Source organism: Pongo abelii, chromosome 9, assembly GCF_028885655.2.
Source record: "Pongo abelii isolate AG06213 chromosome 9, NHGRI_mPonAbe1-v2.0_pri, whole genome shotgun sequence".
In the NCBI taxonomy this organism is placed as follows: Eukaryota; Metazoa; Chordata; class Mammalia; order Primates; family Hominidae; genus Pongo; species Pongo abelii.
In genome coordinates, this window is record NC_071994.2 from 41,524,081 (window position 1) to 41,596,169 (window position 72,089).

The 72,089-nt window shown below is 36.3% G+C and overlaps 1 long non-coding RNA gene across 1 annotated transcript; it reads right to left on the reverse strand.

Annotated features, from left to right (window-relative positions):
• Positions 1-34,013: 34,013 nt before the first annotated feature.
• Positions 34,014-45,494, reverse strand: LOC129048660 (uncharacterized). The gene is made up of 4 exons (XR_008511183.1): positions 45,396-45,494; positions 38,186-38,283; positions 35,402-35,542; positions 34,014-34,404 (listed from the first exon to the last, which is right to left on the reverse strand). It is a non-coding gene; the product is annotated as an uncharacterized LOC129048660 (long non-coding RNA).
• Positions 45,495-72,089: the final 26,595 nt, after the last annotated feature.

Here is a 72,089-nt window from a genome sequence, read left to right on the forward strand (position 1 = left end):
TGTAGATATGCGGCATTATTTCTGAGGGCTCTGTTCTGTTCCATTGATCTATATCTCTGTTGTGGTACCAGTACCATGCTGTTTTGGTTACTGTAGCCTTGTAGTATAGTGTGAAGTCAGGTAGTGTGACGCCTCCAGCTTTGTTCTTTTGGCTTAGGATTGACTTGGCGATGCGGGCTCTTTTTTGGTTCCATATGAACTTCAAAGTAGTTTTTTCCAATTCTGTGAAGAAAGTCATTATGAGATACCATCTCACACCAGTTAGAATGGCGATCATCAAAAAGTTAGGAAACAACAGGTGCTGGAGAGGATGTGGAGAAATAGGGACAGTTTTACACTGTGGGTGGGACTGTAAACTAGTTCAACCATTGTGGAAGTCAGTGTGGCGATTCCTCAGGGATCTAGAACTAGAAATACCATTTGACCCAGCCATCCCATTACTGGGTATATACCCAAAGGATTATAAATCATGCTGCTATAAAGACACATGCACACGTATGTTTATTGCGGCACTATTCACAATAGCAAAGACTTGGAACCAACCCAAATGTCCATCAATGATAGACTGGATTAAGAAAATGTGGCACATATACACCATGGAATACTATGCAGCCATAAAAAATGATGAGTTCATGTCCTTTGTAGGGACATGGATGAAAATGGAAACCATCATTCTCAGCAAACTATCGCAAGGACAAAAAACCAAACACCGCATGTTTTCACTCATTGGTGGGAATTGAACAATGAGAACACATGGACACAGGAAGGGGAACATCACACTCCAGGGACTGTTGTGGGGTGGGGGGAGTGGGGAGGGATAGCATTAGGAAATATACCTAATGCTAAATGACGAGTTAATGGGTACAGCACACCAACATGGCACATGTATACATATGTAACTAACCTGCACATTGTGCACATGTACCCTAAAACTTAAAGTATAATAATAATAGAATTAAAAAAAAGAAAAATATGTGTTGAAAAATGTTATGACAGAAATTGGTATGAAAATGGTAGTTATTATTGCAAAACTTTATATAAAGTGATATGAGATCATCCTGGAAAGAATACTTGAGCATAAAGAAGCTTACACAAGTGAGGATAGTAGTTCGAACCGAATCTTAAAAGTTGAATTAGGCTTATCAGGCAGAGAAGAATCATGAACTATTTTAGAAGATGTAAAGCAGTATATGGCAAGACATAAGTAAATGGAGTTATTCTGTAGAATTATATTGGCTTTAGACATAGAGAAGGCTAATTTTCCTTATGGCAGTGCATAGACATGTCTCTGATTTTTTACTCTTTTATATCTATATTTGCAAAACTAATTATTTGGACTAAAAAAGATTATTTGGACTATAAAGTTAAGACTTTCAAAAATGTAGTCATGCAGATAAAGTTCAAACTAGAAACACATCTAAAGTTGCATACTAAGATTAGAAATCATAGGCTTTTTACCCTAATTCCTTAATGCAGTGGATCTCAAACTGAAATATGCAACAAAATCCCGAGATGGCTTGTTAATAAAATTAAAAGCACATTCAGGACCTTTAATATCAGAGATTCTGCTTTAGTAGATGTAGGATGATGCCGAAGAGGCAGCTGTTAATATGTCCTATAGTGTTCCCAACATATTTCTGATGCGAATTTTTCTTTATATAAATATGATGATACATTTGTATTGTTATTAAAATATCAAAATTATAAAAACATTCTAAGAAAATTGACAGCAAAGCTAGCATATATTTGTTTATTTTTCTATGAATATGATGCAAAGGATTGAGGATGTGGTACAGACCCAGAGTTATTCATACTAAGTCCTTACTTCATTGTAAAATCTTAATCTTTTAAGATATCATGTAGTTTTTTAACACTCAAAAATTAAAAAAAAAAAAGTACAGATTCTTTTAGCTGTTGTACACTTAACTGATACACCAATTTACCAATGAGCTCTATTCTGTCTCTAACTCATATAAACCAAGCATTCTAGGCTAGTAATTTACATTCTAAGATATCCGTGGGGTTGTGTGCTTATTTATTAAAAATAAATTGGCCATTCCTAAAAATAATGATTCCACTTGTGCTTGTTATTATAACATAATTCAATTAAGTCAATATATAAGTAAATATTCATCTAAATATGTGCATAATTATAACCAAAAGAAATTTATTTATATGAGGGCTAAAAGGACAGATGAAAGTAAATTAGTAAAAATAATTGCTTCTGATTTGTTGTGGGGAGTATCCATACAAAATTGGGGAAAAAATCATAACAGTGTAGTAATAGTTTGCACTCCAATTGTTTCTTAAATGTTTTAAAATTCTTGTCTATGTAAAAGAAACTTTGATGCATAATATATGTAGTTTGTGCAATAAAAGATGAGATAGGCCTTCAGTTTGTCAACCTAAGAAAAGTTATCATCTGAATTTAAATATGCATCACATAAAAGCTTATGTATTTTAAATTAAAACGTTTGCAAGATATTTGTATTATGTTTAGTGGTCCTTCATTTTAACTAACTTTACCTGTTAACTGACTCATTACTCTTCCTAATCACATTGGACAAAAAGGCTCCTTTGGTCCATCTAATAAAGAGTACACTAAATGATAGAAGTTCACTATTATACTTAAAACAAATAGCTCACTGATAAACTGTAAAAATCAGAAAAGAGAAAAATAAACTTGATATTATTTGGTTTATAATGCATTGATTTATTTCCTAACGTCTCACATAGATAAAATCGATACATTTGAACTCACTAATGTATTAAAAAAACATTTGTGTGAATTTATTCTGTCTAAAGACAACCATAAGAGAATTATTTGAATTTTATAGACTGTGCTTTCCTTTTGGAAATGTTTTATTGCCAAAGAAATCAGAGATAACAATTTATATCTCAATATAGAAGAAATCATAAAATAGATCCATGGTTAATAGAACTATATACATCTAGTACTTTAAAAAGGAGTTTAAAGATCAGCACATCCTTCTTTTACCAATAGGATCTAGCAAAACAGATAAATTAGAGGAAAAGTCTATTCTATATGGTCTATTAAAAATTAAGTTGCTGTGAATGATCATTTGGATTCATATCTCAGAGAAAGTTTTGAGAGTTTCTGATACGGAAGTACTCTCCCTCTCCTTTTTTTGATATTTCTAATTGACTTCTAAAATCGCAGTTTTTCTAGTGAATTAGTATTTTAGCTGATACCTAAAACAACATTTCAGAATAAAAGTCTAACATTTCACAGCTGATTCTGTAGATTTTCATATAGCCTTACTGAATAAAATACTCATATGCTTAAATACATACATCTCATTTCCTAGAGTAAATGTGATGTAGGTTTTCCTTGCATTAAAATGTATATATCCACACAACCTTCTCAGCCTTTGGTGTCTATCATTTTAGTCTGTATTTCCTTGAGATCAACTTTTCAGCTTCCACATATTAGTGAGAACATGGAATATTTTACTTTCTGTGCCTTGCTATTTCACTTAACATAATGACCTCCAGTTCCATTCATGTTGCAGGTGTCATAATTTCATTTCATAATTTGTATGGCTAAGTATTATTCTATTTTGTGTGTGTGTGTGTGTATGTATATATATATATATATATATATATATGTGTCACTTTTTTATCCATTTATCAATTAATGGACATTTAGGTGGAATGCATATCTTTGCCATTGTGTATAGTGCTGCAGTAAACATGTGAATGAAAGTATCTATTTGATGTACTGATTTATTTTCCTTTGAGAATAAGACAGAGGTTGATCCGTGGGTATAAACATACAGTTAGATAAAAGTCATAAGTTCTAATGTCCCATAGCATAGTAAGGTGACTATAGTTGACAATGATGTATTGTATATTTAAAAGTAGGTAGAAAAGAGACCTTGAAGTGTTCCCAACACATAAAAATAATGAATACTCAAGGTGAGGGATGGATAGCCCAAATACTTTGGTGTCATCATTACGCATTCTATGGAACAAATACTCACATGTACCTCATAAAGATGTAAAATATTATGTGTCAGTAAAGAAATTTTATATCCAACATAAAGAATAAGTTAATAAACTATCAAATATATTGCTTAGTTCAAGTTAGGTGTTTAAAATTAGTATTTCTTTCTCTTTCCCTCCCCTATCCCTATAAAGTAAAAGCCTTTGAGCTGTAATATTTATCTGTTTAGCATGTTTGTGGTTTAATGATGGTTGTGATGAAATGCTATGTCTGTAGCTTTTTGCTGTCTTGCCAGAAACAGCCTGTCACCCAGCAAGAGTTTGATGACTGACTCCTTGATTTTTAAGTCAGAAAATAATATCCAAATTGTTTCTGCATTTAACTAATTGGGTCATTAACATTTTGTACAAAATTAATTGCGATTTGGTGGTTTTGCTCTTTGGATTCCTTCTGTGTTAAATTCCCAACCAAATGTTTTTAGAGGTATATGCTTTCTGATTTCTCACTTCAAAATTATTTTGTGATCATCTGCCTAGATCTTCAATGATTGTGGTTGTCTTCTCTACAATTATTTAGTAATAATTATTTATATTTGTTGGCCATGTTGAGGCTTTTCTAAAATAAAATTGTATATAACTGACCTTTAAAGAGTTCCACAATTTTTTTTAATCTCCAATACATAAAGCATGAATGCAAAGCAATATTTTAAGAGCCTAGTTTAGCTATCCAGACATTTTCAGTAAACTGAAAAATATCTTTGTCTGTTAAGGAGTGGGCATTGATGAATTATAGTGTAAAATCTATAACTATTGCATTTTTCTCACTCTGATTCAAAGTTCTAATGTGAATAGCTGAGGGGAGTTTGATGTAAGTACATTTAATATTTCAAAGATGTTTCCTTTGAGGGTGGGCTAGAGTTGAACATATTTTCAGAGTCTTGGTCAGTGTTGATTTACCCACGGCCAGGCATATTGACAAAATTTGAAAGATTGTGAGACAGACTCTTAAATGCAGTGAACTCACTGCAGTGAAGCGTCTCAAAAGAGAGCAATTATCTTCTCTCCTCCAAGTTTAGCTTTGATATTTAATCTCTAGAGTTCATATTTTGGTTATTTCTTTGTATCCTTCTAAGCCAGAACACAGCTGTGCTCATAGCAACTTACTTTCTTGTATCTGGAACTATCACTTGGAACAAATCTTAGAAGTTTACATTGAGTGAAAAATGTCATCTTATTTTAAAACATATCCACCTGATGAGTCACTGCAGATTGAAGAGATGCTGTGACCTTCTCTTAGGGAGCAAGGCAGAGTGGGAAAACCATGGACTGTGGAATTGGAAAACCAAAATTTTAATCCTGTACCAGGGTGGTTTGAAGCAAGTTGGTTTAGCTTTCATATACTTATTAATTAAAGTATATTTAAAGTATATTAGTCACAGCTAATATATACATTTTATTAATATATACTTCTTACTAATTATATTATTGGGGCTATTCCAAAATGGCTCAAAGTCCAACAGTCAATATAGTGTTTTGTATTTCTAGGACTCAGTATTTAATCATCTTACACTGCTCAAGCTGTTACTGATTTGGAAAGCAAGGTCACAAAATAGAACTGTCTCTTATAAGATGTATTACATTTATTTTATCATCACTTATTTTATGATTTAAATGAGATTATTGAAGTTCTAATAAAAAATGATAGTTTAAATTTCCATTTTACCTGAATATAAAAATAATATTTTCTTATTATCGTGTTTTCCAAAAGGAAGAATAGTATTTCAATATGAACTGGCTTTTTAATCATCATTCCAAAATGCTAGGAATTATGTCAGTAACACAGCATGATAATGCATGATTCAAAAGAATTGGTAAAAATTACAGATAGGTGTTTTCTTTTTTATTTTATTTTATTATTATTATACTTTAAGTTTTAGGGTACATGTGCACAATGTGCAGGTTAGTTACATATGTATACATGTGCCATGTTGGTGTGCTGCACCCGTTAACTCGTCATTTAGCATTAGGTGTATCTCCTAAAGCTATCCCTCCCCCCTCCCCCCACCCACAACAGTCCCCAGAGTGTGATGTTCCCCTTCCTGTGTCCATGTGTTCTCATTGTTCAATTCCCACCTATGAGTGAGAATATGCGGTGTTTGGTTTTTTGTTCTTGTGATAGTTTGCTGAGAATGATGATTTCCAGTTTCATCCATGTCCCTACAAAGGACATGAACTTATCATTTTTTATGGCTGCGTAGTATTCCATGGTGTATATGTGCCACATTTTCTTAATCCAGTCTATCATTGTTGGACGTTTGTGTTGGTTCTAAGTCTTTGCTATTGTGAATAGTGCCGCAATTATTTTTATATTTTTTCTTCCTTTATTTATGTTGAATATATTACCTCTATAAATAAGTGATATGTTTTCCTAAGATTTTAATTTAAAAAATATTTTTGATTGAAAGAAGTATTCATCACCTTGACAATATTGTAAGAACATATAAAAATGTATAGATTCCAAAAATGGAAAAATTTTCCAGTGAGAAGTGTTCTGGCAGATGTTTAACTACTGCCTGTGTCACAGTGGGTCAAGTAAAAACAATTTAACCCAGTGTGTTCTAGCAGAGACAGCATTAGAAGTCAGAAGTTATTCTAGCTAATGAACCAATGAGCGTGAAGTCCTGGTACAGACTTCTTACAACGTTGTGTAGGCTGCCTCACAGGGGTATGCTACGTGCTGCCCAGCTGTGGGAGGTGATGACTGACAGCAGAAACAGAAGTTCTCCTATATCAAATTCTAGCACAGCAGATAATTTACCTTCTGTGAAAGCTCAAATTTAATATTCACATATAACCTCATTTGTGCTTTTTAAAAATTTTGGTAAAATATATACAACATAAAATTTACAATTTTAACCAATTTTTAAGCGTGCCATTCGGTGGCACTAAGTACATTCACATTGCAGTGAAACATCCCCACCATCCATCTCCAGAACTGTTTTCATCCTGCAAAACTGAAGCTCTGTGTCTGTGAAACACTAACTCCCGATTCCCATCTCCCTCTTCCTCTGGTGACCCACATTTAAACTTCTGTCTCTATGAATTTGACTCCTCTAGGTACCCCATATACGTTATATGTGGAATCATACAATATTTGTCAATTTGTTACTGGCTTATTTCACTTAATATAATGGCCCCAAGATTCATCTATGTTTTAAGATGTGTCAGAATTTTCTTCCCTTTTAAGGATAAATAATAGTCCATTATGTATATACCATTTCTTATTCTATCCATTCATCTATCGATGGATACTTAAGTTACTTCCTCCCACCCTTGGCTGTTGTAAATAATGCTCCTCTGATGATGAGTACACAAAGTCTTTAGGTCCCTGGTTTCAATTCTTTTTGGGTATATATCCAGAAATGGAAGAGCCGGGGTATAAAGTAATTCTATTTTAAATTTTTTTGTGGAAGTGCCATACTGTTTTTCATAGTGGCGACACCATTTTGCATTCCCACCAACTGTGTACAAAGGTTCCAATTTCTCTACATTCTTGCCAACTCTTGTTATTTTCTGTGTTTTGGCTAGTTGCCATCCTACCAGATGTGAGGTGGTATCCTATAATGGTCTGGATCTGCATTTTCCTAATCATTAGTGATGTTGAGCATCTTTTCATATGCCTATTAGCCATATGTACATTATCTTTGGGAAATGTCTACTCAAGTTATTGGCTATTTTTAAAATCAGGTTGTTTGTGTTTTTGTGATTGAATTCTGCCTTTATTTGCTCTTTTGTTTATTTGTTTGTTTTGAAACGGAGTTTCGCTCTTTATGCCAAGGTTGGAGTGCAGAAGCATGATCTCGACTCACTGCAACCTCTGCCTCCTGGGTTCAAGCGATTGTCCTGCCTCAGCCTCCCGAGTAGCTGGGATTACAGGTGCCCACCACCATGCCCGGCTAATTTTTTGCATTTTTAGTAGAGATAGGGTTTCACCATGTTGGCCAGGCTGGTCTTGAACTCCTGACCTCAGGTGATTCACCCGCCTCGGCCTCCCAAAGTGTTGGGATTACAGGCTTGAGCCACTGCACCCGCCCCGCCATTATTTACTCTTAATAATTTTCTTAATTATATTGTTGAGATTATAATGTATGTATATGTAATAAATAAAAGGAAAATTATAAGAATGCGTGACAACTGAAATAAATTCTTGCATTTTTCCTGTATTACATTTAAAAATTGATTAAAATTTAGCCTTTTGTTATGTGTGTCTTACCACAATTTTAAAATTATGTAAGTTAAGTGAAATGCAATACCTTTTAATTCTTTTCTCAGTATAATTTTTTTTCATTTTTTAAATTTTATTATTATTATACTTTAAGTTTTAGGGTACATGTGCACAATGTGCAGGTTAGTTACATATGTATACGTGTGCCATGTTGGTGTGCTGCACCCATTAACTCGTCATTTAGCATTAGGTATATCTCCTAATGCTATCCCTCCCCCTTCCACCCACCCCACAGCAGTCCCCAGAGTGTGATGTTCCCCTTCCTGTGTCCATGTGTTCTCATTGTTCAATTCCCACCAGTGAGTGAGAGAACATGCGGTGTTTGGTTTTTTGTTCTTGCGATAGTTTGCTGAGAATGATGGTTTCCAATTTCATCCATGTCCCTACAAAGGACATGAACTCTTCATTTTTTATGGCTGCATAGTATTCCATGGTGTATATGTGCCACATTTTCTTAATCCAGTCTATCATTGATGGACATTTGGGTTGGTTCCAAGTCTTTGCTATTGTGAATAGTGCTGCAAAAAACATACGTGCGCATGTGTCTTTATAGCAGCACGATTTATAATCCTTTGGGTATATACCCAGTAATGGGATGGCTGGGTCAAATGGTATTTCTAGTTCTAGATTTCTCGGTATAATTTTTTAATGTGTAGTGTAGATGGAGAATTGTCTGATCTGAAATTCTCTTTGTGAGTCCAGACTTTGGTATTTCTTTTTTTATTTATATGTTTATTCTTTCATATTTTATTGAAATAGGGCTTTCCTAGAGTCCATATGTTCTCAGGAACCTGTAAGTATCTTATTCTTCATTATCTGTAGGTTTCTATGGTAGTTCTAAGACTGATATTTCTCTCCAATACATTCTTTTGTTTTTTTTGAATCAGAGTCTGGCCCTGTTGCCCCCGCTGGAGTGCAGTGGAGCGATCTCAGCTCACTGCAAGCTCTGTCTCCCGGGTTCATGCCATTCTCCTGCTTCAGCCTCCCTAGTAGCTGGGACTACAGGCACCCACCACTACGCCCGGCTAATTTTTTTTTTTGTATTTTTTGTATTTTTAGTAGAGGTGGGGTTTCACCGTGTTAGCCAGGATGGTCTCGATTTCCTGACCTCGGATCCACCCGCCTCGGCCTCCCAAAGTGTTGAGATTATAGGCGTGAGCCACCGCGCCCGGCCTCTCCAGTACATTCTAATAAATTCAGGCTAATTTCTCTCTTTAGCTGTTTGTTTGATGCTAAGGTGCATCCTTAAACTGTACATTCTATTCTCTTTGCATTGAATTACAACGTTGCTATAAATTGTGGCAAGAGGTTTTAAAAATAATTCTTATTGACATAAAAACAACTTTCGAAATGACTTTTGACCTGTAAATACAAACCACTGTCCACTCCCACACCCTAAACTTATAGAGTTTACTTGGATGCTATGCATCCTCTGAAAGTGCACCCCTTTGTGTTCTATAATATGAGCAATGTTTTCCAGGCTGTAGTATTTCTGAACAGAGTTACTTAACCAGTGTCCTTCAAAATGTGTTTCCCTAAATACTTCTTCTGTTCAATATTTGCTTTTATAGGGGTTCTTTGACAGATTAAGTTTGGGAAAAACTATATTCATTTTTTCCCCTTGGAAATTCACAGTACATTAATATACTAAAGGTTCTAGGAAGTATAGGAAGAAACAAACACACAAAACAAACAAAACATTTTTAATGTTGTCCCAACCATGTTTTCCCAGGGTTAATTTAATAGAATACATTTTGACTCTATCATGAAGTACCTCTCAATTGTCTTCAGTGAAATGGACTTTAGGAAACGCACATAATGACACATTTTCTATAAGTAATTTGATATATTTTGTTGTTTGTCATTTATATTTTTCAAATTAGACACTTTTAATAATTTTATTTTGATTTCAGAGAAGTTATGTTTTTGCTTATTTCTTGCTACTGGAATTTATTCTTTGATACAAATATTTCACAATAGTGGTAGTATTTATCTTTCTGAAGATATAAAAAAAGTCCTGGTTAATTTTAGTTCCTTACTCTCCATCTGTGTCAGATAAAGGATTATTGTGTTTTCTTAAAATAACTCAGAAAGGTCATGTGAAGATGATATTGGAAGTAGAGAACAGAAAGTCCAGTGCAATATTAGCAAAGCAAGAAACCAAATGCCACGTGTATTTACAGATTTTAAAAATCTAGTCATGCCAAGGATCCTTTAGTAATTGTTCTTATCACATGAATGGCCAGATACTTAATATTTTCATTCAAATAATACCTAAAGATTGACATGCTGGGATATTAATTCAAAAAAAGAACTCCTATAGTACTAGGCTTCATAAAGTTTACAGTCTAATTTGAGCATTTTCAAACAAATGTCAACATACAGCGATACACACTTTTAACCACTGAAGTTAAAGGCCTAAGTGTAAATGTACTAATTTCTAATATATTGCTTCCAGGTTCACTATTTTAGGTTATGTGTGACATGTGTGGGTCAATTAAATATAAACTGCTTCCTTAGATAGCAATTAATATACCCTAATGTATGCTAGTACAAGACAAGCACACAACTGTAGGTAATATTATGGGACTAATATTTATTCATCATTTATTTTGGTATAACATTTATATACTTCCTTATTGAATCCTCATACCAGCTCTACAAAGTCTATAAAGAAGTGACATATACTGCTACTAACCTGTGCATTTTTTAACTTCTTCCAGTATGCCCAGTCTTCTGATGGTTTATGATTGGTCAAAGCCAATCAAGACAGTCATGTTCTGGGATGTCTGTGCCTTCCTTAAAGCCAGAGGTTTACCTTACATTTTAATTTACTTTGTTTAAAAATGTAAATTAGAAGGGAAAGATTTGTGCGTAGATAGAACATAAATCTGTAAGTCACTTAATTTACATAGTTATAAAAGTGAGCCTCAAATGTTTTCCATTGATACCATTTATCAAGTACCTACCATATGTCACACAATACATTGTCCCCCGAGCCCCGCTGTCTAAATCCTGGGCAGTATTAACTGAGAGGGAATCTTCTGGGTGGTGGGTAGAATCTGAAAATGCTTCTGCTTTCCTAACAAATGGCAACATAAAGAGACTAATCTGAAAGCATCTTTCCTCCTCTGCTCTTTACCATGAGCCCTGTAATAATAAATGTGGACTGGTAGAAGCCATTTGGTGACTTTGAAATAACAAATACTGGGATAAAATATAGCGCTGTAAGAATGATATGGTAGGAACACAAAAACAGTTTGGGTTTATGCTTTCGTCAAAAAGAAGTTCGATCAACAGCAGTGATGTATGGCTTCAGGATTTTTAGTCAAAAAACTGACTCCTGTTTAAATCAGTAATTGTGGTCATTGTTGTTGCATGTAGTTAATTACATTTCTAATAAATGTATTACTATTACATATATGTGTGGAGGATACTAGGGGAACTAAGGACTAGAGACACTAAATGACTCAAGGTTACACCAAAGTAAGTGAAGGAGCTGAGACTTGAGCTAACTCATTCCATTACATATTCTGTATTGTTAAGAGTATAGTACAACCATTCATTCAGGGGATCAAAGGGGATGTTGGAGAAGTGGAGTAGCAAGATCTTCCAATGGGAAAGTTACACTGCTGATATTGAGACAATCATTGTTATTGGAAGACACTTAATGAAGTCTAATCTTGTCCAGAAAAATAAAAAAAACTAACACGCACACATATGTGTGTGTGTGTATATATATATATAAAACTAAAGACTAGGGAAGAAGTAAAGAAGTACTGGAGCTTGGTGTACATTTCTCTGTTTCCATTTATTTTGCCAAAATTAAGAATTTCCCTTGGCTTAGCAAACATTCTTTTCTAGGCTTTTTAAAAATCATGGGTAGGTTGGGTGCAGTGGCTCACAACTGTAATTCCAGGACTTCGGGAGGCTGAGGTGGGTGGATCACTTGAGGTCAGTAGTTTGAGACCAGCCTGGCCAACATGGTGAAACCCCATCTCTACTAAAAATACAAAAAATTAGCCAGGTGTGGTGGCGGGCATCTGTAATCCCAGTTACTCGTGAGGCTCAGGCAGGATAACCGCTTGAACCCAGGAGATAGAGGTTGCAGTGAGTGGAGATCGCACTACTGCACTCCAGCCTGGGGAACAGGAGTGAAACTCAAAAAAAAAAAAAAATCGTGGGTAAAAAATTTGTTCTTATTTATGAAGACAATGGGACATCTCTGATCACACTGTGACTTTTCTGCAACCAATGAATGATTTGTTGACAATTTATATGGGCTCTTTACAGAGTCAGCCTTAGTGGGGCTAAGCCAGGTATTGTGCTCTCTGAAGGCCATTCTTTTCTGTCTATTTATACCACCTAACATGGTAAACCAGAAGGGTAAAATAAATTGTGAAGCAAAGCAGACCACAGTCTTCAGTAGCTAAAATATGGACAGTGTGACCTCAGAGGTCATTCTCATCATGAATGTGCATAGATCTGTGATTTTTCCTTGAGCTTAAATGCACTCTGTTGATGTAATTGTTGAAAACTTTATTTTGTTTGAGTGAGTTTTCTACAATTTTCAGCAAGCTTTTCAACTTTTCAAGATTTATTACTGCTATTCCCTTCCATTAAAGTATTCGTTTTCTTTCTTTTTAGTTACCTTATGAATACGTGGGATTCCTTTCCTTTTTTTTTTGTTTTTTGTTTTTGTTTTTCTTTTTTGTTTTGAGATGGAGTCTTGCTCTGTTGCCAGGCTGGAGTGCAGTGGCACCATCTCGGCTCACTGCAACCTCCACCTCCTGGGTTCAAGTGATTCTCCTGCCTCAGCCCCCTTATTAGCTGGGATTACAGGGACACGCCACCATGCCCAGCTAATTTTTGTATTTTTAGTGGAGACAGGGTTTCACCGTGTTATCCAGGATGGTCTCGATCTCCTGACCTCATGTTCCACCCGCCTCAGCCTCCCAAAGTCCTGGGATTACAGGCGTCAGCCACTCTGCCCGGCTAAGATTACTTTTCATATGTTTTCACTTTAAAAATTTGTCAAGCAGTTGAATCAGTTCATTTTTCCTCTAATAAATACTTGTGTGTGTGTATTTTTTTCATGCAGTACAAAATTAAAGGCAGCTTTTAATTCAATAAAATAGCCTAAAATAAAACGTTTTAAAAGTGTAATATTAATTGCTTAAAAATGTAAATTAGAAGGGAAAGATTTGTGCATAGATAGAACATAAATCTGTAAGTCACTTAATTTACATAGTTATAAACGTGAGCCTCAAATGTTTTCCATTGCTACCATTTATCAAGTACCTACATATGTCACACAATACATTGACCCCTGAACCCCACTAGCTGCCAAAACCACTATACATATATAAGAGACCCAGCTACAGTTAGCCAGTTGCTGCTTAAACATTGTCAAGTTTGGGGAAGTCACCATATCACAATTCAACTGACTCTTACAACAAAGAATTTGTTTCACACTAATAATTTGGGTTGAACTTACGTTTCCTTTTTTATATTAGTCAAGTTAGTTGAATTCAATTTAAATTGGTTAAAAATACAAGGTGCCTATTGAATATATTAATTTGGGGGCACATACATACAATCTATACAGGTAGAAGCCTGTAATTTATTTCTTTTTTGTTATAAATTAATATATTTTTAGCAAGTGCTTTTACCTTTTCTAATATCCTCTCCTTTCAATGCGTGTGGATGCTTTGCTAGATCTCTCGCTATTCTTGGCCCATATCAACTGTGAAGGGTTATAAGCATTGTTATTTATATTTGTTTTTGCAAATTGCTCTAAATCTGACATTTTCAAGTGCTCCAAATTAACTTTCAGATATGTCTTGATTAAGTATCTTGATAAATTATTTGTTTCTCTGTAATGGATTTAACAAAATGCTGGCTATTCTGTTCACTTAGGAATGACTGTGATGGTTAATACTGAGTGGCAACCTGATTGGATTGAAGGATGCAAAGTATTGTTCCCGGGTGTGTCTGTGAGAGTATTGCCAAACGAGGTTAATATTTGAGTCAATGGGCTGGAAAAGCAGACCCACCCCCAACCTGGGTGGGCACCATCTAATCGGCTGCCAGCACAGCTAGAATAAAGCGGGGAGAAGAAAGTGGGAAGACTTGACTTGCTGAGTCTTCCAGCCTTTAGCTCTCTCCTGTGCTGGATGCTTCCTGCCCTTGAACATCAGACTCCAACTTCTTCAGCTTTTGGACTCTTGGACTTACACTAGTGGTTTGCCAGGGGCTCTTGGGCCTTCAGTCACAGACTGAAGGCTGCATAGCTGACTTCCCTACTTTTGAGATTTGGGGACTTGGGCTGGTTTCCCTGCTCCTCAGCTTGCAGATGGCCTATTGTGGGACTTCACCTTGTGATCCTGTGAGTCAGTACTCCTTAATAAACTCCCTTTCATATGTACCTTTACCCTATTAGTTCTATCTCTCTAGAGAACCCTAATACAGTGACTTTTTGAAATCTTCCTGACATAGACACTCTGGGTCTCTGTTCTCTGTTGCAGTCTCCTGTTTTAATGTCAGAGACATTTTGATGCAAAAGTGGGCCATCTACTGTTGCATGTGAAAGACTCATATCTGGATTGCTGCTCAATTAAGAAATAAATGTTTTGCTCCTCTTGCCTATTGTTCTTCCTCACTCTATATAACACCGTTCCATACCTAGTTATTAGCCAAAACATAGCATTGCTACTTTCAACCATTCATAGCAAAACTTTAAGCTTTGACTTTCACACTGAGGACAAGTTTTGTTTAATAGATGTATTAATCCGTTTTCACACTGCTATAAAGAACTGCCTGAGACTGAGTAATTTATAAATGAAAGAGGTATAATTGAGTCACAGTTTAGCAAGTCTGAGGAGGCCTCAGAAAACTTAGGATCATAGCAGAAGGTGAAGGGGAAGCAAGGCACCTTCTTCAGAAGATGGCAGGAAGGAGAAAGAACACAGGAGGAACTACCACACACTTATAAAACCATCAGATCTCATGAGAACTCACTCACTATTATGAGAACACATGGGGAAACTGCCTCCATGATTTAATTACCTCCACCTGGCTTCCCCCTTGACATGTGGGGATTATGGGAATGATGGGGACTACAACTCAAGATGAGATTTTGGATGGGGAAACAGCCAAACCATGTCAATAGATATTTGTTAAATGTGTGAAAAAAGTGGTATGTGAAGTAGACAGCTGTTAACAAGCTAGAAGCAGAATTTTAACATCAGTAATGCCAAGGAACAGGGTAAAGAATTGTGAGTGCTCACTGTTTCTTAAAAGGTGTACTGAATATATGAACATTCATATAATTTTATTTCTAATACCCATTAACTACTCAGAAAAGCTTTCACCTGTCCGGGAAGGTTTTCAAATGGCTTCTTTATTTCCTTAGAAAAATAACAGTAAATTAACATTAGTTTACTATAACATAGCAACATGATTTACATTATCCTCATGTTCGTCTTGAACAATGTTTCAATATTTCCAAAGGCTTTGTAAGAGCCATGCCAACAAATTTGAAGAACAAATCATACAAGCACCTGAAAAGACACTGTGGGAAATGAAATGAGAGAGGTTATTTTTGATAGCTGTCTATTCATGCAGAGCTTTCCTAAGTCAAAACATAAGTTGATTTATGGCAATCCTACTCTGTTTCTCTGCCTTTATAATTATGATTTTTTTTCTTAGATATTTCAAAGCCTTTTGAATCAAGAGAACAAAAATGAGAGAACAAAAGAGTCAAGGTATTTCTTCTTTAGTAACTAAAATCCTTGGGTTCCTTGAAAAGATGTATTTATTTATTTATTTATTTATTTATTTATTTATTAATTTTTGCTTAGTATTTAGCAACCTGGAAAGTCTGCTAGCAAACAGAATGTTATTTTTAAATACAGCACAAGAATGTGGAATGTTTTATTTATTCTACCTCACCTAGGTTCTAAGAAAGCTGTGTTAGCTATTTCTACTCCACAGAAAACTAAATCTTTTTTTGGATTTCTCTACTCTAACTCTAGGTATAATTTGCTTTGGCTGCAAGTTTTATTAAATGCCTCTTATGATGAAAATTATAGTACATAAAACATGGCACACAGCTTATTTGGTCATATCTTGGACCCAGTTATTACCAGTGGTTAGGATGAAGCTACAGATACTTTTTTAAAAAATTAGTTTAATTGTATAGCAGCTTTATATATACATATATATATACACACACACACACACACACATATATGTATGTATATATAAATATATATACATACACACACACACACAAGTATAATTCTGTTTTTCTTTCTATTTTTTTTTTGTTTTGAGACGGAGTCTCTCTGTCACCAGGGTGGAGTGCAGTGGTGCGATCTCAGGTCACTGCAACCTCCGCCTCCCTGGTTCAAGCAATTCCCCTGCCTCAGCCTCCTGAGTAGCTGGGACTACAGGTGCATGCCACCATGCCTGGCTTTTTTTTTTTTTTTTTTTTTTTTTGTATTTTAGTAGAGACGGGGTTTCACCGTGTTGGCCAGGATGGTCTTGATCTCCTGACCTCGTGATCCACCGGCCTTGGCCTCCCAAAGTGCTGGGTTTGCAGGTGTGAGCCACCATGCCCAGCCTAATCCTGTTTTTCTTAGTGTACAGTCAATTAAATGAATTTTGGTATTGTTCTATCTTTTCACTATTTTGTTAGGTCAATTTTCATTGACATATGTTCACATCTATTCTAAAATTTAGCAACAAAGTGTATAACTCAGTTGTTACTTGGAATCACCTAGCCACTATGATAGTAACTGTATCTGTCAACTTGACTGGGATACAAGGTGTTCAGATATTTCATCAAACATTTTATTTTTTGTGCTTCTGTCAGTGTGTTTTTATATAAGATTAACATTTAAGTTGATAGACTGAGTAATCATATTTCTCTCCTAATGCTAGTGGGCCTCATCTCATTAGTTGAAGTCCGGAATAAAACAAAATGATTTATCTTCTCTGGATTAAGAGAAACTTCTTCTTCATGCCTGACTGATTTTAAACTGATACATCAGTTTCTTTCCTACCTTTGGAGTCAAATTTCAACATTAGCTATTTCTGGCTCTTGAGCCTGCTGACCTTCAGGCTCGAACCATACCATTGGCTTTCCTGATTCTCAGGCTCTCAGATGTAGACTGGAACTACACTGTCAGTTCTCCTCGATCTCCAGCTTGCCTACTCATCCTGAAGATCTTGAGATTTGCCAGTGCCCATAACTGTATAAGCTAATTCATTGTAGAAAATAAACACACACACACACACACACACACACACACACCCTATTGGTTCTGTTCCTCTGGAGAACCCTGTCTAATACAGCCACCATGAGCTAACACAAATATATGTGTCACTTTAATTAATGACCCCCTTGGGGACGATTCTCCCTCTATATGGCTAACTCTATTTTGGAGCTCACACCCTAAGCTACAGAAGAGAAGTAAGACAGTGTTACTTAATATTGTGTATTCAATACATAAGATACCTCAAGAAGCTTATGTTAAAGGAATATAAAAGTATGTATAAGACTTTGATAGGGGAGTGACTTTAACTGATACAGATCAGATAGCAAGAGTGTTTCATATGTTACTCAAAAAATGTGGACTTTGCCCTGGAAGTAGGAGTCTATTAAACCATTTTGACATGCTTGTGTGTTAGCAAGGTCACATAGCAGAAATACAGAGTAAAATTGGGAAGTAATAGAAAGCAATAGAAAGAGAAAGACTATTGGGAGTTTGGAAATAATCCTGAAATGGAGTGTGCTTTTGCCAGAAGACACAGTAAAAATCCTATTAACCTATAAGTTATGTGTAAAATACAGGAACTTAGGGATCCTTGTGTCCAGAGACAAGCAGTCTATATGAAATGTCATAATTTTGACAAGGGCTACTGATCAAGAGGACAAGGTAGGGCTGTTGTTCGACAAAGCATATGGAGAGGAATATGATTGACAACTAGATGTTACACTTAGGAGCCTCTTTCCCAGATATGATGGTAATGCCACAACCCTGGTCTAAAAAGAGCATAGTAAACAGGTATCTGGTTGTCTCAAAAGTGAGAAACTGGTCATATCACCTGTTAAGTCACTGAAACTAGCAGAGATTGTAGCTGAGGACAAGGGGGATTTAGAATGGATAAAAGAGGAAGCAAATGAGTATAGGTTTCTGCTCAGAGACCAGCTACAGTGGTAGGGGCTCTAGGTCATCACAGTAATCACAGTAACTTTCCTCTTCTGAGTCACCCAAGGAAAAAAAATCTCTCTGGAATTTTGGAGGAGCTGTTGCCCAAACAGATATGAAAAACTGGATGTGAATAGCACAATGGATGAAATAGGGTGGGCATGGAGAGTATCTGCCCAATCATCATCAAGAATAGACTTGTGGTCCCAGCAATCTGCAGACAGCTGCCAGATAACAGATCCATCATGGTTTGTCTCAGCTGCAAAGAGCCACCTTGCTGAAGGACACGCTCTTCCCTGTAAGGCCTATACCCAATTACTTGAGTGGGATTAAATGTTGGCACAACATAAAGCTTTGATGAAACCACTTTGATAGGGGAGTGACTTTGACTGATATAGATCAGACAGCAAGAGTGTTTCATATGTTACTCAAAAAATATGGACTTTGCCCTGGAAGTTAAGTCTATTAAACCATTTTGACATGCTTGTGTGTTAGAAAGATCACATAACAGAAATATAGAGTAAAATTTGGAAGTGATAGAAAGCAATAGAAAGAGAGACTATTAGGAGATTGGAAATACTCCTGAAATGGAGTGTGCTTTTGCCAGATGACACAGTAAAAATCCTATTAACCTACAAGTTACGTGTAAAATACAGGAACGTAGGGATCCTTGTGTCCAGAGACAAACCATATATGCTATATGGGTAGCTGAGACATTTTTGTCACTGTGTTGCATTTCATCTCTCCTTCTACCCAAGACTTTTAAACTTATAGAAATTTCATTAATCTTCATAAGAATTATAAATTTAATGAATATATAACTGCTGGTTGTAATAACATACAATCACAGTATTGTTGTGCAGTTTGGCTATTTGTAGTATTTTGGTTTTCTTTTAATGAGACTGGGCATTTTACTTTGTTTCTGTGAGTTACATTCTGAATAAGTTTCCTAGGGCCATCTTACTAGGTCAAACTATTTAAATGTCTTTGTAGCTATTGCTTCACATTACCTCATTGCTTTTTGAAGTGTTTCTATCAATTTGTGATGCTAGGAGTACTTTCATTAAAACTTTGATAGCAGTAGGCATTACAATTATTATTTTGGTTGTTTAGTTAATATAAAATATTGCCTTGTTATCATATGTATTTTTTTATCTCTCAAATTGGTAAACATTTCAGACAGTGTTTACTATTTGTGTTTTCTTTTAATTAATTGCCTCTCATATGTATAACTCTTCAAAATTCAGCACCAAATAAAGAAGAATAGGCATTTCCCCTATTTGGTAATCTTCCATTACTTTTAATAATAAAAGAAAAACAAAACATCTATTTTGGGGGCATTTCTATTAGGAGAGATACTAAATATATTAAGATAAATGATACCTCCTGATGTAATGATGTGGTGTATGATTGATGACTGAAAAAAATGAAGGAAAAACTCTATAGAGTATGTTTAGGATTTCTTCATATTAGAGGTTCTTAGGCTAAAGTGACTCTATTGACTGTTAAATACCTAAAGGGAAAAATTAAATTGAAAGAATAAATATGACAAAACAGCATTTGAAAGTCTAAGCAAAGGAATAAAATGTTACATGTTGAAATGACACTTAAAAAGCAGATTATAATTCTTCATAAATTCATAATGCAAATAACATGACATTTGTTTTAAAGTATAATTAATTGCACTGTTTTCAGGAAAACATAAATCAAGAGAAGAACAAAACAAGGAAGAAAAATAGAAAAATAATTAGAGAAAGAGATACTGTCAGGAGAACAATAAAAAGATACTTAGTTGTTAGAAATTACGTAAATTCTTATTGTTTTGTATAGTCAATGATGTCTAAAGTCATTAGACACTAGTACTGAGATTGACAAATATCATACCGACTGCTCTCCCCTTCCGTCACTCCCTCCTGAGTCAAGTTACTCTTCTGTATTTCCTTCAACACAACCAGGTACACTCCTGATTTAGGGTTATACGTTAGATTTTAAGATAGGTTAAACATGGCTAACTAGACATGTCAGTTCTCTCTAGAAAGAAGCAGCATTTTTATGAATATTGCTAATCATATATTACCATACCTCAAATACAATATGAAGTAGAGAACATTAGAACCTAAAGGAAAACCAATGAAAAAACCTGCTAAACAGAAAAAGAGTGAAGCATGACCCCCAATTCTGATGAGATCCCTAGGAGCCTGTATTGCAGGGAAAGGATGAGAGTGTTTTGATGGCCCTCATCCCTGCTGCAGCCTGCCAGGATTCTAACTAGGAGAGAACTCCTCTGCCTTCCCAAACCCTGATAGTAGTGTGGGTGGTGACCTGGAGACCCCTTGAGGGCATTGCCCCAGACTGTGAACTCATGCTGGGTCACTCACTCTCTCTCCCTGCAAGACTCTAGTGGCTGTGGGCACAAAGCCTTCAGGGGGCTGAATCTTGCCCTTGGAACTCCAGCCTTTGTATGTCCACATCCTGGGAGCTTCTGCTGACATTCCTCACTACGTACACAGAGGGTTGCAGCAACACAGTGTGAGCTGGACCCAAAGGAGCTACAGGGTTCCCAGTAATCTACCCCTCAGGAAGTGCCACTCCTAGGAGATAGGAGAGGGCAGCACACCAAAAAGACAGCTCTTGGGACAAAGGAAATCATACCCAAGAGCTCCCTGCTTGGGTCTGTGAAAAGTGACCCTGCTTCCAGCATGGGCACAAACTCCCTGCCCATGCTTCTCTAAGAGTGAAATCCCCTCCAACCGGCTGAGTAGCTTCTGTGCTTCAGTCCAGGCCTAGAGAAGGAGATTCCTCCTCCCCTTCTGCACATTGCTGCAGGCACAGCCTCTATTACTGGCATAGGAAGTTGACATGGTTGAGCCAGAGGGCTGCCTCTCTCAGGCAAGAGTGGCAACTGTGACCCCACTGATGGCATAGCCTCCAGACGTGCACCTAAAACGAAGTTGGGGCCCTCTCCCGCTCTTTACAGTCCTGTAGCACTGCTGCCACAGAGAGCAAGAGAGCCTGAGAGCTCCTGTTCTGGGCTGTGCAAAGTGACTCTGACTTCAGCAGACAAACTGTGTGCTGGGCTTTAAAGGTGAAGGGTTAAATCCCCTTCTACTGGGCAAGCGGGCTGTGCTTGCTGGGACTTAGGAGCAGAGAACAAGAACACTCTCCAGCTTTCACACATCCCTGAAGGCATGGTCCCTGCTGCTGCACTAGAAAGCTGGGGCAAGCAAGCCAGCAGGTGGCCCATCTGGCTATGAGGGGTGATTGCAACTCTACTGGCAGCATGGCCTCCTGGCCTGGGCTTGCACCTTTCCCTCTCGGCATGGAGCTGCAGCGCTGCTATCACAGAGAGCAGGAGAGCCCAAGGTCTGGGTGTTTAGGGCTATGAGCAGAGATTCCACATTGCACCCACTTCCAGGTGCCAGAGAAGTTTAGTGTTGAGCCAATGGGCTGGAGTCTCCCATAGCTCTGAGCCACATTGCAGTCTAGAAGCAAACTGCAGTGCCTAACCTAACCAAATATCCTGAACACTGGGACAGGAGCACACGAGGGAAACAGATCACATTCCTGCCTGCTGAGAAATTGGTGCTGGGACAACCCTTCCTCCCTGAGCAGAGAACTCAGTGACCACAAATCACCTCCCAGCTGTTTCTCCAGGGGCTTGGAGACTCCCCTGTGACCCCCACAGGAGCTGCTGCTTGCACCTACCATTGGGGGACCTGAGTTCAGGCTTCCCTAGTCCGGCTCTGCCCAGTTTTACCACCCTCCTCCTAGAGGAAAGGCAGAACCCAGGCCTTTGAGCACTCCAGGGCCCAAGCCACAGTCTAGGACACTGGAGCATTTCTGCAAGATAACAAATGCTAAACATAAACTTTAGTTATCACACCTGGCTCTTATGTGCAAGCATCGCCTACTGGCCTGGAGATCAAACCGTGGGTCCGTTACAATATCTGCAGACACAAGTTCACAGCACTCAGAAAAAAGACAAGTTTCTTTCCACCTCTGCTACCACCATCTCCACACCATCCTTGCTACCCAGAATGCAAACCAACTCACCCATTGATATACCACCACGACAACCGGCATTCAAGAAAACCATCACACTAAGGCTATTTATAACAAAGGAAATCATACAGAGTCTTCATCACTGAATGCACTCAGAAGCAAAGCCAAACAGCCTTACCCAATATACGTCAGTCACTTCCTCAAGGAAAACAACAACAACAAAAATTCTCATCGCAAATAAAGTAAATTCAAAAATAAGCAGCAACTGTTTCTCCAGATACAAAGAAATCAGAATAATAATACTGTGAATGTGAAAAAGCAGGATGTTATCACACCCCAAAAGAAACACAGTAATTCTCTAGAAAAAAATCCTAACCAAAAACAAGTTTACAAAATGTCAAATAAATAATTCAAAATATTGATTTTTAAAGAAGCTCAATGAGATGCAAGATAAATCTTAAAACCAATGTAAGGAAATCAGAAATCAATTCAGGACATAAACTAAAAATTTACCAAGGAGATAGGCACCTTAAGAAAAACAGGAAGAACTTCTCAAAAGGAAAAAAAATTATTGATGGAATTACAAAATACATTTGAAAGTTTCAACAATAGATTAGACCAAGCAGAAGAGAGCATCTCAGGACGTGAAGACAGCTCTTTAGAATTAGTCCAGCCATACAAATAAATTAAAATTAATTTTAAAAATGAACTAAGCCTTTGAGAAGTATGGGACCACATAAAATGACTGGATTTATGACTCATCGGTTCTCAAAGGAGAAGAAAAAGTAAAAAGTTTAGTAAAACTGTTTAAAGAAATAATTGATGAAAACTTTCCTAGGCTAGCGTGAGATTTAGACATCCAGATATAGGAGGCCCAACAAACACTAGTAAAATACATTGCAAAATGGACTTAACTAGATACATAGTCATCAGACTGTCTAAGCGAGTGGTTCCCATGGGATGGGCTTTGAGGAAGATAATTTTTCCAGGGACTAGGGTAGGGTGGGGATGGTTTTGGGATGAAACTCTTTCACCTGTGATCATCAGGCATTAGATTCTCTCAGGGAGCAGATCCCTCACATACACCATTCACAATAGGGCCTGTGCTCCTATGAGAACCTGTGCTCCTATGAGAACCTAATGACGTTGCTGATCTGACAGGAGGTAGAACTCAGGCAGTAATGTGAGTGATGGGGAGTGGCTGTAAATACAGATGAAGCTTCACTTGTCCACCTACCACTCACTTCCTGCTGTGCAGCCTGGTTCCCAACAGGCCACAGACTGGTACCAATCCATAGCCCAGGGGTTGGGGAACCCTGGTCTGAGATCAACATGAAGGAAATAATGCTAAAATTAGCAGGAGAAAAGCACGTACATCTATAATATTAAGAGTACCCTATCAGAATTACTGACACTCCTTATGTGCACAGTCTGTCTGGAATACACTGTGTTATGTCAAGGGGACAGTGGACATCTTTTAGATGTCCAAGGGAATCAGAGGCAGATACTTCATGTTGACACTCAGGAAAATAAATTAATACAGATACTATGTATTAAAATTTTTCCTGTCTTTCTCCTTGGCTCCTAGGAAGTAACTCCAAACTAAAGGAATTTCCTCAAGTGAGAGGAGTGTTTTTGTTTATATGTAAATTGAATAAAGCATAATTATTGTGCTTCCAGGATTTGCCCATTCAGTATAATATTGGCTGTGGGTTTGTCATAAATAGCTCTTATTATTTTGAGATACGTTCCATCAATACCTAGTTTATTGAGAGTTTTTGCATGAAGTGGTGTTGAATTTTATCGAAGGTCTTTTCTGCATCTATTGAGATTATCATGTGTTTTTTGTCATCGATTCTGTTTATGTGATGAATTACATTTACTGATTTACATATGTTGAACCAGCCTTGCATCAGGGGGAGTTTTGTCCAATGGATCCTCATTGGAACTTAAGAAGTCTTGATAAGGACCTGGAATTAGCATCAAATATGGAACTATGTCTCCACAATTTTGTTTCATCTAAGAAATAAAGGAAAAGTTAATATGAAAACATTGGAGGGCTTTAGCAGAATACTGGGGGTATAGAATTTTTAAGAATTAACTTATTAATTAAAAAACCAGAGCTATACTGAATAAAATTTTAAGGATTTAGCAAAATATATGAAAATAATTTGTGCAAACTTTGACACTTTCAGCCTTTGAATGTGTAATATAATAATTCTTAATCAGAAGATATGGTTTCTAGTCATGTTTCTTATATTTGCTCAGCTGGAAAAAATAACCGAGAGTATCTGTTGTATTTTGCATATTTTCAATAACTTTGTTGACAATTCCTTACATAAGGAAGGAAACCAATAATTATTTGTTGGAAATTTGTTACATAAGGAAAGAAAGAAAGATTTGTCTTGCTTTCTTCAAATAAATCTGTCTCTAAAACTTTTCTTAGTATGCATGAATTCACTAAAAGGAAAAAAAAAAAGACCTAGCCCTGTGATTTTAAACAATTCTAAAAGAAACCCAGATGAAATAATAATTGTGACTATTCATTGAGCACCTATGAAAATTTGACATTAATAAATTTTAGCTTATTTGTTGACATATATTTCAAAATTAATTTTTCTTTTTTATATAAAAGAAAAAATTAACTCTAGTAGGGGATATTCAAGAGATGATTCAAGCAAATAGCTTGTTTAATATGTGTTCCACAGATAGCAATTAGGACATATTTTATCCATAGATTACAGGAAAAAAAGTAATCTTGCTTAAAAAGTCATTTGGTACTCTGCGGACTCTGTTAAGGCCAGAGGAACTTCTGTTGTTAGTACCTCTTCATTGTTTTCTAGGTAGTTGTCAGCATATTCATTCTAAGGAAATAACCTGAAATGGTGTAACAGCAATTCTTAGGGAACTGCATGAACACTTTGCAAAAATCTAACATGCAATGCCACTTAACTTCTCAGGTGTCCTGGGACTGTTCCCAACTATTTGTTCGCATATTTGCTTGCCTCAATCAATACTCTATTAGGTGCAGCAGTTTTGTTGCACTCAGTCATAAAATGGTATGACTAGTTTTTCCATCCTGTTGCTTCATTAAAGGACAAGGAGCACCCCCCCCCCCCATGTAATGTTACTAGAATACAATAGACAATAAGTCCATGTAATGATAGTGAACAAAATCAATCTTGTCCAATATTAAATTTAATGAAAAGCAATTCCCACAATTACTAGTAGATCATCTGGGTTTTCTTACTAGTTTAGATTTGTTCAAGGAGCCATTGACACCCGGAATGCACTGCTATATTTTTACAGTGCTCTAAATGACTCACAATTCAAAGTACATATATATATAAAAGCTGCTGAGATCAGTTCTCAGAATGCAGACAAATTATTATTAAGTCAGCTTAGTGAGATATTCACAACAAAATTGTCCTGCTTTATAAGAAATGCCTCACTGAGTTTCACATGGTTCACAGAGTTACAAAGGCTTCTAATATTTTGATTGTAAAGTAATATGCAAAGCACAGTAAATATTCCAAATTATCATAAATGATAGTAATGTCATATTCAATGGGCATAATTATTGTTCATTGACGACAAGGCAGATGGTGTTTTTAAAATTGTTTTGTTAATCTTATTTCAGAAGGTTTTTGATCGAGGTTGACATAAAGGGCATGTCAGGTTGTAAAGTAAAATATTTAATTTAGATGAGAATAAAATGATATAGAGGACTATGGGTGTTGTTATTTTCAAAACTGGTAGACTGGTGATGATATTTGCAGTTTGTCATTTCGTTTGCCTCTGTGGAGTCTCTTGGAAGTTAAGGATGGATGGATGGATAGAAAGAAAGAAAGAAAGATAGATAGATAGATAGATAGATAGATAGATAGATAGATAGAATTTTTATATTCTTATTTTATTCATAGTAGTTGGCATTATTTGAATGTTTAATATTGTTAGGGCATTGTGAGAAAATGTCTTCCCATTTAATTCTCACAACATGTGAAATGTGTAATATTATTATCTTTTTTGTACAGACAAGAAAATAAAGATTTATAAACATTTATGTAACTTATCCAAGGTCATAAGTCTCTAAATGTCAAAAGCAGGTTGCAAATTCAGAATATTTCATTGTCATTACTTTTTAGCTTCATTCACTGGTGAGTGAATTATATGAGGACTCGAGTATTGGATTATTTACTGAACGAGGTTTACAATGCCGTATCTATTATTGTCTTTTTAGCACGAGGCAGATTCAAAGACAGCTATTGATACGAAATTCAGTTTTCTCAGTTTTGTTTCACCTATCTCATCTAAAATACCTATGAAGTAAATCAAAGTTCATATGTGATTCTTAGCCTTAAATTTGAAACATTGTAAAAGTGAATATTTATAATTAAGCATAGTTTTTTTTCAAATTTGAAAGAGGGAATATATCAAAATCTCCTAGTACAGTGGCTTATCTATTATGTTTGAATAAGTATTATTTTTCTTTTATGTTTCCTTCATGATTATATGAAAAAAAGAAATTCATGTGTAAACACTATGTCCATGTCATTCCATACCATAGACCTCTAAATCACTAACTGTAACTTACTGGTTTTCTTGATATTATGATTGGTATTGATTTTGTCCATGATTAATTTCTATTCAACTGACATTTTGAAGTATTATACCACATCAGTTTGTGAAGCTTTCCCAGCACCATCTTTGCTGTATGGTTTCAAGTCAGAATGGCCAAAAAAGGAATTTCCATGAGACTTGTCCTGCAGAATAGAAGCAGCAACATTGCACTTGAGAGGCCACTGAAGTTAGATGTAGAACCAATAATCACAAAGATGTTCATTGGGTTCCATTTGAACTAATACTTCCTGACTTCGCATCCAACTTATCTTCCTATGTTCAATACTAGTGGTACCAGGAGCATCGATAGATGCTTGGCTAGAGATTCACAGAGGAAGTACATACACACAGGCAACAGCTCCCCACAGACTTGTATATGTATTCTTCTTTCATGATTTTATTTTATTCAGTTGATCTACTTTTCCTTTTCTGTTTTTTATGATGCAGCTTGTCTACCCAAGCTAGTGCTTCAGACAGACATGTTAAGGATCTTTTCTGCAATCCTCTGATTTACCCTTCCAGACTTCATGTCTCTGTCAACTCCCACTGGTGTGTAAGATCTAATTCATAGATAAATTATTCTTATTCTTAAACATTATTCTTATAATATTTATGGGAAACAAAGAAGTGGTTCTACTTCTTTAGGTGAACCTGAATTAATACAAATGTCCAAAAGTTGTAAATTCAACATTATACAAATATTTTCAAAGTTCCATTAGAGTCTACCTTTTATTGATGTTTTATAAATTTTTATAATAATTTTGATGAATATTATTAGTAAAATTACTTACTACATTTTCACTTTCTTCTTACTAATTCCTCTTATTTTCTCTTAATTACTTAAACCTAGATGTGAGACTTATTTTCCATGGACAAGATTATGCAAATTAACATAAAGGGTCATGTTTCTGAATTCTTTCCACCCTATTCTAACTTTAATAAATCAACAATGGAGACAGTAGGATGAAAATTTATTATTTTCAATTGCAAGAGTCAGGAACTTGAAAAAAAAGGCTTCTATTGCAACATTAAAATTTAAAGTTTTGAAGGAAGAAGGCATAAAATTTATCTCTAAAAATGAATTATTAAAACAGGAACAAAGAAACTTTCTGTGAGAAAATATTCTAACAGTTCATTGTGTTGCTGGTTGCAAAGTAATATACAATTATTTAAAATAATTAAATTGCATTAAGTGATTATAAAATTAAACTTATTTTGTTCTAGTTTTCCCCTTCTAAGTAGTAAGAGTTGGACCAGTTCTGGAAAGATGAAGATTCACAGGGCTTTAAAGAGTCTGGCATTCTGATCTTTCCAGCGCTAAACCCCTAAGTGATGTTGCATTACTTGACAGTCTTTGAAGATAAATTGGTTAGCTTGCAGTGTATCACATTACAACAGTGTATTCTACTTCACAGCGATCATATTTTCCAATGTATAGAGAAAATACCATTGCACTTCTTGTCCCAGATTAATTATTACTAGTTTCCAATTTCACTCTAGAAATTAATTGAGCAATACATTTCTGTATTTAGTGCTAAACAATAAAATCGTAATTACTACAGAAGGTCTCCAGATCTTACACATTTCAACATGAAATAAAGAGAAGCATCTACTAATACCCTTATAGTCCCCAAAGTCGGCAATGGAAATTGACAAACTCGTAATAAAGGATGGAAAGCAAACTGAAGAGAGGACAACAAAATGCAGAGTGTGTGAACCTTGCAAATAGGGGCCAGTGAAGGGCACTGCAAAGCTGCAGGGACCTGACAAGATAAATAACCCGAAACCAGAAGCTAAAAGGAGTAGAGAACAATACAAAGAATTATTATACACCTGCCAGTTCTTGCAACAGCCAAATAATTTTGATTATGAAAAAGATGAGTGAGAATTTTAAAGCCTTGAATTTACACAGGAGAGACTGAATTTTGTTAGGCTGGTAATGCAATTTTGTGCTCACTCTTTTCGAATAGACTTTCTTTGCTTCTTGTACATACAACACACACACCCCCTTCAATCACAGTCATAAGATGTCTATGTATCCCAGTTCCGAATTCCTGAGTATCTGAGCAATCTGTAGACTAGCCGTTCAACTAACTGTAGCATTCGGGCAGGGTTAGGAATTCTAGAGTCTTTCACCTGGAGGTTGGAAAGAGGGTGAACTTCCCAGAAAAAAAAAGGTGACATAGTGAATATGCAAACATCCAAAAGATGTCTACTACAGCAATATAGAGTGGCTTATATTGATTATAGTATTTAATCTTTCACTCTTCTCAGTAATTTTTCAGCGCATGATAGTTAGGAGTCTAAAAATCAAACAAATATTATGCAGTTTGCTCATGGTGTCAAGCAGAATAAATATATTACTCTGAATGATCCATATCTGTATATCATACCCTTTCTTTGAGTGTCAGTGAGATCTTTGAATACGAGGGAGTATCACTTTTGTGATTATGTTACATGGCAAAATCAAATTTTGCAAATGGAATTAAGGTCTCTAATTAGAGCCAATCAAATATGAAATTACCGAGTTACCCTTATCTAGCTAGGTAAGCTTTTAAAACAAAGTCTGGTAGTCAGAGTAACTCTCCCTTGCTCGCCCTGCAGAAACAGCCTCCATAAATTCCATATATTCAAGGAAATGAATTTTTCTAAAAACCTCATGAGCTTAAAAGGGAACCTGAATTTCAGATGAGTAGCCCTGATTGACACCTTTATTTTAGTTTTGTGAGACCTTGAGCAGAGAACTCTACTATGCCCAGACTTCTGATCTATGGACAATGTGGGATAATAAATGAGCATTGTCTAAAACATCTTTGTTTGTGTAATTTGTTATAAAACTATGTAATACAACCGGATTCACAAAGCTGATTGTCAGGTCTAGGATTTGCATCCAGTCTGAGCTAAATTCAAAGCCTGATAAGAGTCCCAATAAAACAAACATGAAAGCTTCCAATTTGTTGTGTATTGTGTGTGTTTGTGCACATGCGCATGTGCACATGGAAGAAAAACAGGGACAAAAGAACAGCAAGGAAGGAAGAAAAGGAGAAAGAGAAGAAGGAAGTAAAACAGTACTAACCATGTAAACTTTTTCTGGAAGATTATTGTTTCTTCAATTAAGGGCACTAATCATGAAAGACACTACACTTATGCATCAGAGCTTATAAATTGTTTCCTTATGTTACTGGTAAATACTCTAAGAAGACCAATAAAAATTATGTTCTTGTGGGAAAAAGGTTGTTAAATTTCTATCTCCAAAAAAAAAAAAAAAAAAAGACAGAAAACCATGTTATGTTCAACCAAGGAATGACTTTAGCTTTTCCATACCCTAACCTTTGGATTTGATAAGATTATGTGTGGTACATAGCACCATAGCATATACTGGTAACCTTGGTCTGTAGGACTGATAGTTACCCCTAGGTGCATGTTCTGTTAATGTGTTCCATACATTCTACAACAAAATTTTCTGCAGTGCTATCGTAAAACATAATGTGAGTAGCTTGGCAAAGCATGATGAATATTCAATGCTTGGAAGATTGGTTTCAGGGAGAGGGATATTTACGTGTGTCTGTGTGACTGCTAATTATAGCATAACTCTCTTGCACTAATCACAAATTCCAACCTTCTACAATTTGGTAGCCCTTATTTTCTTAAATTCAGATTGAAGATAGCAGAAATTGTTTCCACAAAATGTAATACAATGGTTGACTGGTTAATATTATAATATTAACTGCTTTGAAATGGCACTAAGTCTCATCTACCAGCTGAATGCCGGGTTTTTATAGGCACAAGATGGGGTGAGGTGTGGCCCTGGGTGGTTTAGGAAAAGGCAGGATTCTAGTGGAAAAGCAGAGATATAAGTTCTGACTTTGTGCTGTGGTTTCAGGCTTTTTGCCTTGAAGGAGGGGTTTTGTCAAGGACCCACCCTTTTCTGCCTAGAATTTGTTTGCCTCTTGTCCCTATTAATAGTGATTTTTATTGAAAACCTTTTCTGCAGCTATTGAAATATACATGTGATGAGTCACATTTATTGATTTGTGTATATTGTGTATATTCCAACCTTACATTCTAGGAATAAAGCCTACTTGATTGTGGTGGATGAGCTTTTGGATGTGATGCTGGATTGGGTTTGCTAATATTTTGTTGAAGATTTTTGCATCTATGTTCTTCTAGGATATTGGCCTAAAGGTTTTTGTTGTTGTTGTTGCTGTTGTTATGTCTCTATCAGGTTTTGGTTCCTAAATGTTGCTGGCCATGTAGAATGAGTTAGGGATGAGACCCTTCTCCTCAATGTTTGGGAAAGTTTCAGTGGGAATGATACCAGCTCTTCTTTATACATCTAGTAAAATTCAGCTATGAATCTGTCTGGCTTTTTGTTGTTGGTAGTGGTAGGTTTTTATTATTGATTCCATTTCAGAACTCATTATTAGTCTGTTCAAGGATTCAATTTCTTCCTGGTTCAATCTTGGGATGTTGTATGGGTTCAGGAATTCATCCATTTCTTCTAGCTTTTCTATTTTTTGTGCATAAAGGTGTTCATGGTAGTCTCTGAGTCTGTTTGTTTTTTTTTTTGTATTTCTGTAATTCAGTGGCAATGTCCCCTTTGTTATTTCTGACTATTTACTTGGCTCTTCTCCCTTTTGTATTTTATTTGTCTAGCTAGCTATCTCTTATTAATTTTTTCATAGAGAAATTCCTAAATTATTACTCTTTTGTATATTTTCTTGCATCTCATTTTTCTTCAATTCAGCTCTGATTTTGGTTATTTCTTCTGGTATTTTTTTTTCTTTTTTATCTAGATCCTCTAGTTGTGATGTTAGGTTGTTAATTTGAGATTGTTGTAACTTTTTGGTGTTGGTGCTTAGTGCTATGAACTTCCCTCTTAACACTGCCTGGGCTATGTCCCAAATATATGTTGAATTTTTGTTCTCATTAGTTTCATAGTATTTCTTGGTTTCTACCTTAATTTCATTATTTACCCAAAAGTCATTTAGTGGGACAGTGTTTAATTTTCATGTAGTTGTATGATTTTGAGATATTTTCTTAGTATTGATTTCTATTTTTATTGTGCTGTGGTCTAACAGTGTGGTTGGTATGATTTCAGTTTTTCTGAATTTGTTAAGGGTTTTTTAAATGTCTGATTATCTGATCAGTTTTACTATATGTGCCATGTTGTGATGAGAAGAATGTATATCCTGTTGTTTTGGGATAAAGAGCTCTGTAGATGTCTAGTAGGTCTATTTGGTAAAGCATCAAATTCAAGTTCTGAATATCTCTGTTAATTTTCTTTGTTAATCCCTGTTAATTTGATAATCTGTCTAATATGGTCATTTGGGTGTTATAGTTTCCTACTATTATTGTGTGGAAATCTAAGTCTCTTCGGAGGTCTGTGAGAACTTGCTTTATGAATCTGAATGCTCTTGTGTTGAGTGCATATGTATTTAGGATAGTTAGGTCTTCTTGTTGAATTGAACCCTATAGCATTATGTAATTTCCTTTTTTAAAAATGTTTGTTGCTTTAAAGTCTGTTTTGTTTGAAATTAGAATAGCAAACCCTCGTAATTTCCACTTTCCATTTGCTTGGTAGATTTCTCTCTGTCCCTTTATTGTGATCCTATGGGTGTCACTGCATGTGAGGTAGACCTCTTGAAGACAGCATTAACTATATCTTGCTTCTTTATCAAGCTTGCCTCTCTGTGCCTTTTAAATGGGGGCGTTTAGCCCATTTATATTCAAGGTTAATATTTATATTGTGGATTTGATCATGTTATTGTGTTGTTAGCTATTTATGCAAACTTGTTTGTGTGGTTGCTTTGTAGTGTCAGTAGTCTGTGTACTTAAGTGTGTTTTTGTAGTGGCTGGTAACAGTCTTTTCTTTCCATATGTAGTGCTCCTTTTAGGACCTCTTGTTAGGCAAGTATGGTGGTAAAACATTCCCTCAGCACTTGCTTCTCTAAAATGGATTCTGTTTCTCATTCACTTACAAAGCTTAGTGGCTGGATACAAAATTCTTGGTTGGAATTTCTTCCTTTCAGAATGCTGAATATAGGCCCCCCTCTCCTCTGGCTTTTAGTTTCTGCTGAAAGGTCTGCTGTTAGCCTGACGGGGTCCTCTTTGTAGGTGACCTGTCCTTTCTTTCTAGTTTCCTTTAGCATTTTTTTCTTCCATTTTTACCTTGGGGAATCTGACGATTATGTGTCTTGGGGATAGTCTTTTGTAGTATCTTGTATGAGTTCTCCGAATTTCCTGGATTTGAATTTTGTCCTCTCTAGTGAGGTTGAGGAATATTTTGTGGGTGATATCCTGAAATATGTTTTCCAAGTTGATTGCTTTTTCCCTAGCTCTTTCAGGAATGCCAATGAATCATAGATTTGGTTTCTTTACATAATCCTATATTTCTCAGAGGTCTTGTTTATTCATCTTTTATTCTTTTTTCTTTACTTTTGATTGAATGAGTTAGTTTAAAGAACCAGTCCTTAAGCTCTGATATTCTTTCAGCTTGGTCTATTATGCTGTTAATACTTGCAATTGCATTATGAAACACTTATAGTGCATTTTTCAGCTCTATCAGGTCAGTTTCATTCTTCTTATAATGACCATTTTGTGTATCAGCTCCTGTATCATTTTATTGTAATCTTTATATTTCTTGGATTGGGTTTGGACTTTCTCCTGAATCTCAATGATCTTCCTTCCTGTCTATATTCTGAAATCTATTTCTGTAATATCAGCCATTTCAGCCAAGTTAAGATTCCTTACTGGGGAATTAATGTAGTCATTTGGAGGAAAAAAGACACTCTGGCTTTTTTGAGTTGCCAGAGTTCTCATGTTGTTTCTTTGCTATCTGTGTGGGTTGATGTTCCTTTAACTGCAGCGTAATTTGAGTACAGTCAGTAGACTTTTTTTTCTGGATATTTTCAGAGGGCTAAGGCTTTGGGTAGGGTCTTTATTTGTAGTTAAATTACTGTCCTTAGTTCCCCAGGGGGTATATTAGCAAAGTATTTTTGCTGTTGATGTTACACTGTGATGCAGTAGATGGTGCTTAAATATAATGGCCAGTAGGTAGACACTTGTTCAGCCACATGGCTCATCTGTATTTGCTTATGATTGCAGTCATGACCCCCTCAGTGGTCTGAAAGTGTGTGCTCCTCTTCCACTTGAGTGTTGGTTGCAGATCTCACCTTGGCTCTCCTGAGCTGTATACCACTGGTCTGGGGCAAGCTCAAGCTTTATGTTCTCTCCCCAGCTTAGAGGCAGCAGGAAACGGGATCTTGATGATGGTTGTGAGAGAGATTTTTTCACTTGTCTCTTGCGGGTTCCCTAAGAGAGATGCAGAACCACTATCGATCAGTGTGATCAGCCTGGGGTGGGAAAGTTGTGCTGTGGGCCCAAGTTAGAGGGTCTTGCCCCTAAGTAGGGAGGTCAGGGAGGTCAAATAGGGAGGTCATCTGGGAGACAGACTGGCCTCTCCTTCTTAGGGGAACCGCAGCTTGCTGGAGGTGTGGTTAAATCACTCAAGGGGCTTTGCTCCTTCTCCAGTCTGAGGACAGCAAGGATAGTACTACTGTACTATCCAGTGGCAGTGGACAGAGGTATTTTCAGTTGTCTCTGGCAGCCCCACCTCAGAGAAACATGAAACCAGTGTTACCAGGAATGTTCAGCCAGGGGCTGGGTGACTGAGCTGCCGGCTCTAGCTGAGGGCTCTACCTGTTGAAGACAGTGTGATGAGAGGTGGGGTGTTGAGGGCTCCCAGGGAGGAGACACTAGGCTCCTCTCCCTGTGGTGGCTGTGATGTGCTGGAGGCACAAATGAAGCCCTCAGGTTCTTTGTTTCTCCATCAGACCAAAGGCTACCGGGGAAAACCCCTGCCATTGCAGTAGTAGAGGGCCTGTCAGTTGCCTCTGGAAGCTCCTCCCAAGGAAAACCCAGAGCCACTACCTGTGGGTATACTCAGCTTGGGGTGGGGTGGCTCTAGTACTGTCTTGATCTTGGGGGCCCTGACTGGTGATGAATGGGGTAGAGGAGCTCACAGGGAAGAGAGACTGGGCTTCTTTTTGTATAATGGCTGCTGTGTGCTGGAGGTGCTACAGTAATGACCAGGCCTTTTGTTCCTTCCCCAGCCCGAGGCTGGTCAGGGAAGTAGCCCTGCAGTTGCAAAGGCAGAGGAGCTGTGGTTTGTCTCTGAAGTTCCTTCTAACAAAAATTCAGAACTGCCTCTGACTGAGGTGTTCAGGCAGGGGCAGGGTAGTTGTGCTGTAGTCTCAGGCCGGGATGATCCACCCAGTAAGAAGTGAACCCACATGGGAAATAGTCTGACCGGTTTTTCATGGGGTAGCTACACTGTGCTGGGGGTCCACACCAGTCTCTAGTCACTGAGCACCCTCCAGAGCCGGAGAGTGAAAACTTTGAGGGCTGTGGGGCAGCAGAAATGGTGGTCTGCCTGCTCCCTCTGGGAGATCTGTCCCAAGAAAATGCTGAACATCATTTTAAATGTACCCATATTCCTTAGTGTAACACCAGAGAAAAAAGTCATTTGTCTGTAAGTAAATAATTTCCTTTTTATATGAATGTTGAATATTTCTACTTAACTACCTCCTAATAAAATAAATTTAGGTTAAGTAAGATGCTTAAGTCATTATTTAAAATTTTACTAGTAAGAGTTGAAGGTGGTCATCTTTAATAAATTATACCATGACATTTCTCCGTAGTCTATCATCAAAATAAGTTGAGATTGTTAATAAATTATAATTGGACATCACAGTTATGATAAACAATAAACTAATGTGTATTTTTAACACAAAGTATTCATAGTGGAAATTCAATGTGTTTGTTGCACACGTTATATGTTTTTTACTTAGTGAAATAAATGATGATACAGCTATTCCTCACAAAGCAACTGTTTTTTGCCAAACAACTTATATGTATATATATATATATATAATATATATATATATATAAAATCCTAATAATAACCTTATGAAGTAGGCATTATTACACTCAACTTACAGATGAGGAAGCCCAGACAAATATGTATAATGTTGCTGCCTTTTGTAGGCAGCAGATTAAATATATATTTACCAATACCAAAAGAGATAATTAAGACCAATGTAAAATGAAGTCACTGAAACAATGAGAATATAAGCCCCCATATAAAATTAGAATACATGCAAATATATATTAGAAAACCATATGTAATGATGCTATATACATATATAAACATATGTGTGCATATAATGTTATATATAGGCGTGTATATATATGCAGTAATCGTAATGTAAGCATGTGTGCATATGTGCGTGCATGTGTAAGTATAGAGAAAGATCTCATATTTTAAACATAAGGTTTAGTAAGTTTTCATATTAATATCTAGTGCTTCCCCTCTAGGTAAAAACTAAGACCATTGCGCAGATATCACAAAGGAAAATAGCACAGACCTGATGTTACCAGCATCTTTTATTTTTTTTCTAATTCATCAGAATTTTATGTCACCCATTAATCTTCAAATTCTCATATCATTTTACATTGAAATGGCACTGAAGCATCTGCATTAATTAAAAGAAATCTGTCTCTCAGCATATAGTAGATCAATCAAGATCTTCAATGGGTGTATTGACTTGTCTAGTGTGGTCCTTACTAGCTACTGTGCACATTCGTTAAATCATAAGATGAGGAGAGTCTGCTCTTCTTTAAGAATGCCTGTCACAGCTATCTGGACCACCTCCTCTGTGGCTCAGCAGCTTGGAGAGATAATAGAGGCTGTCTTTTAGCAGGAGGATCATATCTAAACAGAATTATCTCTATAAAGTGATTTTATTCTCTGAAGAAGTTATTGCCACTATTATTTCATGTATTATTAAATCAGGTCTCCCGTGCTTCTCACCGCAAATGCCCAGGGTTTTGTTGTGTAATTATCAATTCTCTACTTCTATATGAAATAAAATTGTAAATAATAATACGAATTATGCTCATTGTATTATCTGCAATGTGCTTTAAGCAACTTCAGTATAAGTAGTGTACAATGCCTGTATGTGTGTGTTCTTTTCTCTATCTAGGGAAGTTAATTTTGGAACCTTGCCAATCAACAATATACTCTCCAGGGATATTGTTCTACAAGTGCTTTAATATGGCTATATAATTTTCACTAGACTGTGCTAATTATAGTAAGTGATGATAAATATTTTTTCATTGATGAAATAAATGATATTAACATTTGTGGATTTGTTAGAAATATTGTACTCTGTACTCTGACATTAATAAGAATGTAAAAATCTAGTTAGTTTTAGCAGCCAATTTCCCCATTAGTGCTCTTAGTCTAGAACTCAGATGTGGTTCTTTTGTCCCACCACCTACTAGAGCTGTGCAGTCCAATTTAATAGAAGCCAGCCACATGAAGCAATTTAAATGTAAATTCACTAAGATTAACTACATAAAATTTAATATCTATCACACTAGCTACATTTCAAGTACTGAAAGGCCACAGGTACCTAGTGGCTACAGTGTTGGATAGACAAGATATACCATAATATATTTTGATCACCTCAGGATGTTCTATGCACAGCAATGCACTGGAGAATTGATATTACCTAATTTGACCATAAAATTAGCTGAGATGGCTGTTATAAATTGTTGCATCTGCCTCAAGACTACTTTCACACAAAGTTTTTGGTGGAGTTCTCCTGAGTTTAAGATCTAAAATTTCATCAAATTTAAACAACAAGGCCATATAATTATTGTGTATGAGTGCATATGTGTATGTGTATGTGTGTTTGTGTCTTCTTGCTATTGAAAGTTTTTAGGCAAGCTCTAAGCTGAAACTTTATTCCATTTAAACATGTTACCTTACATGGGGATAGTGTCTAAGAATCCTCAAACCATAACTCTATAAAACCAATGAAATCTATTAGCTATCTATTGCTTCCTAGAAAATTACTCCAAAGCTCCGTAGCTTAATAAAAGATTTTTTTATCTCATTGTTTATATAGTTTAAGAATTCAGGTGTGACATCTGAATTTGAATCACAGTGTCTCCCAAGTTTACAATCAAGGTGTTGATTGAAATCATCTCAAGGCTTGATGAGTGGAGGATCCACTTCCAGGCTTACCCAGTTGGGTCTTGTGAGGTCTCAGGCCTGGCTGTTGGAAGGACACATCAGTTTCTTGCCACATGGGCCTCTGCATAGGGAATGTCACAGTGACATATCTAGATCCATGAAAGTGAGAGGAAGAGAATGAGAAAGAACAGGAAAGGACAAGCAAGAGAAGATCATAGTCCTTCTTAACATAATCTCAAAAGAGATATTTCATCACTGTTATAGAATTTTATTTGTTATAAATGAATCACTAGGCACAACCCACACTCAGAAGAGGATTACACAAGGACATTGATATTAAAAGGTGAGGTCGCTGAAAACCATTTTAGAGGCTGTCTGCCCCATCTCCAAAAATAACACATGGTGGTGAGGTTCAAATTGGCTCATGTCAGTTTACAACAAATAGAAATAATAGACTGCATCCATAGAAGGATTACTAGGAGATGGACACTGAACTGAGCACTTTATTTGCATTGTCACATTTAATCCTTGAAAAAGATTATGAAGGAGGTAATATTCTCATTCTTCTGCAAAGAAAAATAAGACTTAAAAGTATGCATATGCACAGAAAAACATAAAATTGCAACTATTATACAAACATAAATTTATGATTTTGCATAGCATCATAAAAGGCTTTTCCTCAGGATTTTAAAAATATTTATAGTAACTATAATTTAACAGACGTGTAGTGACATTTGTATTAATGCATAAATTTCAGTGTTATGTAACTCAATTTTTCATAATTTTAAATTATATACTAGTGAACATTTCTGCACATAAAGTTTTCTGCTTCTGTTTTGCTATAATTGTTGGATAAATCCCTTGGTGACAAATTTTGAAGTAATTAGAAATATTGGTACATATTGCCTTGTTGTTTTTTCAAAAAGCCTATACCACCTTACAACGCAAAAAGTATAGGCATGCTCCAATTTTACTGTGTTTTGGTAGCAATGGCTTCACCAATTGTAATTTTTAATAATGTGTTAGTGTAAAAACCAGCTCCTTGATATACCTTTATATGCATAATTTGATCTCAAATATACATTTATACGCATTGTCACTTAACAAAGGTGAGTATTTTCACTTTTGTATATTTACTACCTGCCTTTCTTATGTCAACTGATCATTTTGCATACATGTCATTTTTCATATTTTAGCAACAAATGTGGGAGGTTACATTTTGTCATTTTCTCTAAACTTGTTAATCATGACCTGCTTGTAAGAATTTAAAAAAACCAAAAGACTTCACATGGTATTTCTATTTGCAACATTGTTACATCCATTTGAGTTAATGACACATAATAACACAATGTCAGATATGTAAAAGATCTCTGGGAATGGTGGAATAAAAAACTCCCAAAGCACTTTCCATGTTCCCATGATTCCAGAAACTCTTTTCGTAAAGCTGCTTTTTTGACAAGGCTTAAAATATTTAAAAGGCAGAATCGAATTGAAAGGATAAAGTTTAAAAACTAGAATTTAAAAGGCAAAGGCAAAGAACAAAGCAGGTTCATTTCCCATCAATACCCATTTTAAGACAGACTATAATTCTCCAGAGTATGTACTGCAAATAACACAGACAGTGGATTTAAAATGTAATTGATTGCAGTGTTTGCAGGAAAAGATAATCCAGAGATTGCCAAAACAATGGTGAGGCATAAAAGAGAGAGAGAGAAAGATTTTGGCAAAAGAAGGATTGAAAGAGATTTTGATTTGTTAAATAAATTATAGACCCTTCATTTACCTTATCCCATTTTCCCTCTAGTTGCAATACTTAGAAATATAAATAAGGTACCAGAGTTAGAAACTACCACAAGTTAGCTAGACCACATTATAACATTATTTTGTAATAATTAAACATACTTATTTCTCACTTGTAATACAAAGCAGAAGGTAAGAGCTGAAGGAATACTCTGAATGAGTAGAAAATCTTCTGTAAGTTTTCATTTCCTGCTCTGACTGAGAAAACACATCCCTCACAATCTGATTCCTCCACTGAGGGTGACTCACTTTCCTTAGCAACATGGAATAGAAATGTCTCAGCTAATTTTGCTATCCATCTAATGTGGCTAGATATAAGTATTCTGTCCCTAAATCTGTCAAATCATCAACTTGGATACATTTTTATATCTGGGGAAGATAGAGTCTTAACATGAATAAATATAAGTTCTGAAATGTTTGGATTGATTTTTGAGGCAGAATGCAGACTGGTGGTATGGGATTTTAATTGTCCTGCTATACACTAAAGTTTTACAAGGGACCAAAGTCAGACAGCCACGAGTTTGAATCATAACTCCATCATCTTCAGTGCTATGGCTGTTAAAGTGCTGGGTTTTTTCCCCCAACATATAAAATATTGAGAAAATGCCACTTGAGGGACTGGCAGGATTAAAATCTGCTTTGTAGTGGAAATCTTGTAAAGGAGCTAGTCCTAGGAAGCAAAATGATGCTGTCAAATGCAGTGTTTTCCTCCATTTCATTTGTATTTAAAAGATGTTGATGTTGGAAGTTGGTGGCAATAAAGCTAGGGTGAATTCTCAAGTCAGATCTTTATGGCTGAGAGGTCTAATAATATCTAAAATCTTTTCCTCAGCGTGAGATTCATAGTAATAACAGGAGGAATTTATGCAGACCTGTCCTCTCTCATCAAAGCTGAAAAAACTGAATACATGGAAGGAGAAGAGACTTGCTGAGGTTCCACAACCAGAGACATTACAGGGAGGCCCACACTGGGTTATTCTTATTCCCCAGGTGTGCATTTTTATATTTACCATCACTGTTCCTCTGTTTCTTGGATAATTGCATAACCCTTAAATCCACTTACATTATGGAAACACAAATGTCTCAGCATAGCTATTCAATCCACGTAAAGTATTCTTGGAGCAATGTGTCCGTTGGAGATAGCTAACAGAGTGCAGAAATAAAGATAAAAGCAGATACTAAATTTCTCTTCACTGATTAATCTATGAATCTACAACAGAAGAGAAATAAAATTTCTCTTCTCCCCCTATGAAATTTAATAAAAGCCTTTATTCTATTTGACAATTTTAACTTTCTTCTCCTTTTCTTTTTAAAAAAAGTATAAACACTTTCTTGTTCAATGTGTGCCACTCTATTAAATGGTGAACCTCTAATTAAGTAGTAAAGCCAGCCACAACTTTTACAGGTATTCTTTCATGTTACCGAGGAAAGAAAAGGGTCTGGGAAGCCTTAGTTGAACTACAGATTGAGACAATATATTGGAAAAAATACTTTTATATATCTAAAATTAAAACATTCATATTCTTTGGCTTCATAATCCCCATGGAAAGAAATTTACCTTCAAATATAGTCTGATTCCAAGTTCTCAACCTTCAATTCTCAGTTGAAATACAAACACACACATATAATCAGAATTAGCAGAGATTTTTATTGCAAAATTAATCTTTGTGAATAAAATCACAGCATTAATTCATTCTAAAACTTTTCTTTGTAATTATAGCATTTAAAATAAAAAACTGATTGTTGGTGAGGATGTAGAGAAATTGGAAGCTTTTCGTACTTTGCTGGTGAGAATGTAAAATGGTGCAGGTGTTTTAGGAAACAGCCTGGTAAGTCATCAAATATTAAATGTAGATTTATATATGTCCCAGCAATGCCTAGGTGTATGCCCAAGATAAATGAAAACACTCATAAGTATACATGCAAGATGAGTGAAAACATATGCTCATGCAAGCTATATACCTGGTTATTCATAGCAGCATTATTCATAAGAGCCAGAAAGTGGAAACAACCCCAAATGCTCATCAGCTAATATATTAATAAATATAACATGGTCATATTATTTGACAATAAAAAGAAATGAAGTAGTGACACATGCTAAACCAAGCTAAGTCATGAAAACAAGATGTTAAGTGAAATAAGCCAGTCCCAAAGACCACATATTGTATGATCCATTTATATAAAATGTCCAGAATACAAACAACTATAGAAACAAAAACTACATGATTGTTTGCCCAATTATATATAGATCTTGCAATCTGACTCTTAAGAAACATTTTTTAAAAATTATTTTTAAGACTGAGGGAGTGCTACCCTTTTATAGCTGAAATAATTAACTACAAATTACTTAGTCGGTTTGCTCATTTTTTTATGTTAGATTGCATTATCCAGAAATTTTACAACAAAGTTAATTGTCGTAGTAAGTGTGGTATATGGGCAAGATAGGGATAAGAACCACACTTTAGAATAATTTAACAGTACTTCAGAGAAGCGATTTGTCTAAGGCCTCACTTCTAACACAAGTTATGAGTAAAACCTGATCACAAATTCTTTGCCAATACTCAGTCGACTGTTGAATTTATATGGTATAGAAGTTATTCACCCCTTCCATAATATGTAGGGCAATACGACCTTTAAAAGACTTTCTACATCTCAGAATTTATGATCCTGTCATTTCACTTTTTATTACTTGGAGGGTCTTATAATGTTGAAAGTGAGGATAGAGAGAGGCTGAGAACAACCTTCAAAATAAATGAAAGTTGAATGTTATACCCTTTCTGTAAGATGAAAATTGTCCGTACATGGAAAGCAGAGTATGTAGTTCTAAAATTTTAAACCTGATATGAGAAAGATCCTCCAATCTTTTCTCATTTAATTCCACTTCTCTGGTCCTATAATAACTATTTCGAAGAAGAATAAATACTCTTAGTATAAAGTCCAAAATTAACTTAAAATAAGTGACAGATTAAATCAACCTACATTTTATTAGAAGTATATTAATATTTTATTTGAATAACATGAGAAGATGCAATCTGTGTGTCTAGAGTTTCCTCCCTCAAAATCCTGGCAATAATATTAAAAGCTTGAATGAACTGATAAAGCAAATATGATCTAAGTGATCTAAGCCTATACCTTGGGTTAAATCAGGCCACGGACTCATGCCGGAATTGGTACAGAGTCTAAGGTAAGTGATATGCTCGAAACAAAGAGATAGATAACCAGATGTCAGACTTCTGAGAGCAGTGGTGGTGTCTGATACATTTTTATAACCCAAGCAACTTAGCTCAGGCCTGGCACATGGCTAGTACTCTGTATTTAGGGCTTTAAATTCAGGGATCCTGAAAGAGAGTTACGAAGTTCTGTGTCTCAGGAACATCCAAAATGTAGAGGCACAGAACCATTAGAATGAGAAGGAGGAAAACTGAAGAACCCATGATCATCAAAGTACATATGAGGAAAGTGGCAGAGACAATTTGAAACAGAGAAGTGAGAAATACAAAAATATTCAGAGACAGGACTGGGAAAATATACATTGAAATGCTATTAGTCTCATGGTATAATTGCTTCTTTCTTTTGCTTTTTATTTCTTTTTCATTTTTATATTAAATACTTAATTTTTTACAGCAGTTTTAGATTCATAGCAAAATTGAGAGGAACATTTAGAGATTTCTCAAATATCCCCTGGCCCCACACATGCATAGTTTCTCCCATCATCAGAATCCCTGACCAGTGTACAGTCATCCCTCTGTATCTGTGGAAGATTGGTTCCAAGGCCTCCTTTGGAAACCCAAACCCAAAGATGATCAAGTCCCTAATACAAAATGGCATAGTATTTGCATATAACCTATGCATATGCTCATGTATACTTTAAATCATCTCTGGATTATTTATAATATCTAATATAATGTGAATCCCATGTAAATTGTCATTATGCTGTATTGTTTAGGGAATAATGACAAAGCAAAAAGTCTTCACACGATCAGCACACACACACGATTTAAAATACACATTTTCTATCTATGGTTGGTTGAATTCACAGATGTGGAACCCATGGATACAGAAGGCCAAATATAGTACATTTGTTACAATTAATGAACCTACATTGACACATAATTTATCCAAATATCATGGTTTACATTAGTGTTCACTCTTGTTGCTGTATTCCCTATGGGTTTGGACAAATATTTAGTGACATGTGACTGCTATTATGGCATCATATAGAATAGATTCATTGTGTTTAAATATTCTATGCTCTGCTTATTCATGCCTCGCTCCCCATTAACCCCTGACAAGTGCTGATCTTTTTCCTGTCTCTGCAGGTTTGTCTTTTCCAGAATGTCATATAGTTGGAATCATACAGTATGCAGCCTTTTCAGATTGACTTCTTTTCACTTAAATATACGTTTAAGTTTACCTCATGTCTTTTCATGGCTTGATAGCTCGTTTCTTTTTAGTACTAAATAATATTTCCTTGTCTAGATTTACCACACTTTATCTGTCTATTCACCTACTGAGAGATATCTTGGTTGTATTCAAGTTTCTGCAATTATGAATGAAGCTGATGCAATATAAACATCCTTGTTCAGATCTTTGTGTAAACATAAGTTTTCAACTCCTGTGGGTAACAAGGAGTGTGATTACTGGATCTTTTCTATTTTAATTTCTTTTTGATATTTGTATGAAGTGTCTCATGTGAAACATTATATCACTGTGTGTTCCACGATCTAAGCTCTGCCTTCCTCTCTTCCTTTATCTCTTTTCTGAACTAGCTCCTTGCCAAGACATCCACACTGACATTCTATTTCTTTCTCAGGTATACAAGAGTCTTCCATCTTAAGCCTTCTACTTACTCTTCCCTTTTTCCAAAAAACTCTTACCTCAGTTTTTTTTTTTTTTTTTTGGTTGGATCTTCTAAGTTCTTCAAATCAGAGAAATGGGCAGGCATGAGGAGATCTCCTTAGCACTCCATCTAATGAGCCCATTCCATCATCTCCCACCTCCAGCCAGCATCTGTGAAGTTACTAACATATCTTTTTCATGGCACCTATCAATGATGATTTTTAGTTTACTTAGTTATTACCTTTATTTCAGTCCCTGAAAGAAACTTCACAAAGCAGGGACTTTGTCTAACTTGTACATTCATATATGTCCACACCTAGGATAATATCTAGCTCCTGGTAAATGATCATGAAGTGATTGCTGAATAAAAATGAATAAATACATATTTGCTGCAATTTTTATATTCTGTTCAAGTAAATTAGAAAAATACCAATGTATTAAGATACAAACATGGACACTAAGGAAGATACTCTAGTGTTTAAGTTGCATCCTCTAGCATGGTTGTCTAAATGTACCAAATTGATTTAATAGTTGTTCAAATAACTATCTCTGAAGTAAAATAAGGGCTTCATTAGTGGGACTATGGTGGGGGTGGGTAGGTGAGGATCAGTATGGTTCTCACTCTGCCTGAAGTCAGGTCCAGTTTGGGAATTAGCACTTTTGATTGTTGTGCCTAGAACAGAGCAAAGGATGCATGATGCTGGTGTTCAGAATGAGGAGCTGCGAAACAGAAAAGACAGAAACAAGGTTTGGAAGGTAGAATCTGGATATGCCTTCTAAGGGAAAGTAGCAACAAAATAATAGCCTCCCTTGTCACTGGTGAGCAGCTATTACTTGCTAGGCATCTTGAATAGCTCATGCTAGTCTTGTAGCAGACATTATCTCAATCCTTATAACACAAACCTAAGACAGAGGCAACATGATTACCTCTTATAGCCAGTCTGAAGGTTGTGATAGGATACACTATGATGGCAAAATTATGCTTTCTCCCTTCATTTGTCTCAAATGCATATGAGGCTGTTTAGTTAGTTGTGATGGAAATCATTTAGAAACAACAGAAATCCTCTTTGGTAACTTTTCTAAGACCTCTTTTCCTCTAAGCAAACATTAGCAGAAAACAGCATGCTTTCATTCTCTCGTGATATAATCTGAATCCACCTAATCCACTAAAAAAAATCTCCCTGAAGCACAGTCCACAAGAGAGGAAAAAAGGTGAATCAACAATGCAGAAGAAAAAATAAAACTGTTTTTTTCTTCTAAAAATTTTCCCCTCTCTATTTAGCCATCCAGTTGATTATCCATTTATACTCAAACTCATTCTTAGCTTGGGATAGAGTTTACCATTAAAACTGAGAAATGTAATCAACATGGACCTGGCATAGATACATTGTCAAAGTCATTAAAATGCCTACAAAAGTTACATAGAACCACACTCACCCCTCTGTCCACAGTTTCTATTAACTCCCCTCTTTTAAAATCTGTTCCAGAAACAGCATTTTCTTTGCTGTTTTATAAATATACTAGATATGCTTTGTTTTTATGCCTTTACTCCGATTCCCCACCCCCACCCCTTGGCAAGGAATGTTCTTGCTCAGATACCCACAGGACTCACTCTCTGCTGTTCTTCATGTCTGAGCTCCACTTTAAGCTTCTCAAAGAGGCCCTTCTCTGACTATCCCTTTAAAGTTACAACTCATTCCTCCCCTTCAACTTGTTCTACTTTTCTTTTTCCATAACATTTATTAACTCTAATATACACTATAGTTTATTTATCATGTTTATTGTTTCCTGTGTGTCTCCGCTTCCTCCTGCTAGAATATAAGCTCAGTTAATACTGGGATCTTTATCTTCTTTGTTCCTTGATGTATCTCAGCTCCTAAAACAATGAGAGGTTTACAGTAAAGGCTGTCAGTTGCATGATGGAATAGTGAATAGCTTTCCTTTGGGCTAAAGAGCAAGTACTGCCTAATCAGATAATAATTATGACATCTTAAAAAGTCCTTCAGAAAAAGATGTGAGAGATACAAAGAAAAATCCCCAGCAGTGGTCTCTAAGATCAAGACTGTAATTTTTCCCTTGAAGAATTGTAGTGCCTTCTGGGCTGAAAAAACAGACTGTCATCCCACTGAAGAAATGAGTTCTTTCAATACAGGCACAACATTGAAAGGAAAATATATGAGCAATTTAATCTGAGCCTCCTTAGAGTTTTTTCTCCTAGAGACTGCTTATTTTCAAAGAAAGGAAATGAGAACACAAAATATGAATTTTTCATGTATTGATATCATGGTAAAGTTCAGTGTTGGTTTCAATACTGACTCTCCAACACACACACACACACACATATCACTCTCTCTACACTCAGGATTTCATTGGTAATGACTTAATTAACAAACTGGTAATCTTATCACACCATTATATTTATACATATGACTAATTAGAAAGCATAAATTCATTAGATGTCTAAACACAGTAAAATCCCTTTCTACAGTCACAAATTATTAATTATTGTGACTAGGGCAGAGATAATGGAAATATTAATGTTCTGACTATCTTGGTCTGAGACAAAGAAAAAGTTCTAACTACCTTGATGCCTGCAATAGTAACCATGACACAATGTGAATTTCAAGTTTGCTTTTCCTGTCTACTTCTGTGACCTGTATACTAGATTTTATTTATTTATTTATTCAGATGGCACAGTGTGCTCACATATTGTGACATCTCCAGCTCAGTAGTCATGAAACAATCTGTTTTGCAAGGAAAATAAGTGCAAAGTGTGTGGTCACCACTTCTTTTCGTTGTATATATGTAAGTATATGTGCCTGTGCTTTCTTCCTGTCTCCCTCCATCCTCCCTCTTTTCCTTCCTTCCTTCGTCTTTTCCCCTTCCCTTCCCTTCCCCTCTCTCTCTCTCTCATTATAGAATAACCTGTAGTTTCACTGAGACTTCTTTTCATAGTGACCAGATTTCTGATCCAATTTATTGTCCAATCACTTATACCCTCCCTGTAACAAACACATATAATAATTTATTTCCTGACTTAAAGGATGCTAAAAAGTAGCTGAAGACATGTAGCACAAATGTATGAATAATTAAATAATAGCAGAAAGGTCCAGAGTGTGGTGGATGTGATACAGGTAGAGTTAAGCATTGTGGTATAATGATGATGATGATGAATATAGTAACTGGAGAGTATTTACAATGTACTATACACAGTCCTATGTCCTTTACAAGTAAGTCTCTTAACAGCTTTATGAGAAATATATTGAAATAATTCTCATTGTTCATGTGAGGAAACTGATAACATAGACGTTAATCAACTTGCCAAATTTACGTAGTTGGAGACAGATAAAGCCAAGGTTTCAGTCCAGATCTATCTGCCTCAAGAGTCAAAGCTTTAAATCACATTACTTTGGATGAGAAGTAAAATAATCAGAAGTAGCTTCCTGTAAAGCTAGAAATTGAGTGGTCCTGAAAGCCATTAAAATTTAGCTTGGTAGAAGGGACAGGAAAGAAAAATAGAAGCCCCAGCTTAAGGATAGTAAAGTCAATTTATCACCTCTATAACATAACATCATCCTACAGCTTTCCCTTGGCCAATGATTTTAGGGACCAGCACAGGAAGTCATTTGAAAGTTACTATAAATAAATATTTCTGCTTCAATATTTATTTCTGCTCACCATGAATTGGATGAGGAAGAATTTGTCAGAAATTAGGTTTATCAGTATGATCTAATATTACAGAAGTCCCAGGGTTACGGAAAAAGATTTGAGGAGAAGGGTTGATTCCTTTCTCTCAGTCTCATTGTATAAAAATAAAAAAGAAAAATTAACTCACCATATCTAGCCAAGTGTATGAAATCTTATTTCAGTGCCTGAAGAATTCATCATTTGTCAGACCAGCTGCATTCCTGTACTGTTTATAATCTAAACCAATGCAAACAAAATTTTTAGTGGAAAAAACTGAAGAAGCAACTCAGATTAATCAACAATGTTGTAATGGGCAAAAAGTAATATGTTTAAAATATGAGTTATAAAGAGCTTAAGGAAGATGAGACATGATAAAGTTTTAAGAGGCAAACACTGGCATTTAATGAGTCACAGGTTTGTTTGCATTAGTGATGGTAAGAAGGCTACGACCCTTCAGGAGGAAAATCAGCAACCATCGCCTACTACCAAGCTACATTCACTAGTGCAGACTACTCACTTTTGTCTCTACCACAAAAAAACAAGTCAATTTCAAGTTGGCTATTTTGCATTAACAAAGAAGGGGATTTTATTTAGATATATTATCATAAGTTGTGGCAAACTCTGCCTACTATTTGTTTTTAAGAGGAAAAAAGTTTTCCTTGGACTAAGTAGCTGGCACAATCAACCTGGAGATAAAATAACATGAAACTTTATGCTTTGCCCTATGGTTAGTTGTGAGCATACTGCACTACCACATCCCATCACAAACACACACACCTGTTAAATTCCTTGAAGTTAGTTAATATCTTAATAGCATTTATAGTAGTAGCCCCAGTAGCCAGAAACACTGGTGCATACGTTGTATGTGCTCAACATGAAAGAAATTAAAATATTTTCTTCTGAGAAATACAGATTTCACACAAATATTGTGAGTGTTATTTTGATAGATTAAAAATGATCTTAGCTTCTAACAAACAGGAGAAAAACTGTAAGAGGAAGAATAGCCTTTATTCTTCTTAGCCAAGTGGTCTTGCTTTCCAGAGCTGTATAATGTCCCTAAGTTATCATGAAAATATTTTTGAACAGTAACACTGTCTTCTTAGCTTTTATGCATCAGATCCCACCTTGTTTATGCAATTAAATATTTGCACCCATTGTTGTCTTTAACAATAAAGGCTTTATCTGAATTCACCTAAATATCATGCAATTCAATGGTTTTCCATACAAAAATGGGCAAATGAGAACACTTGGATTCCATAGCAGCACTGGGTGACTCTGACTTTGGCTTAATAATTCAATTAGAAGGTAAATGAAGGATGCAATAATACAAAGCACCATGATTCAGCTATGATGATCACAGAACATTTTCTAAATGCTAATGTCCTTCCTTTGTGAAATCTCAAGAAGTCTTTTTGAAGTACTTTGTCTTTACAATAATTTTCAGTTTATATTGTTCTGTGGTTATTTCATGCATTGTCTCTTAAACACACTGAGGATACAAGCAAATAACATAATAGATGAAAAAACACAGGTAATAGAAAAATGTGTGTAGATGGCAGAAAAATATGCTAGAGTGACAGTTAATTTTGGCTGTCCACTTGACTGGATTAAGGGCTACCTAGACATCCGGTAAAGCATTATTTCTAGGTGTGGCTGTGAAGATGTTTCCAGAGGAGATGGGCATGTGAGTTGGTGGATTGAGTGGGGAAGATCCACCCTTAGTGTGGGTCCGCACTATCCAATTGTCTGGGGACCTAGGTCCAACAAAAAGACTGAGGAAAGACTAATCTCTCTCTCTCTCTCTCCACAGCCCCCTGCAAAGCAAACAATCAAAAACCAAAAAGCTAGGTCAGCCTTCTTCTATTGTCCTTGGACATTAGAATTCCAGGCTCTCCAGCCTCTGGACTTGCACCTACCCTCCCCAACTCCCTGTTCCAGGTTCTTAGGTCTTTGGCCTACTAATTTCTAGCATAGCCCTGAACATTTTATGGTACACTGGAAATTCTATAACTGAGGAGTTCCTCCACTACCTTGTATTGTCTTGGTTGATATAATAGTGATTGCAGTTAAATATTTACTGCATAGTTATGTGTGCCTTGAAATCCCAATATGACTTCATGCTATAAAGATATTGTATGGTTGAAAGAAATTCTAGAGATAAACAACACCAAGGATAATAACTAAGTAGCAACACAGATTCTAGAATAGATTTTTTGAGCTACTTGGAAAATTGTGCTGAAAACCCTCTGAAGCACTCTCAGACTTAGAAGGATAGACTGTTGGTAGATGTTAGTGATATCTCCCATGGTCATAGAAGAGGATATTTGTGACCTAGGCACCAGATATTTGATGCCACATCCTTTAATTTTTAAAAACAAATTTTTATTAACATAAAATTTGCATAATATAAACTTCATTATTTTAACTATTAGAAAGTGTACAATTAATTGGCTTATAGAATATTTGCAATGCTGTATAATCATCACCACTGTCTAATCATAGGACATTTCCACCATTCCAAAAGGAACTCCTTGCCTTGTCATTTCTCCCTTATGCCCATCTCCTGGCAACCCCTAATCTACTTTCTTTTTCTATGGGTTTGCCTATTCTGGATGTTTTATGCAAATATCATTATAATATATTGTCTTTCATGTCTGGCTTTTTTAACTTACCATAATTTTTTACAACATTGTAACATGTTCAGGACTTAATTTCTTCTTATAACTGAATAATATTTCATTGCATGGACACATCATTTTTATTTATTTATTCATTAGTTACTGGATTCAGTTATATACTAGGCAATTGAAGTTTTCTTTTTTTTAATTATCATTATAATTTAAGTTTTGGTATACATATGCAGAACGTGCAGGTTTGTTACATAGGTATACACATGCCATGGTGTTTTGCTGCACTCATCAACCCATCACCTACATTAGGTATTTCTCCTAATGCTATCCCTCCCCTATCCCCTCACCCCCTGACAGGCCCTGCTGTATGATGTTACCCTCCTTGTGTCCATGTGTTCTCATTGTTCAGCTCCCACTTATGAGTGAGAACATGTGGTGCTTGGTTTTCTGTTCCTGTGTTAGTTTGCTGAGAATGATGGTTTCCAGCTTCATACATGGCTCTGCAAAGGACATGAAGTGATTCTTTTTCATGGCTGCATAGTATTCCATGGTGTATATGTGCCATGTTTTCTTTACCAGTCTATCATTGATGGGCATTTGGGTTGGTTCCCAGTCTTTGCTAAAAGTGAAAAGTGAAAAGTGCCACAGTAAACATATGTGTGCTAAAAGTAACACTTTTAGCACACATATGCTAAACACTTTTTGCTAAAAGTGAAAAGTAAACACTTTTTGTAGTAAATACTTTTTGCTAAAAGTGAAAAGTGCTGCAGTAAAAATATGTGTGCATGTGTCTTTGTAGTAGAATGATTTATAATCCTTTGGGTACATATCTAGTAATGGGATTATTGGGTCAAATGGTATTTCTGGTTCTAAATCCTTGAGGAATTGCCACACTGTCTTCCACAATGGTTGAACTAATTTACTCTCCCACCAACAGTGTAAAAGTGTTCTTATTTCTCCACATCCTCTCCAGCATCTGTTGTTTCCTGGCTTCTTAACGATTGCCATTCTAACTGGTGTGAGATGGTATCTCATTACGGTTTTGGTGTGAATTTCTCTAATGACGAGTGATGATGAGTTTTTGTTTCATATGTTTGTTAGCCGCATAAATGTCTTCTTTTGAGAAGTGTCTGTTCATATCCTTCACCTACTTTTGGATGGGGTTGTTTGTTTTTTTCTGGTAAATTTGTTTAAGTTCCTTGTGGATTCTGGATATTAGCCCTTTGTCAGATGGGTAGATTGCGAAAAATTTCTCCCATCTGTAGGTTGCCTGTTCACTCTGATGATAGTTTCTTTTGCTGTGCAGAAGCTCTTTAGTTTAATTAGGCCCTATTTGTCAAGTTTGGCTTTTGTTGCCATTGCTTTTGGTGTTTTAGTTGTGAAGTCTTTTCCCATGCCTATATCTTGAATGATATTGACTAGGTTTTCCTCTAGGAATTTTACGGTTTTCGGTCTTACATTTAAGTCTTTAATCCATCTCGAGTTAACTTTTGTATAAGGTGTAAGGAAGGGGTCCAGTTTCAGTTTTCTGCATATGGCTAGCCCGTTTTCCCAACACCATTTATTAAATAGGAAATCCTTTCCTCATTGCTTGTTTTTGTCATGTTTGTCAAAGATCAGATGGTTGTAGATTTGTGGCATTATTCTGAGGTCTCTGTTCTTTTCCAATGGTCTATACATCTGTTTTGGTACAATTACCATGCTGTTTTGTTTACTGTAGCCTTGTAGTATAGTTTGAAGTCAGGTAGCATGATGCTTCCAGCTTTGTTATTTTTGCTTAGAATTGTCTTGGCTATATGGGCTCTTTTTTGGTTCCATATGAAATTAAGGTAGTTTTTTCTAATTCTGTGAAGAAAGTCATTGGTAGCTTGATGAGGATAGCACTGAATCTATAAATTACTTTTGGCAGAATGGCCATTTTCACAATATTGATTCTTCCTATCCATGAGCATGGAATGTTTTTCCATTTGTTAATATCCTCTTTTATTTCCTTGAGCAGTGGTTTGTAGTTCTTGAAGAGGTCCTTCACATTCCCTGTAAGTTGTATTCCCAGGTATTTTATTTTTTCTCTGTAGCAATTGTGAATCAGATTTCACTCATAATTTGGCTCTCTGTCTATTTTTGGTTTATAGGAAAGCTTGTGACTTTTGCTCATTGATTCTGTATCCTGAGACTCTACTGAATTTGCTTATCAGCTTAAGGACATTTTGGGCTGAGACAATGGGGTTTTCTATATGTACAATCACTTCATCTGCAAACAGAGACAATTTGACTTCTTTTCTTCCTATGTGAATACCGTTTATTTCTTTCTCTTGCCTGATTGCCTTGGCTGGAACTTCCAATACAATGTTGAATAGAAGTGTTGAGAGAGGGCATCCTTGTCTTGTGCCTGTTTTCAACAGGAATGCTTCCAGGTTTTGCCCATTCAGTATGATATTGGCTGTGGGTTTGTCATAAATAGCTCGTATTACTTTGAGATATGTTCCATCAATAACTAGTTTATTGAGACTTTTTAGAATGAAACGATATTGAATTTTATCTAAGGCCTTTTCTGCATCTATTGAGATAATCATGTGGTTTTTGTCATTGATTCTGTTTATGTGATGGATTATGTTTATTGATTTGCACAGCTGAACCAGCCTTGCATCCCAGTGATGAAGCCTACTTGATCATGGTGGATAAGCTTTTTATGTGCTGCTGGATTCAGTTTGCCAGTATATTATTGAGGATTTTTGCATCAATGTTCATAAGGGATATTGACCTGAAATTTTCTATTTTTGTTGTGTCTCTGCCAGGTTTTCGTATCAGGATGGTGCTAGCCTCATAAAATGAGTAAAGAAGGAGTCTCTCTTTTTCTATTGTTTGGAATAGTTTCAGAAGGAATGGTACCAGTTCCTCTTTGTACCTCTAGTAGAATTTGGCTGTGAATCTGTCTGGTCCTGGGCTTTTTTTTTTTTTTTTTTATTGGTAGGCCATGAATTACTGCCTCAATTTCAGAACTTGTTATTGGTCTATTCAGGGATTCAACTTCTTCCTGGTTTAGTCTTGGGAGGGTATATGAGTCCAGTAATTTATCCATTTCTTCTAGGTTTTCTAGTTTATTTGCAAAGAGGTATTTGTAGTATTCGCTGATGGTAGTTTGTATTTCTGTGGGTTTATTGGTGATATCCCTTTTATCGTTTTTTTATTGTGTCAATTTGATTCTTCTCTCTTTTCTTCTTTATTAGTCTGGCTAGCAGTCTATCTATTTGTTAATGTTTTCCAAAAACCAGCTCCTGGATTCATTGATTTTTTTGAAAGATTTTTGTGTCTCTGTCTCCTTCAATTCTGCTCTGATCTTAGTTATATCTTGTCTTCTGCTAGCTTTTGAATTTGTTTGCTATTGCTTCTCTAGTTCTTTTAATTTTGATGCTAGTGTGTTGATTTTAGATCTTTCCTGCTTTCTCCTGTGGGGATTTAATGCTATAAATTTCCCTCTGAACACTGCTTTAGTTGTGTCCCAGAGATTCTGGTATCTTGTGTCTTTGTTCTCATTGGTTTCAAAGAACTTATTTATTTCTGCCTTAATTTCATTATTTACCCAGTAGTCATTCAGGGGCACGTTGTTCAGTTTCCATGTAGTTGTGCAGTTTTGAGTGAGTTTCTTAATCCTAAATTCTAATTTGATTGCACTGTGGTCTGAGAGACTGTTTGTTATGATTTGTGTTCTTTTGCATTTGCTGAGGAGTGTTTCACTTCCAATTATTATCGTTAATTTTAGAATTATCGTTAATTTTAGAATTATCGTTAATTTTAAAATTATCGTTAATTTTAGAATAAGTGCGATGTGGTGCTGAGAAGAATGTATATTCTGTTGACTTGTGGTGGAGAGTTCTGTAGATGTCTATTAGGTCCACTTGGTCCAGAGCTGAGTTCAAGTCCTGAATATCCATTTTTCTGTCTCATTGATGTGTCTAATATTGACAGCGGGGTTTTAAAGTCTCCTACTATTATTGTATGTGCGTCTAAGTCTCTTTATAGGTCTCTAAGAACTTGCTTTACGAATCTGGGTGCTCTTTTATTGGGTGCACATATATTTAAGTTAGTTAGCTCCTCTTGTTGCATTGATCTCTTTACCATTATGTAATGTCCTCATTTGTCTTTTCTGATCTTTTTGTGGTTTAAAGTCTGTTTTATCAGAGAATAGGATTGCAACCTCTGTTGGTTTTTTTTTTTTTTTTTTCCATTTGCTTGGTAAATCTTCCTCCATCCCTTTATGTTGAGCCTATATGTGTCTTTCTGTGTGAGACAGGTCTCCTGAATACAGCATGCTGATGGGTCTTGACTCTTTATACATTTCGCCAGTCCGTGTCTTTTAATTGGGGCATTTAGCCCATTTATATTTAAGGATAATGTTGTTATCTATAAATTTGATCCTGTGATTATGATGCTAGCTGTTTATTTTGCCTGTTAGTTGATACAGTTTCTTCATAGTGTCGATGGTCTTTACAAGTTGGTATGTTTTTGCAGTGGCTGGTACAAGTTTTTCCTTTCCATATTTAGTGCTTCCTTCAGGAACTCTTGTAAGGCAGGCCTAGTGGTGACAAAATCTCTCAGCATTTGTTTCTCTGTAAAGGAATTTATTTCTCCTTCAGTTATGAAGCTTAGTTTGGCTGGATATAAAATTCTGGGTAGAAAATTCTTTTATTTAAGAATGTTGAATATTGGCCCCCACTCTTTTCTGGCTCTTTCTGGTTTCTGCAGAAAGATCCACTGTTAGTCTGATGGGCTTCTCTTTGTGGGTAACCCGACCTTTGTCTCTGGCTGCCCTTAATATTTTTTCCTTCATTTCAACTTCTGATGATTATGTGTCGTGGGGTTGCTCTTCTCAAGGAGTATCTTTGTGGTGTACTCTGTATTTCCGTAATTTGAATGTTGGCCTGTCTTGCTGTGTTGGGAAAGTTCTCCTGGATAATATCCTGAAGAGTGTTTTCCAACTGAGTTCTATTCTCTCCATCAATTTCAGGTACACCAATCAAAGGTAGGTTTGGTCTTTTCACAAAGTCCCATAATTCTTCGAGGCTTTGTTGGTTCCTTTTCATTCTTTTTTCTCTAATCTTGTCTTCATGCTCTATTTTATTAAGTTGATCTTCAATCCCTGATATCCTTTCTTTTGCTTGATTGATTCGGCTATTGATACTTGTGTATGCTTCACGAAGTTCCTGTGCTGTGTTGTTAGCCCCATCAGGTCATTTATGTTCTTCTCTAAACTGTTTATTCTAGTTAGCAATTCCTCTAACCTTTTTTCAAGGTTCTTAGCTTCTTTGCATTGGGTTAGAACATGCTTGTTTTAGCTCAAAGGAGTTTGTTATTACCCACCTTCTGAAGCCTACTTCTGCCAATTCTTCAAACTCATTGTTCCCTTGCTGGCGAGGAGTTGTGACCCTTTGGAGGAGGAGAGGCATTCTGGTTTTTAGAATTTTCAGCCTTTTTGCCCTGGTTTTTCCTCATCTTCGTGGATCTATCTACTTTTGGTCTTTGATGTTGGTGACCTTTGGATGGGGTTTCTGTATGGACGTCCTTTTGGTTGATGTTGATGCTATTCCTTTCTGTTTGTTAGTTTCCCTTCTAACAGTCAGGACCCTCTGCTGCAGGTCTGCTGGAGTTCGCTGGAGGTCCACTCCAGACCCTATTTTCCTGGATATCACCAGCGGAGGCTGCAGAACAGCAAAGATTGCTGCCTGCTCCTTCCTCTGGAAGCTTCGACCCAAAGGAACACCCATGAGATGCCAGCTGGAGCTCTCATGTATGAGATGTCTGTCAACCACTGCTGGGAGGTATCTCCCATTCCAGAGCCATGGGGGGTCACAGACCCATATGAGCAGGCAGTCTGTCCCTTAGTAGAGCTCAAGCACTGTGCTGGGAAATGCGCTGCTTTCTTCAGACCCGGCAAACAGGAATATTTCAGTCTGCTGAAGCCACGTCCACAGCCGCCCCTTCCCCCAGGTGCTCTGTCCCAGGGAGATGAGAGTTTTATCTATAAGCTCCTAACTGGGGCTACTCCCTTTCTTTCAGAGACCCCCTGCCTAGAGAGGAGGAATCTAGAGAGGCAGTCTGGCTACAGTGGCTTTGCAGAGCTGTGGTGGGCTCTGCCCAGTTAGAACTTCACTGAGGCTTTGTTTACACTGTGAAGGGAAAACTGCCTACTCAAGCCTCAGTAACGGCGGACACCCCTTCCCTCACCAAGCTCAAGCAACACAGGTTGACTTCAGACTGCTGTGCTGGCAGCAAGAATTTCAAGCCAGTGAATCTTAGCTTGCTGGGCTCCATGGGGGTGGGAACTGCTGAGCCAGACCACTTGGCTCCCGGCTTCAGCCCCTCTTTCCAGGGGAGTGAATGGTTCTGACTCACCAGCATTCCAGGCACCACTGGGGTATGAAAAAAGCTCCTGCAGCTAGTTTGGTGTCTGCCTAAATGGCCACCCAGTTTTGTGCTTGAAACCCAGGGCCCCAGTGGCATAGGCACCTGAGGGAATCTCCTGGTCTGCGGGTTGTGAAGATCATGGGAAAAGTGTAGTATCTGGGCCAGAGTGCACTCTTCCTCATGGCATAGTTCCTCAAAGCTTCCCTTGGCTAGGGGAGGGAGTTCTCTGACCCCTTGCACTTCCTGGGTGAGGCAATGCCCCACCCTGCTTCCGCTCACCCTCCATGGGCTGAACCCACTGTCTAACCAGCCCCAAAGAGGTGAGCCAGGTACCTCAGTTGGAAATGCAGAAATCACCCACCTTCTGAGAAAAAAATAACGTTTATAGTAATTATTTATTTATTAGTGTATTTGTTACTTTGATATATTTTTTAGCAGCTTTGATATGCATATTTAGCTCTAGATTTTTCATGGTAATAGAAGAGCTTTTACAGGAACTATTTAATTTTTTCTAATGGAATGAACATGTGAAATAACCTTGGCGTCACCACATATTTCTTTTTTAAATCCCTTTTATGTTCAAAATTTGACACCATGAAGAAAAAATTAAATCCAGGGTCTGCCCAGAGTGGGCAAAGAGGTACCAAATGAATATATACGTAATATAAAGCAGAAAATGTCTATACTATTAAAAATATCATGTATAAATTATTATTAATAATACTCAGCCTCTAGTATAAAACGAATACTTTTTATGTTTGATATTGATCTACATGGTACAGAAAAGCCTCTCTGTAATAGAAGACAGGTGTCTGTCCGAAGAGATTGATTGGCTTTGATACCTAAAATTAGTGACTTTTCATAGATATTTCAAGGCAACAGCTCTCACTGAGTTAATACCTACGCTATCCTATATCAGGTCCATTCTACATGCTTTCTCAAATTTCATCTTTGGAGAGCAGCAGTAAGCACAATATAAAGTAGTTGTTCAGTTATTCTTTGAGGAATTCAGTCAAAATTATTAGTTAGGTATCCTGGCTAAAGGCAATCTAGGTACCCCATCCTTCACTTACTCATGAACTCATTGGCTAAAAGAAGCTATAGCCTCTTAGTGTGTCAGAAATTGGTGGGTTCTTGATCTCACTGACTTCAGGAATGAAGCTGCGGACCCTTGTGGTGAGTGTTACAGTTCTTAAAGATGGTGTGTCCGGAGTTTGTTCCTTCTGATGTTCAGACGTGTTCAGAGTTTCTTCGTTCTGGTGGGTTCGTGGTCTCGCTGGCCTCAGTAGTGAAGCTGCAGACCTTCACGGTGAGTGTTAAAGCTCATAAAGGCAGTGCAGACACAAAGAGTGAGCAGCAGCAAGATTTATTGCAAAGAGCAAAAGAACAAAGCTTCCACAGTGAGGAAGGGGACCCCAGTGGGTTGCTGCTACTGGCTCGGATAGCCTGCTTTTATTCCCTTATCTGACCCCACCCACATCCTGTTGATTGGCCCATTTTTCCAGAGAGCTGATTGGTCCATTTTACAGAGAGCTGATTGGTCCATTTTGACAGGGTGCTGATAGGTGCATTTACAAACCTTGAGCTAGACACAGAGGGCTGATTGGTGTATTTACAATCCTCTAGCTAGACATAAAATTCTCCAAATCCCCACTAGATTAGCTAGATGCAGAGCACTGATTGGTGTGTTTACAAACCTTGAGCTTGACACAGGGTGCTGATTGGTGCATTTACAAACCTTGAGCTAGACACAGAGTGCTGATTGGTGTATTTACAATCCTTTAGCTAGACATAAAGGTTCTCCAAGTCCCCACCAGATTAGCTAGATACAGAGTGCTGATTGGTGCATATACAATCCTCCAGCTAGACATAAAGGTTCTCCAAGTCCCCACCCAACTCAGGAGCCCAGCTGGCTTTGCCTAGTGGATCCCGTGCCAGGACTGCAGGCCGAGCCGCCCGCCAGTCCTGTGCCATGCACCTGTACTCCTCAGCCCTTGGGTGGTCGATGGGACCAGGTGCTGCGGAGCAAGGGGAGTGCGGGAGGCCACTGCAGGGGGGGCTCGGGCATGGTAGGCTGTAGGTCCCAAGCCCTGCCCCGTGGGGGGGCTGCTGAGGCCCGGTGAGAATTCGAGCATGGTGTGGGCAGGCTGGCAGTGCTGGGGGACCCGGTGGCCCCTCCGCAGCTGCCAGCCCAGGCGCTAAGCCCCTCACTTCCCAGGGCTGGCAGCACCGGCTGGCCGCTCTGTGTGTGGGGCCCGCCTAGTCCACGCCCACCTGGAACTCACACTGGCCCACAAGCACCGCACACAGCCCCAGTTCCTGCCCACACCTCTCCCTCCACACCTCCCCGTAAGCAGAGGGAGCTGGCTCCAGCCTCAGCTAGCCCAGAGAGGGGCTCCCACAGTGCAGCAGTGGGCCGAAGGGCTCCTCAAGTGTGGCCAGAGTGGACTCCAAGGCCGAGGAGGTGCTGAGAGTGAGTGAGGGCCACCAGCATGTTGCCGCCTTTCATTAGGATACCCAGTTTACCCATAGTTTTTAAATATGGCCACACCCATCTGTAATTGCTACATGTGAAAGTCAGTTGGGGTAGCTTGCCCTTGCCAAACAGAGTGACATATGCCTTCTTCCAGACTCAATATACTCTTTCCCATTCCAACACAAGATTCATAATACTAAAACTTTGGAAAAGAGTATGTCCAGCCATTGTGTTCCAATGTAATGTATTCTGAGGAGAATAAGAATATAAACAGCCTGGCATGTGAGCCCCTGACTGCCTTGCCTTTTTGCATCTTCCTGTTCAAGACTAGATTGATATTTGTAAGTGTGGCCATTTGTCACTTCTTTGTGCCTGTTCCCTTCAAAGGCTAAGTTTCTAGGCAGCATTGAATACTTTGTGCCAAGATTTTGTGATCGTTCCTGCTCTCTATTACTTTCACTGACATCAAGGCTTTCTCCCTGATTGATTCCTCTCTTCAGAAATGCTAGGTTACTTTCAAAATACATCAGAGTAGGAATGCTTTGAGACATACTTAAACAAGCTATATTACTCATTGCAAAAGTTATTGTTTTTCATAATTATGACAGATTGAAGATGGCAGAAAATTATTAGACATTACCCCCTACAAAGAGATAAAATTTATCTTTCCTCTCCTTGCATTTTCACCTGCTTTAGTAAATTCTTTTGACATTGGATACACTGGAAGTGACATTATGAGCATTCCAAGTTAGGTCAAAAGAAGCTTGCAGGCTGGGTGCAGTGGCTCACACCTGCAATCCCAGCTCTTTGGGAGGGTGAGGCAGGCGGATCACCTGAGGTCAGGAGTTAGAAACCAGCATGGCCAACATGATGAAACCCTGTCTCTACTAAAATTAGAAAAATTAACCAGGCATGCTGGCGCACACCTATAATCTCAGCTACTCGGGAGGCTAAGGCAGGAGAATTGCTTGAACCCAGGAGGCAGAGGTTACAGTGAGCCAAGATGGCACCACCACACTCCAGCCTGGGTGACAGAGAAAGACTCCATCTCAAAAAAAAAAAAAGGAATCTTGCAGCCCCAAAGAAAGCTGCAGTGTTAATTATTTAATATGCCAAAAAATATACAATTTCTATGTCACCTTTTTTTAAAACTATATTGCTTCATTTATATTATCAGCTTTAATAACATTATAAATTATTTATTTGTTAATATTTATTTGCCTATTTTACTAAGATCTATTTGAGTACTTGCTAAGATTATTTTGCCAGGATTTCTTGCAATATTATTTTTAAAAAGCAAAACCCACTCAAACCAAAAAAACTTACCACAAACCATCATTTAGTGTGAAAAAGTGAAGATGAGGAAAAATTTAAAACCTTGTGAAATTAAAATACAAGATTCCACCCAAATTTGTCTAGCTTAATGAGTCCTATTCTGTTCTTTGTAGCTTGAAGCTTCCTTAATTATTATCAACTAATAGCTACTACAATATTTTGTTTTCATTAATTGCAAAATGAAGCCAATTTATTACAGAGTTAACTTTGAAAGTCATAGTTAATGCTGTTTATTAGGTGAACTATAGTCATTTATGATAGTAATTTAATACAAGGCTGTAAAAATTATGCGAATGATTAAACTATTATTTAAATCTTCTATTAGTAATTTATGTATCATAAAATTTTCTAATGGTGAAATAAATATTCATTGTTAAAATTATGTTTTCTAAAATTTAAAAATACCAGGAAAAAAATGTACTACAAAAAAAGAAAATGAGGAGCACAGATAGAGCTCTATTTTGTATTAGCTTTCATTTCTAACTTTAAAAGAAAATTCAAATTTTATATAGCATTAACTAGACAAAAAATGTTTGGTGTTTATATTCAAAGCAGTCTAGTTTCTGATAGAAGAGAAACTAGATTAATAAAATTCCTAGAGCTATGTATCTTATGGTATAATTATGGGCTAGAGGCCTAAGAGATGAGATCAAGAATATTAAGAAATATTTTAAAAGTTGCTATTTTTTTTTACTTTTATGTACATAATCTCATGGATCCTGGACACGTATTTGTTTTTCTCAGTTTTACAAATAAACATTCAATACTCACCACTCAGAGACAAGAAATGCATTTTAAATTCTCATAACTATCAAATGAATGAGGTGAAGTAAATTACTTATAACATTAACATTTAGTTATAACAAAATGTCGGGCATTACCTAGAGACTGAGGATGGTGAAGTAAACAAGATCAAGTTATTGATTTACAAAACATATATTTTGTGGGGAGCAGAGGCAATAAATAAATCAGTAACTAAATTACTAGTACCACATGAATCCTGGAAAATACACAGATAAGGTACAGAGAGTATAGAATGAAGGGAATGCTTTCACTTTAAGCATTTTAAGAACAAAAGTCCTATCTAAAGAGGGAGAATTTGAGCAAATCATGAAAAGCCCTGGGGGCAGGTAGACCAGCCTGAACCCCTTAGCAGAACTAAGCTTGATGTGGTCCAAACTTCAAGAAGACCTACATGCCAGATCAGAGAGAATAAAAGGAGGAGCTGTGGGAATTTCCATCTAAGAATTTACCAGTGGCCTAATCCTGTCTAGTCCAGTTGTGATTTTGGCCAGTATGAAGTAGGTTACGATTGGGGCAAGGGTATTAGTTATTGCAGCAGTCCAAGAGGAAGCTGATGGTGGCTTGAAAGAGGCTGTAATGGTAGCGGTAATGAGAAATCACTGGTTTTAGTACATTTTTTCAACTCTTCAATTCTTTCATCAATTCCTGCTGAAACATTGGAAATTATAAGGAATTAGAGAAAGTAAGGTGTATGTTTTAGACACAGCAAGTTTACATTAATTAAGATGTGAACAAGTAAGGACTAATTTTGTTTTCTGTTTGGTATATTTTTGTCAGGGAGTCAAATAAATGACGAGTTCTCTTCAGAAATGTTAAGTTACTTAGATGTAGACCTAACATGATGTTTTATCCATTTAATTAATAGCAATATGCTAACATACAGAGGTTACAAATTAAAATTTTAAATATATTGAGGAATACACAAAATAATGCAAGCTCTGGAATTGGACCATTGATATTTTTAAGTAAACTTCATATTCAAATTGGATAATATACCATATTATTAACTATAGTCACCATGATATGCCATAGATCACCAGAACTCTTTCCTCCCTCTAACTACAATTTTGTACCCTTTGATCAACATCTCCCTTTCTGCCCCCAGCCTATGGTAACCACCATTGTATTTTCTATCTTGCTTTTCTCCCACCCACTAATCTCCTGCTGATGTCCCCTTTGGTCTAACTGCATTCAGAATCTGAATGCTAAGGAACTCAAATGATATGATCCATAAAGGTCACATTCTGGAGCAAAGGAGATGGTTAAAGGTGGAGAGAGGACCTAAACAGCAAAGGATAAATGCCAAGCACAGTGGCCTTTTATTTCTGCGCATTCTGCAATATACCTGGAAAACCCACACTACCTACTCACCCACCAAAATATTACCTATGGGTTTTGTATATTAGAAACAGACCAACTAATCCTCACTTTTTCTAAAAATTTGCTATTTAAAGTTTAAAACTCTCAATTTTGAGACTGCCTAAGTGAACTACAGTGTTACAAGTATCCAATAGAGTTGTTATTCAGGGAAATAAGCATCAGGAAGATAATCATTTGTCAGAGACTGTGTTTTGCTTTTTCATTCTTTTTTAAAAACACTGCATACACACACACATGGTAATTGCATGCTAAAATTACATCAATTCACAGAAATCATCATGGACAAACTGAAAATTCACAGTGCTTCTTGAATTCAACACAAAACTGAATTTTCGCAGTATTCAAATAAATCTTCAATTTGTAAAGAAACAGGTGTCTTGTGGAAGAAACAGCAGTTGAGAATCTGCTCACCTAGGACAGATGCTGCTTGCTGCCTCATAAGCTTATAGGAAGATATAGGTAACAAATTTTAATGAATTGCTGATAACTAGGTGTGGGTTAGCATGAGGTTGGGTTTATGCCCTCTTATTTGTGTTTATATAAGGGTTTATGCCCTCTTACATGTGTTTCTCTACAAACTCTACCAGTGCTCATAGAGAAGAACAGGGAGAATCTTGGAAAAGATATTCTCATGGTGATCCTGGGAGAGAAGAACAGCAGGCATTGCTCAAACTCTGACAGGATCTAGTTCCGCTACATCACTATAGAGCAAATGCCTTATTCTGCATGTGGCAGAGCAATAAAAGGTGTCACCTTGAAGGTACTGATGGAAACCCACTGCATCTTGGGGAGGGGGAGAAGGACATTACTATCCCAAGAGAGGGACAGAAATACTTGTTAGATCCACGCTACATATAGAGGAGGAATGGAAGCACATGTGAAGGCAACACTTCGAAATCCAGGAACACAGAGATGGCTTTCAACTCATGTTAATGAGAACATTGGAGAATGGTCACCATCCTGCTAGTCCTGAAAAATTCTACTCCCCACCACCAGTGTTCCCTTAAGAGTAAGATGTGAAAAACAACTTACAGGCTACTGTCTCTCATGAACACAGACACAAACACCCTTAAGTAAATTTTAGGAAATCAATATTTAGCAATATATATATAAAAATTCATGATCAAATGAGTCAAGTAGAATTTATCCCAGGAAAGAAAGAGATGTTAACATTCAAATACCAATAAAAATAGTTCATTGTATTAAAATAAATATATTAGTAAAGGTATAGAAAGCATTTGAAAAAAAGTTTACTATCCTTCAATGATAAAAAACTTTTTTAAACCAAGGAATAAAGGGGAATTTCCTCAATCTGATGAAGACCATCTGTGGAAAACCTACAGCTAACATCATAATGATGAAAGACTGTTTTCATCCTAAGATTGGCAATATAGCAATGATGTCTTCTCTTATCACTTTATTTCAACATTATATTCATGGTCCCAGCCAATTCCATAAATCAAGAAAAATAAATAGAAATCATGCATATTAAAATGAAAAAAGTATAGCTGTATTTACTCATTGATGGCATTGTTATAAATAGTGATTAAAACTAAAAACTAATCATAAATAGTGCTTAAAATGCCCTTCACAAAAAAAGAAAAACGTACCCTTCACAGTACAATAAAAAAGGCCTTAGGCATAAACATTTTAAATAGTCTTCCAAAATATTTACACAAAAAATAGAAAGTTATTGCTGTGTGTAATTTTATAAAGCCTCAATAAATAGAAACTTATACTGTGCTCAATAGAACTATAATAATTATTAAAATCATAGGAATTAACAAGCTATGGTACATTCACACAATGGAATATTATTCAGTTATAAAAAGAAATGAGCTGTCAAGCCATGAAAAAACAAACTTAAATGTATATGGCTAAGTGAAATAAGTCAATATGGAAAGAATACACACCGTATGATTTGAATTTTAAGGCATTCTACAAAAGGCAAAACCAAGAAGACAGTAAAAACATCAGGGATTACCAGAGGTTCTGGGGGAGGGAGGAATGGATGAATAGGTGAAGCACAGGATTTTTAGGGAAGTGAAACTACTTCATATTATAGTCTAATGGTAGATACATGTCAATTTATATTTGGCAAATTCCATATAATGTACAACACAATGAGTGAACCCTAATGTAAACTATGGACTTTAGTTGATAATCATGTTTCAATATTGGCTCATCAGTTTTAACATATGCACCACACTAATGCAAGATGTTAACAATAGGGAAAATTAAGAGCGGGATAGAGAGATTGAGGCCAAAGGAAGAGGGTGTTAAGGTAGGATTTGAGAAGTCTCTGTAATTTCCACTCAATTTTTCTATAAACCTAACACTGATGAATATAACAAAGTCAATTACTTTGTTAAAATAGTTTTTCTTTTTGAATCTATAAATTCAATGTGAAATCAACTTCCAATGGAGATTTTTATAGACATTAACAAGGTGACTCCAAAGTTTACATTTAAATGTAAATGACTTAAACTAGTCAAAGTATTTTGCAAAAAAAAAGAACAAATTTCAAGTACCAACAGCACATAAATACAAGATTTACTATAAAGCTATTATAATCAAGGAAGTGTAGTATTTATACAGAATAGACATAGAGATCAATGAAATAGTGTTCAGAAGTAGATACACATATATGTGACCAATTATTAACATGGATGACTGAACAAATCAATGAAAAATAAATACTAACTTATTTTATTTTATTATTATTATACTTTAAGTTTTAGGGTACATGTGCACAATGTGCAGGTTTGTTACATATGTATACATGTGCCATGTTGGTGTGCTGCACCCATTAACTCATCATTTAGCATTAGGTATATCTCCTAATGCTATCCCTCCCCCCTCCCCAACCCCACAACAGTCCCCGGAGTGTGATGTTCCCCCTCCTGTGTCCATGTGTTCTCATTGTTCAATTCCCACCTATGAGTGGGAACATGCAGTGTTTGGTTTTTTGTCCTTGCGATAGTTTGCTGAGAATGATGATTTCCAGTTTCATCCATGTCCCTACAAAGGACATGAACTCTTCATTTTTTATGGCTGCATAGTATTCCGTGGTGTATATGTGCCACATTTTCTTAATCCAGTCTATCATTGTTGGACATTCGGGTTGGTTCCAAGTCTTTGCTATTGTGAATAGTGCCACAATAAACATAGGTGTTCATGTGTCTTTATAGCAGCATGATTTATAATCCTTTGGGTATATACGTAGTAATGGGATGGCTGGGTCAAATGGTATTTCTAGTTCTAGATCCCTGAGGAATCGCCACACTGACTTCCACAATGGTTGAACTAGATTACAGTCCCACCAACGGTGTAAAACTGTTCCTATGTCTCCATATCCTCTCCAGCACCTGTTGTTTCCTTTTTAATGATCGCCATTCTAACTGGTGTGAGATGGTATCACATTGTGGTTTTGATTTGCATTTCTCTGATGGCCAGTGATGATGAGCATTTTTTCATGTGTTTTTTGGCTGCATAATTGTCTTCTTTTGAGAAGTGTCTGTTCATATCCTTTGCCCACTTTTTGATGGGGTTGTTTGTTTTTTTCTTGTAAATTTGTTGGAGTTCATTGTAGATTCTGGATATTAGCCCTTTGTCAGATGAGTAGGTTGCAAAAATTTTCTCCCATTTTGTAGGTTGCCTGTTCACTCTGATGGTAGTTTCTTATACTGTGAAGAAGCTCTTTAGGTTAATTAGATCCCATTTGTCAATTTTGGCTTTTGTTGCCATTGCTTTTGATGTTTTAGACATGAAGTCGTTGCCCACGCCTATGTCCTGAATGGTATTGCCTAGGTTTTCTTCTAGGGTTTTTATGGTTTTAGGTCTAACATGTAAGTCTTTAATCCATCTTGAATTAATTTTTCTATAAGGTGTAAGGAAGGGATACAGTTTCAGCTTTCTCCATATGGCTAGCCAGTTTTCCCAGCACCATTTATTAAATAGGGAATCCTTTCCCCATTGCTTGTTTTTCTCAGGTTTGTCAAAGATCAGATGGTTGTAGATATGTGGCATTATTTCTGACGGCTCTGTTCCATTGATCTATATCTCTGTTTTGGTACCAGTACCATGCTGTTTTTGTTACTGTAGCCTTGTAGTATAGTTTGAAGTCAGGTAGAGTGATGCCTCCAGCTTTGTTCTTTTGGCTTAGGATTGACTTGGTGATGCGGGCTCTTTTTTGGTTCCATATGAACTTTAAAGTAGTTTTTTCCAATTCTGTGAAGAAAGTCATTGGTAGCTTGATGGGGATGGCATTGAATCTATAAATTACCTTGGGCAGTATGGCCATTTTCATGATATTGATTCTTCCTACCCATGAGCATGGAATGTTCTTCCATTTGTTTGTATCCTCTTTTATTTCATTGAGCAGTGGTTTGTAGTTCTCCTTGAAGAGGTCCTTCACATCCCTTGTAAGTTGGATTCCTAGGTATTTTATTCTCTTTGAAGCAATTGTGAATGGGAGTTCAACCATGATGTGGCTCTCTGTTTGTCTGTTATTGGTGTATAAGAATGCTTGTGATTTTTGTACATTGATTTTGTATCCTGAGACTTTGCTGAAGTTGCTTATCAGCTTAAGGAGATTTTGGGCTGAGACAATGGGGTTTTCTAAATAAACAATCATGTCATCTGCAAACAGGGACAATTTGACTTCCTCTTTTCCTAATTGAATACCCTTTATTTCCTTCTCCTGCCTAATTGCCCTGACCGGAAGTTCCAACACTTTGTTGAATAGGAGTGGTGAGAGAGGGCATCCCTGTCTTGTGCCAGTTTTCAAAGGGAATGCTTCCAGTTTTTGCCCATTCAGTATGATATTGGCTGTGGGTTTGTCATAGATAGCTCTTATTATTTTGAGATACGTCCCATCAATACCTAATTTATTGAGAGTTTTTAGCATGAAGGTTGTTGAATTTTGTCAAAGGCCTTTTCTGCATCTATTGAGATAATCATGTGGTTTTTGTCTTTGGTTCTGTTTATATGCTGGATTACATTTGTTGATTTGCATATGTTGAACCAGCCTTGCATCCCAGGGATGAAGCCCACTTGATCATGGTGGGTAAGCTTTTTGATGTGCTGCTGGATTCAGTTTGCCAGTATTTTTTTGAGGATTTTTGCATCAGTGTTCATCAAGGATATTGGTCTAAAATTCTCTTTTCTGGTTGTGTCTCTAATACTATCATTTTTAACAATAGTGTGGGGAAATTTATTATTCTTCTTCAATAAAGAATAAAATAACTGTCAGAGTCAAAATGAAAACATTTAAAAAATAGAATTGAAATTATAGTGACTATATATTAATTCCATATTCTTAAATAAGACACAAAAAGCAAACATAAAACATAAAATAAGAAACATTGATAATTAGACTTAAATGAATAGGAAATCACTATGCTATGAAAATATATGTGATATATGTACCATGTATGTGAAATTATATAGTACACTTTACATAATTACAGTATAAATATGTGATATATTGTACTACACATTTATAAAATATCCATATAGTATAATACATTCCAGCAAATACATGTACACACACCACACATACACACACGAACATTTGCACACACACATATGCACAGACATTTGTAGTTTAATAATGAGAAACAACTAAATAAAAGAATGGGCAAAATATTTGATCGGACCCTTAACTAAAACAATATAAGATGGCAAACAAACATCTGGAAAATGTCCAAGATCATCGGGTTTCAGGAAAATGTTCATTAGGGCCACGATAACACATTATGACACACCTATTGGTTTGAATAAATTAAAAATTACTGAAATCACCATATGCTGGGGAAGATTGAGAGGAACTCTCATATATTGCTGCTGATAATACAACGTAGTATGGCAACCTTGGAAAATAATTTACAAACTATTTTAAAATTAAAATAAATATACAATATGACCCAGAAATTTCACCTATAGGTATCTACTCAAAATTAATAAAAACACAAGTAGACACAAAGACTTGTATTCAAGTGTCCACAGCTGCTTTATTATAACAGCAATGATCTGAAAATAACCAGAATGTTCATGAAAGGTGAATGGACAAATAAATTATGCCCCATCTCTACCAAAACATAAAAATAAACCACCCGCAAAACAAAAGAAAACAAAAATTAGGTGGGTGTGATGGCATATGACTGTACTCCCAGCTACTAAGGAGGCTGAGGCAGGAGGATTCCTTGAACCCCAAGGATCTCTTGAGCCCAGAAGACGGAATTGGCAGTGAGCCAAGATTGCACAACTGCACTCCAGCCTGGGTAACAGAGAGAGACACTGTCTCAAAAGAAAAAAAAAAAAAGAAGAAGAAAAAAAAAGAATTTATGCTATGTTCATACAATGAATGCTAATTAGCAATAAAAACCCTGAACTACTGATACAGTCAACAACATATAGATTCTTACAAGCATTATGCTGATAGTAGACACAAAATACTGAATCATATGTGATTTCATCACATGACATTTAATAGAATCGAATTCACAAGGATAGAAAGCAGGTCAGTGATTGCAGCACTGTGGGAAGGGAATCGTTGGGGTGATGAAATTGTTCTATATAGTGGATGATTAAGCAATTGTATATGTTTATCAGAACACATTGTATTATACACTCACAAATAGTGAATTTTATTTTGTGTAAATTATACCTAAGTAAATATGATAATCCCAAAATATAGTTACACCATCTCAAGATCTCTGAAACCATCCTGGATCCCACACCTCTAAAGGTACACATCCAAATTTTCCTTGATTTCTGTGGGATGTTCTAATGCATTTCTCTTTCGATTAAACCAAAAATAAATAAATTAATTGGACATACAAATATAATACAATATGCATTTACATATTTTCTAATGAATTATTTACTTTTAGACCAAAATAGAAAAGTTCACTTGGAAGGAAACTCAAAAGAACAAAGATAAGCATAAATTTAATATATAAATATACATATATATTTATATTATATTCAGATGAATTTAATGAGGGAAAGAAATCATTAGAAAAGTAGTAGTATCCAAAGATGAGCTGAATGACAACATCATGTGAAATTAGTAGCGAAGAATATAGCCCATTATATGTATTTTATTTATTTTTAGTGAGCTTGAAACAGAAACACAGCCAGGCAGATTCAGAACCCATCTAGCAGACCAGAGTGTCCACATGCAGTAAACTTTCGTTTTCTTTGTACAGTAATTTTTGTTTTATGTAAACAGATTTTACTTTTTATCTTAGACTTTACTGTCTTTTAAGAAAAACTATATATTTTACTTATATTTGGGATTTCTAACAATATTCTATGAAATTATCTCTCCACACCTCCCCAATATCAAGAGTAGACTCTATGTAAATAATCGTAATTACAGAAAAATTAGAGCAACAACTTTGGTAAAATCAGACACCTACCATTAGTGAAATTATAGCACAAATGAAATCAAGTGGTGGAAAAGAGTGAACAATGTTTGTAGAATAATATAGGTTAAAACACTCATGTGTTAATCCTGCTTTTATACTATTATTTGCATAGCCTTGGACAAGTCATCTCACCATTGGGAGCCTGAATTTCTTCATATGTAAAATGAGTATAGCAAACCCTACCATGGGAAAAAGAGGGAAGCAGAAGAAAGCTTTTTCTACACTCCTAAATATTAAGTGCATGCTAACATTAGTATTCTTAAAATAAAATGTTATTCATATAATGCTTAATGTTAGCATACACTCAATACTTATTCTTAAAGTAGACTAACAGCAATATTAATAAGCCTATGAGTAGTTTGAGAATTTCATAGAGCTGTTGATTCTTCTATGTGAAATATATTCAAACACTATCCCTTCTCCCTGGATAAGATATGAAGTTACTTTAAAACAATGAATCATGGTAAGATAAGATGTGCTTCTAGATGAGCTAGTGGTGTTTGTTTACTGAAGCCACTATTTTCACTCTGGCATATTTGAATAGTTGCTTAAATCTTTGGCAGCACAATAGATTATATATTATTCAAGGATTGGCCTAGTGAGTGCTTAATGTAAGTAGTTACTACCTTAACCTAAGAGAGAAATAATGGCTAAAATGTATAATCAAATCCTCATCCCATCACAATTCCTACTTTCCTACCCTCAATATTTTAGGAAGTTTTGAAGGTGATTATATTTCTCCTCATCACCTCTGGCTCAAATTTTCTTCTTCTACTGTAGTTTTTATTTTCTGCTATGCTACTTCCCACCTCTGTGATTTCAAAAGGATGACAACTCAGATAATGTTAAGGGAACTGAACAAAAAGAAAGTTTTTCCATGACCACTTTTTCTCTAGTCTCGATGTGAGCTCTTAGAAGCTATTTTGAGCATAGTACAGTCTAGATTTCCACAACAGTTTTTCATAGTTCACCTCACTTACTTTTGTAAGTATCAAATGAACGTGATTTTTATGATAAATATTAAATTCTACATCTTAGATTTAAGAATCAGGTGGTTAAGATATATATTAATGTTATAAAATAAGCAAGGACATTTCACAGAAAAAATTTCAACACCTGATCTTCTTCATCTAGACAAAAAATGCTGCCATTTCCATGTTTAATTG